Source organism: Gopherus flavomarginatus, chromosome 21, assembly GCF_025201925.1.
Source record: "Gopherus flavomarginatus isolate rGopFla2 chromosome 21, rGopFla2.mat.asm, whole genome shotgun sequence".
In the NCBI taxonomy this organism is placed as follows: Eukaryota; Metazoa; Chordata; order Testudines; family Testudinidae; genus Gopherus; species Gopherus flavomarginatus.
This window is the reverse complement of record NC_066637.1, coordinates 2,927,098-2,999,186: the sequence shown is the minus strand read 5'-3', so window position 1 is coordinate 2,999,186 and position 72,089 is coordinate 2,927,098.

The window sequence follows — 72,089 nt, the reverse complement described above, 5'->3', positions numbered from 1 at the left end:
ATGAAATTTTGTGTCTATATGAGCTTTAGGTTTGTTCATATGTATGAATTTAGCGCTAGTGAAAGGTGCCAGATTGAAAGCCCTGGAGAAAGAAGCCCTCTATTTATCTGCACAACATGAAGAATATGGGGAGTGGCAGTGTGAACACGTGGCTTTGTGTTTGTGCAATGTACTCTGATATTGCCTGAGGGTTCAGAAGTTGGGGGAGACATTGAAGCAAACAGAGCACCCCAAAAGGAGGATGCTGTAGTCAGGTTTGAAGTATTAGGGGAAAGCTGCAAATTTAAAGAGAACTGCTTTTAAAGGGGTCCCTCCACTCCTCTGTAACCTTTTCGTATGCCTGATTACTACCAAAAAGAAAAACAAATGAACTGCTAGCAATAGATTTGTCAACTTGGTTTGTTGTTGTATAACTTTCTCAGTTAGGTAAACATAAGAATCCTGAAACCTTAGCTCAAAACTCTAAGAGAAGCTAGCTCAACATTTGGACAAAATTTAGATAATTTTGTTTCCCTTCTATTATTTAACTGCCTCTGGCTATTTCTGGTTCAGCCTCCATCCAGAGGAGGATGGCTGAAACGATGTAAGAGTGGACACTTCTGTGGTATTTCCAGTTCAGCTGTAAATCATAAAGTACCGCAAATCTTGCAAGAAAACTTCTTGTAGTGAGATATCCAGCCCAAATCTTCAGCCTCAGAAGGTTCAGATCATCCAAACACACGGCTGCATATCAGAAATGAGTCTCAGAAGCATTGAAAGTTCATCTGTCCCCATTCAAAACAGCTCTTTGGAGCTAAAATTTTGATTAATCATCCTGGCTTTGGAGGTTGTTTTTGTAGCCCCCCCACAATGCACCTGGCCAGAGCTCTGGCACTCAGGTCTTGCCTGAAATAGGGCAAGAGGAATTGGAGAAATATTTCCCCTTTTTTGTTCACTGAAATTTCAAAATTCAAAACATTTCAAGCAGGCCTGTGAACAAGCCAGAGAAGGGACTGGCTGCAAGCTTTGCAACTGGACCACACCGGTCAATGCATACAATTAGTTCTGCCAAGACTGACAGTTATTCTTATGCCCATTTTATGGATGGCGAACCTGAGGTGGCCAAGTTCACTGCAGCATGTCAGTAGAACAGCCGGGCAGAGCACCTGGAAATCTTGGCTCCATGTCCCCCGCTCTAGCCATTGCACCATACTTCTCACTTCCTACATGCTAATTAAACTCAGCAAGTCTTCTCCCTCCTCTAATAAAATTAGCACTACACAGAACCAATCCTTCCCAGTAGATGTACCAGTGAACCCAGAGGTGAGCAAAGGCCTTCCCAATGGAGTCCAGAGGAAAATGTCACTTCCTTTCATCTAACATTTCCTAGGCAGAACAGAAGTCGAGTCTTTCACTGGTGCTTGGCCCAAAAATAAACACCCATAAAACACACCAGAAGAGCAAGGCAAAGCCTGGACTATGCCTTCCAGATCCATTCACTAACTACAAAATGCTTTTATTTTAGCACCCTGCTATGCCATAATTGATATTGGATACCTCTCAGAATGAGCCTGATTTAAATGTACAAATGTTTCTCCTTCTCTTGAAACCCTGCTGGCTGTGAGACACCTAATTAATGGCAGAGATTTCAATGTCTCCCTAACAAATGCATCCCTGTGTTTCTTAGCACAAGGACTCTCATTAGTGAAGCTGTGCTTTGTGATTATTTATACCCCTCCTATAATTAAAAATTCTGAAAGCTAATTACAATTATCCATCAGTTTTTCAACATGCCAGGACTGGAGATCTTACCCTTTTTTAGTGCCATTGTTCACCCCCCTCCCCGTCTTCCCTCCCACTCCCAATTCCAATCTCTTTTTTGCCTGCATTTCTCCTTTCCATTCTCAACAAGGTGGCACTTCAGGACTTTGTGTTTATTAGCTTTTTGTATATTTCCTCTGGTTCTGTGTTGCCAGCAGTGATGTTTGTTTTCATAGCTGAAACTAACAGAAACCAGAGTGATTATTTCTAATGCCTTAGAAAGTTGAATAAATATCCAAGGCATACATGCGGGTATCAAAAAACCTGTGTTAACACAACATTCAGGTGAGGAATTGAAGAATCAGGTGATGCAAAAATTAAAGTTCTCATGGTAACATCAACTCACCCCCCTTGCATATACTCTTTAGCTTTGGGACTATTATTTATGTTACTATGACAACCTAAATGTTGTATGCAATGTTGTAGCTGTGTGAGTCCCAAGATATTGGAGAGACAAGGTGGATGAGGTAATATCTTTTATTGAACCAACTTCTGTTGGTGAGAGAGACATGGAGTTCTGTAAGCTTGAAAGCTTGTCTCGCTCACCGACAGAAGTTGGTCCAATGAAAACACCTTTCCTGACTTTTGTGCATTTATGTTCATTACTGCGGCTTTGCATTAATGGAGAATTCTGAAATTTCCTTTTTTTCCTCTTCTTTTTAATTTTCATTTGTTTTAAAGCAGGATAAAATTAGAGGGGGGAAAAGAATTAGTTAAGGTCTAGCTGTAAGAGAGAGAGCAGAAATACTTGTATGAGCCTCTTTTACAAATGAGAAGAAGTGCAGGTGGACAAAACAATAATTCAAGTGACAGTGGATGTATAGCTAGATAGATCCACCAGCCATTTCCCCTGTGGAGGAGGAAGAATGCACAAAAGCTATGGGAAATTAAAAAGCAGGCCTATGTCGGTAGTAGAAGCCATAAAAATTGCTCTTACCACTGCAGAAGCAGGGGAGAGGGTTGCTTGCCTTAGGAGGTTAATCCCTTTGAATCCTATCTTCCTCCTACCCTCTCCTGGCCCCTCTTGAAACTCCTTCCTTCCTACTAAATCCCCTGCCCCTTTGCCCCTAGATCTCAGCATAGTTCTTCTCCCCAGAATAGCTGCCATGTGATTTGTTTATAAATCCAAACTGGGCAAAGGTGCTGCTCAGGCTTGGATTATTCCTGTGTAGGGAAGGTGATCACAGTATATGATGGTTACCCTGGGGTAGAGGGAAGGAGGGAGTGGGGAGCAGGGGGATGAGAGAAAGAAGGGAAGGGACATGCCAAAAGGTATTTTAACTTGTTCTAAACTTTGCTTTCAATGGGCAGGGTAGACTGAATAGTCTCTTTTTGCTGTGATCACTGCTTTAGTATCCATCCATGGATTCTGTTCATCCCTGGCAAATGAAGCTGGAGGTTTGTGAGCTTTTGTTTGAGACAAGGATGAGGAAAAGTTGGGAGACTCTTGAAAAGAGGGCAAGAAGAAATCTGTATGCCTGGAAAGCTTCGTTTCTCCAGTTAAACAACCCATAGAAATATTTTTACCGTTCACAGACATATAGTACAGCTGAAGTTGTTCTGTCTCATTGTTTCCTATAGTACACTTCAGAGTCACAGAATTTCTCCTGTTGTGTGACTAACTAGGGACCATGAAAAATTATTTTAGAACAGAACAAGATCCCATATACTGGATAAATCTGAAAAATCAGAATCTTAATATGAACATCTTTAAATATCCTTACTAATGGGCTCATCCTTTAATTTCCTGAAGCAATGACAGTTTCACCAGATTGTATATAAAAGCTAAGATGGGATCTGTCACTAGATGGCTGAATTATATTTCATTCTTTATTTTTATCAGTTCCATTGACTTATTTATTACATTTAAAGTCTCTGCTGTCTCCTGTCCTGTCTGTACTTTGGCTTTTCTCAGAGGAAAAATGTGATAGTTTATAAACCCATGTTCACAGTGTCCCCATAATTTTAGCCAATGTCTGAAGTTTAATTTTGAACAAAACTTTACAGATAAAGCATTATTAAAGCCATGGTCAGTGAAGTCCTTGGCATTCCCTGGCAAACAATTTCTGTTTATAAAGGACTTTTCCTCAGATTCATTTTTGAAGAACAAAGTACAATTTTCACATCTAAATGTCAGTCGTAACCCATGTTAATGGCCCAGTCACGGTGTTATCTCACTGCATTTTTTAATAAAAAGTGAGATCACAATCTGCATGTGGGCTGAAAATTAGTGCTGGGTGGGAATCATTCTTAGCATGATGTAATCTGACACTAAGTATCAGTTGTATCAGGCCACTATGCGCTTTCAAGATTGGTGATAGACATCATACTAGCCTTGTGCTTAGATACGTTGCTCTTCCTGTGTATGTTGTTTCAATCTGCTTAGAACTCAGCCAGAAGGGAGCACATCTCCTTCACAATGCTCGCCTCTGGCTGTAACGCCCAGAGCCAGAGCCACACACAGGCAGAAGTAGGGCGACCAGACAGCAAGTGAGAAAAATTGGGATGGGGTGGGGGTAGTAGGACCCTATATGAAAAAGACCCCAAAATCAGGACTGTCCCTATAAAATCGGGACATCTGGTCACCCTAGGCAGCAGAGGGAGGTTACTAAAACTACATCCCCTTGCCCCTCCCCTGCCCATGTTCTCAGGGGCAGCTCCTCTGGTGGAACTTCTGTTGGGGAAGGGATTTATTTTATAGCCAGGGCTCCTTAGGAGCTCACCTTGCGGATGATTATGGTGAGCAAAGATCTCATTTTTAAAGGGACACGCCCACATTTAAGCCCTCCTGCAAGTGTCCTGACTTTTTCTTAAAAATAGCCAAATTGTCCCATATTTTCTCTCTCTCCCCCCACCAATCAGTACTGGCAGTTCCCGCTGCTGGCTAGATCCCTGCTTGCCAGACGCCCGCCCACCAGTGGTGAGTGAGGGGAGGGGTCCAGTCATCAACAATGAGGGAGAGGGTTGCAAGGCTGATGGTGGTGAAAAGATAGAATCATAGACTGTAAGGTCAGAAGGGACCATTATGACCATTTAGTCTGACCTCCTGCACAATGCAGACCACAGAATCTCACCCACCCACTCCTGTAACAACCCCCTAACCTATGTCTGAGTTACTGAAGTCCTCAAATCATGGTTTAAAGACCTCAAGGTGCAGAGAATCCTCCAGCAAGTGACCTGTGCCCACGCTGCAGAGGAAGGAGAAAAACCTCCAGAGCCTCTGCTAATCTGCCCTGGAGGAAAATTCCTTCCTGATGCCAAATATGGTGATCAGCTAAACCCTGAGCATGTGGGCAAGACTCACCAGCCAGCACCCAGGAAAGAATTCTCTGTAGTAACTCAGATCCCATCCCATCTAACATCCCATCACAGGCCACTCGGCTTATTTACTGCTAATAATCAAAGATCAATTAATTGCCAAAATTAGGCTATCCCATCATACCATCCCCTCCATAAACTTATCAAGCTTAGTCTTGAAGTCAGACATGTCTTTTGCCCCCACTGCTTCCCTTGGAAGGCTGTTCCAGAACTTCACTCCTCTGATGGTTAGAAAACTTCATCTAATTTCAAGTCTAAACTTCCTAGTGTCCAGTTTATATCCATTTGTTCTTGTGTCCACATTGGTACTGAGCTTAAATAATTCTTCTCCCTCCTTGATATTTATCCCTCTGATATATTTATGAAGAGCAATCATATCTCCCCTCAGCCTTCTTTTGGTTAGGCTAAACAAGCCAAGATCTTTGAGTCTCCTTTTGTAAGACAGGTTTCAATTCCTCGGATCATCCTAGTAGCCCTTCTCTGAACCTGTTCCAGTTTGAATTCATCCTTCTTAAACATGGGAGACCAGAACTGCACACAGTAGTCCAGATGCAGCGTGTGGGGCCGGCCACTCCCCCTGCTGGTCCTTCAGGGCAGCCCCTGCTCATTGTTGGCTCTTGGCCAACAGGGCCCCACTCCCCTGTCCCGTTTCCGGCTGGCACTGCCTGCGCACTGCGGTGGGTGGTGAATGTGGGCAGGTGCCAGGTGATGGCAGTTATGTGTCACCTTGGCTGCCCACCCATCAGCCCTTTACATGCTCCCCATCTCTGTCCTCTCACTGCTTTGCCCCTTCGCCCCCTCAGTCCCACTGCCCCTCCATATCCCCCCCCCGAAAGGCACATCCTGCTTCCAGTGCCATGCAGAGAACCAGCCCCTAGCCAGAGTGCTCAGCTCGCCAGCAGCCAGGCCATCAGGCGCCTTCCTTGGCACGCTGCCTCTGGCTGGGCCAGTGCCCTGGGAAAGCCCAAGACCCTCTGGCCCAGGGTGCTGGCTAGGAGGAGCTGAGCCCAGCATGTGCCAAAGCCCCGCACAGCGCTGGCATGGGGCAACCTCTCCACCGCTCATCTATGCTCTGAAGTGTGTGTGGGGGGGGAGTGACTTCCAGCCTGTTCACGCCCTGAACTTGCAGATTGTATAGTAACCCCCGGGGCAGGGGCTTAACACCCTCTTCACCCACCCTCAACCGCACTGGGTCCTGCCCCCAGGGAGGGTGGGGCTGCTCTGTCCCCTAGGCACCCTCCCCTGCTGAGCCACCTCTTTGGCTGGTTCCCTGAAGCCCCTGCAGTCAGGTTCCCTGGGCCCTGGTGCACAATGCAGCCTGAGGGCTTAACCTCTTCCTGCCTGCACCCTAGCCAGAGGACAGGAGGTGGCTGGGTTATGTCGGTGGCCAGCAGCAGCCTGGAGGTGTTAGCTGCCTTTCGACACTGTGCAGGTAGGAAGGGACAAGCTGCTTCCAGCCACGGGTAAACTCTGCAAAGTTGCAGGCCAGGCCAGGTCATCCCTCCCTCCTCCCACCCCCTTTCCCTGCTACTGGAAGCAGCTCCCATCCCTCCTGCACAGTGCTGAATGGCTGCTGCTGGCCATTCTCATGTGAACCCTGACAGAAATCTTGGGGCGGGGGGGGGGGGCATGTAACCCTGCAGGCCCCCCCCCCACGTATTGTCTCAGGAAGGCACAGTGCCAGGTACCAAGAGTGGCAGTTTCGTCTCGGGGGCCCAGCCAGGCATGGAGAGCAGAGACTACCAGGCAGTGAGGGTCAGGTCAGTCGATCACACCCACGCCCCCAGTTAAGAGACATGTACAGGACTGTGTGTGTCTCACTTCTCCCTGTGTGAACCCTAAAGCCTTAAAGATAAGAAGGTAAATAAAAAGAATCCAACTATGCAGTATTTCTCTTTAACAGGGGCTCAGTCAACTTGATGTTCATTTGAACGTTTGTATTTCGTGGTTCTGACTGCCAGTGAACTCACTTGAAGATAAGTAATTTTACCTGGTGTTCCGTATTCAGCCCAGGGAAATATGTTCACTCTACAAACGATGCTCACTGAATTGGGTAGCGATTGCACCACAAATTGGAGCAACTCCTGGATACCTCTTGAGCAGGCCAGCTACTTTGTCAGATGCCTGGCTGGCTCTGGGCCCCTGGATGTGTGGGGGGATGAGTGGCATGCATTGCTGTGCCCTACTGTAGCCAGATATCCTGTCATCCAGGGCCTGCAGACTTGTGGGGTGGAATGCCAGGGTGAATCTGGCCGATGCTGTTTAGGATGTAAACCTCTTGTGGTTATTAATTAACCCACAGTGCTTTCAGCAAGAGTTGGCATGTTATTGCCAGTGGGCTGGCCAGTTTCCCACTTGGGTAATTACATTCTGTGGAGCTAATTTCTTCCTCCACTCTCCGTTGACTATATCATTCTCCCTCGCTTTCTGAATCAAACTTCTATGCGGCTGTTATAAATCACCCCAGAGGAGACTGCCAGTCAGTGGTGGGTGAAATAATTGCTAGTGAGCTGGTAGAAGCCCTCTCGATTTCGCTGCCAAGGGAGAGCAGTACAGGAATAATATTTCTAGTTGCCCAAACTCTGAGCATCTTATTCACCCCCTTTCTTGGGCACAATTGCCATGGGCTGGAATTTAGAGAGACAAGGTGGGTGAGGCAATATCTTTTATAGGACCAACTTCTGTTGGAATAGGCTGGAATTGTCATGAGAACTTCAGTGACGTAGGAGGAGTCTCAGCAGAACTTGTGCTCCTAAGTTCTACCACATCGGCTTCAGCCTGAATAGAAACTGAATCAAGACTTCAGGATCTGGACCATTATACAGGTGAGACGTTAGTAAACCATAGTGTTTGGCCATATTAACATTTTCTGTTGAGCTGGGTAAGTTCCCTCTCTTACCCCCTTTCCTCTCACCTACTAGATTCCAGGGTTGCATCTTCCCACAGGCCGCCCTGTTTCCATCCCGTACATTTGTAAATATCTCATACGATCTGCAGTGGGGTCTCAGCTGGTCTGATGCTGTCAAATAGGCTGGCTGCCATCTGCAACCCACACATGCTTCTCCAGGTTACAATGGATTTCAGGGCATTGCACAGTTGGGCATGAATATGAATTGCCTGAAAATATTGGTGCCCTCCACCCCACCTCAGTTTGGGGGACAGGGAATATTCTAAGCGGAGTGAAATAGCAAAGCATAGCCACTGCTCCAGGAAAGGAGCTGCAAGGATGGAATATGTTCCCATGTGCAGCATTGCAAGTATCTCCGGAGACACAGCCAGTGCCAAACTTAATATATTTAATGTATTTTGCACAGACTATGCCAGTCATTAGAAATGTGCCTGTTCTGTCATTGCTCTGAGGCAATCATGGTGAAGTATGTGTCCTCAGAGTAGATAGGAAAAAATTAGAGTGCTCCAAGCTAACTTGGTCAGCCAAAAATAATGTACTACTTTATCCTTGGAAGGAAATTAGCCATTTATTGGAGGACAGAAGTTCAGTGTAATAGTTAAAGCAATGTGACATTTCCATACATTAAAGAAGTGTGTGTGGAAGGCATAATTCAGTGTATAAATCATTGATGTCTCCTATCGGAATCCTGCATGTATGACTCCAGCCTACAGTCAAATGAGAAATAGTCTTCCCAAATGCCATGTCTCGGAGTCCCTGCAAGAAGGTTGTCTCAGAGCAAAACAAACCTCTGGACTCCCATAGACCTGTCCAGAGTCAGGAATGAAGGCCTAAGGGGAGCTCAGCTTCTGAACCACTGCTAGCTGCTTGGGGAGATTGTTCTGCAGGCTGAGAACAACATTCTGGATATATGCAAAAAGAACAGGAGTACTTGTGGCAACTTAGAGACGAAAGCATTTATTTGGGCACAAGCTTTCATGGGCTAAAACCCACTTCATCGGATGCGTGCAGTGGAAAATACAGTAGGAAGATATGTATACACCCAGAGAACATGAAAAAATGGGGGTTGCCAGACCAACTGTAACGAGACTAATCAATTAAGGTGGGCTATTATCAGCAGGAGAAAAAAACCTTTTGTAGTGATAATCAGGATGGCCCAGTTGACAAGAAGGTGTGAGCAACAGTAGGGGGGAAATTAGCATGGGGAAATAGTTTTACTTTGTGTAATGACTCAGCCACTCCCATTCTTTATTCAAGCCTAATTTAATGGTGTCCAGTTTGCAAATTAATTCCAATTCTGCAGTTTCTCATTGGAGTCTGGTTTTGAAGTTTTTTTTGTTAGAGTATTGTGAGTTTGAGGTCTGTAATCAAGTGACCAGGGAGGTTGAAGTGTTCTCCGACTGGTTGTTATAATTCTTGATGTCTGATTTGTGTCCATTTATTCTTTTGCGTAGAGACTGTCTAGTCTGGCCAATGTACATGGCAGAGGGGCATTGCTGGCACATGATGGCATATATCACGTTGGTAGATGTGCAAGTGAACAAGACTCTGACGATGTGGCTGATGTGATTAGGTCCTATGATGGTGTCCCTTGAATGGCTATGTGGACAGAGTTGGCAACAGGCTTTGTATAGACCCTACACTGGGCAACACAGGGTTAAGAAGCTAATGTGGGCTCAGGGGGCATGCACCTGTGAGCGATATCAGAACTGGAGGGAGGTTTCAGAGGGAAAAGCCCATATCAGCAGGTGGGAAAGCAGCTCAGGAGGAGAGCAGATCTCCAGCCAGGAGATCCTGGAGCAAGGGTTGGCTAGAGGCAAAAACTTCTCAGCCAAACACTGCCTGGCGACTCTTGCTGGAGGGAAGGGAGGACCTGTTGCAGATTCTCTTGTCATAGGACTGTACCCTTTACCCTCGCCAGTGGGCCTAGCTGGGCCCACAGCTTTACAGAAGCTGTCTGAGGGAAGAGAACTTTACCATGTCTCCAGGAAGATTTGTTCGTGCTTATGTTTGTGTCTGCCAAAGTGCAGACTGTCGGGGGATTGGCCTGCTTAAACACTCAGACACTGCAGAGCAGAGGTCTGGGTGAGTGCTGGGCCCAGCATAGGCTCCCCACTCAGTAAGCTTCGAAAGGCACAAAGGACACAATGAAAGGCGCAAAGTCTCCTTTCCCTGATGCGGTGGGAGATACAGCTTGCACACTGCCCAGCCCTCCATGGCCGCTGCTGAAGAGTATGTGCTAACAATCACACTTAGTGTTTCTATAATTTACACATTCAAAGTTGCTTACAGACGCTAAACAGCTGATCCTCACAACCCCCCATGAGGGAAAGAGAGAGACAGCAACAAGCAGCAGAACAGGGTGTTGGTCCTGGACATCCCTAATCCCCATAGCAGCCAGGAGGAGGCACTCTAGCACCCTATCAGTAAGTGCACCCCACAACAGCAGCATTCAATGTAGACAAGTATATCGTAGCTCCTACTGCTATTGACACAGATAGGGGGAAGTGCTGTCTTGTTTCAATAAGCAGAGACATAACAACAAGTTTACATAACAAGGGTCCCCATTTGCTTTTCTTCATGGATGCTTTCCAATACACTCAGGAGAAAGGTGCTAGATGGACTTGGCTAATGCATCACTCTAACCATTAGGCCATGGGATGACATATACAACAGCTTCTCTTGGACTATTCAGGCTCTAGACTTTTAGCCAAACTTATCATGCTGTCACTAATGGGTCAAGATCACCATCTTCACTCATCTAGCCTAGAGAGAGATGGATGTTTTGTTACAGGATGCAGGAGACATGACCCTTTGTACTCAGGGGGTAACAGGCCAATAACAGAATTTAGACTATAGATCTATCAAGAGAATTTGCCCTGTGTCTCTTTGTGGACACGCAGAGTTCATAAGTGTTTTCATTCCACACTTGGCACGCTATAGAAATGAACGATTTTATTGCGCTGCTGCCTGCTAGGAACTCAGAACTTCACAGTCAGCTGGGCTGCAGCTGTGTTTATCTCACTATATAAACTTAAATTCCCTCCAGGCTCCCTAGGGATATGTTCTCATCATGTCACCATGGTGCAAGAAGAACTAATGTGCATCAAGGTGGGAACATATACAATCCCTCCTTTGTTTTCTCTTCCCTGTAGCTGAAATGATAGCATACTCACATAGTAATGAACGGCTTGGGAAAACGGTTGAAGTGTAAATTCTCATAAGGGCTATATATTCATTAAATTATACAGTCCACTGGCTCCAGCCAGGGAGTGCATGATGAAGCTCAAGATGGATGCACTCTCTCCCTCCTTTGTGCCACTGCAATTTTGGGGAAACTCTGTGCTGAGCTGGCTTCCAATTCCAACTTATGTTGGCTGCCAAAGGCCGTTACTGCAGCTGTGGTGTAGGGATGTTAGGGTATAGGGATGCCCCAACCAGCACCCGTGTTCTGACAGCCTGGAAGCAGGTGCAACAGAGAAGTCATTATGGTGGCACTGCATACTCATGGATCCCTCTACTCCAGGTGCTCATCCCATGTTAATACTGGCTATGCATCCCTGATACAGGAGTCAGCTGGTCCCTCTGTCATCATCATTCCCCATCTGAGGCTGCTCCAGCCATAGGAATTTCTCTCAATTCCTATGAATAGTTAAACTAGCTTGCAGGGTCTCAAAGACTCACTTTTCATGCCCCACGCGCCAGGGATGGTAATGATCTCTGAATATGAAGTTAGGAATGATTATCGCACGTTCATCCCAGTTAGTAACAAGTCATAAATAATTCTAGTGCATGTCAGGGAGAAGATCTCTGTAGTATTGTCTTTTGCTTATTTGATGTAAAGCAACATCTCTTCCAGTTGAGTCTGGGGTTTTTTTGCCCTCCCCTTTCTCTCTCCAAACTATTTCTCAGTTTGTCTGTATCAGCTTTCAGGGCATATGCTGACACCACTTATTGGAGAGGGACTTCAAGAGCTAGAGTGCTATGTGGGGCACGTATGCTGATACTCCATGGAGGGAGATGCAGGTGAAACAAATATTCACAAAAGAAAGAGGCTGTGGTTGGGAAAGACTATCACCGTGCCCTCTGGAAAATATAGACATCCGAAATGTTGGAGAAAAAACTCCCCCAGCAAACAAGACCAACCTGGAGGTTCTGTTGAAGTCTGTTCTGTTGACAGATCAAGGAGCAATGGGGGAGGTTTAAGTTGGATATTAGGAAAAACGTTTTCACTAGGAGGGTGGTGAAGCACTGGAATGGGTTACCTAGGGAGGTGGCGGAATCTCCTTCCTTAGAGGTTTTGAAGGTCAGGCTTGAAAAAGCCCTTGCTGAGAAAATTTAGTTGGGGATTGGTCCTGCTTTGAGCAGGGGGTTGGACTAGATACCTCCTGAGGTTCCTTCCAACCCTGATATTCTATGATTCTAAGTGTGGGATGCTGCTTTGCTTTTTAGTGTTAGGACTGGATTTAAGCCATCTTTCTTTGGCTAAGATGATCATCATTATTAATTAACAAACGTGTACTGCAATAGCATCTCAAGGCCCCCTTGTGCTAGACACTGTATTAATATATTATAAATGACATTCCCTGCCCCAAAGAGATTACAGTCTTGTAAGGATGTAGGACTCACCCCTGCAGCGCCTCCTGCTGGTCTCTCAGGGAATTAGCTCTTTTCCCAGCACTCCGGAGCGCCTTCTGCAGGCCAGTGTCCCGCTTGTAGCTGGCCCCATGTCCCTTCTGGACCCTGATGCCCTTTTATCTGGGGTGATGCCCTCTGGCAATACCCCCACATTCTGCCTCTGGGTCTCCCCTCTCTGGGGAACCCCCAACCCTCTAATCCCCACCTTGCCTCAGTCTGGGCTACTGCCAGTCAACACTAAGCCCCATCACTAGGGCAGACTGCAGTGTTATCCACTCATCACAGGCAAGGGGGTTCAGACCTGCTGCCTTCCTCTGCCTCCCAGTACCTCTGTGGACCTTGGACCAGGCCCTGGAGCCTGAGGAGTTGCCAGCCTGGAGCTCCCCTGCTCCTCTGGCTTCACTCCCAGTACCCTTTTTCCAGGCCCTGCTCTCACCCAGCCTGGAGAGAGACTTCTTGGGCCTCTGGCTCAAAGCTTTTTTATGCAGGCCAGCTGAGATCTGATTGGAGTGTCCCCAGCCCCAGCCCTTTCTAGGGCTGCTTTTAACCCCTTCTATTTTAGGAGCAGGGTAGCCACCCAGCTACAAGTCTAAAAGGTAAGACGTACCAAAGGGGCTGAAACAACCAAGTTGGGGGATGCAACACTCTGTGCTAAGGTACGCTATCTGTGTGCATGGTTCATAGCCAGTCGGAGGTGGGGATCATAATTTGCCACCAGCCTAGCTGTTATTTAGCTAAAATGTCACCTTTTGCCTCCATGCCCACAATGGGTTTGGGGTGTTTTGAGTGGAGAGGGGATTTTTAAACTGACACAACTTCTCAGCAAGGGGATATGAGTGTAACTAGTCATGGATATGGGCCACGATGCCTTGTGATGAGCTGGACATGTGACCAATAACAGTCACGCCTCTCTGTCGCAGCCTGGGTCACCAACAGCCTGGGCATACTCACCAATAGGTCCTTTCCAGGGAGCCAAAGAGACGCCACTGGCATCAGCTCTATTGCTGCTTCCATGTCTTCTGTGATGCCAGGATAAGGAGGGCAACTGACTGCATGGAATCTCTACTCACGAGGGAGACTATGCGTCTTCCCAGTCCCATCCATGCTGGGCATAAGGACTGGGATGTGCATGTACCCCAAGGGGGGGCAATGCTGCATGCAGAAATAAAAAGCACCCATTGTACATGAACTCAATGGAGGTGTGTGTGAGTGAGAGAGACACACACACACACCTGAGGCTGCACCTTATGGTGGTTGTGGCTAGATTTTGCAGACCCTACCCAGACTCACCTGTACTAGCAGCCTGCTGTGCACATCATGCATCTTCACATGGGGATATTTACACTGGTGACTTATTTTGCCTCTTCTTCCCTAAGGAGATGGAAATTAGCATCTGAAAACCTGGCTCCCAACCCCTGTCATTAACCCTGACAGCAGGACATAATACTGACACGATAATGCTCTCACATGCACTAGAATGGCTGTCGCATCTTTCCAAGTGTTAGGTTCAGGTGTCTCCATCATTCTGATGGCACATCACCATATGCACCTGATCAGGTGAGTAGGCTATTCCTGCTAGGCTGGATGCTTTGCAGCCTCTCCATGGTGGGTTGGGGCAGGCAAGACTCCCAGAGAGCATGCTCCCTGCTCTGAAATGATGCCAGCGCAGGGTGGTTCCTGAGTATTTGGATTGAAAATGGGTAATTTGGGTGATAAAGTGCACTGCCATAGCCCCTTCCTTGGCTCCTGCAGCTGGTCAGAGCAGGCACGGCAGGAGTGATGTGACGGGCTGGGGTGTCTGATGTCCTGTTTTTCTTGGGGGTGGTGTGGGTTCTTCTTGATGTCCAGTGGCCATGGCACAATCTCTGCCTGGCTTCCTGCTTTGGGCATAGAACAGGGGAAGGACACTTGTCTTCAGGCAGGCCGAGCCTGGGTGCCATCACCAGCTGGGACAGCCTTTGAAAATCACAGCTCACGAGCACCCCTTATCTGCAGAACATGGGCACATATGAACTACAGAGCATCGGAAGAAAGTATGTTCCCCTCCCCTGCTGTGTCCCCAATCCCCCTGCCTGCCTGCCGGCTTAGAGTGTAAAAATTCTCTAATTAGAGCAATGCACTAGGAGTTCAGAGCAGCCTAATTCATTATCCCTGGTCTTAAACAAAGTGGTAATCAAGATATGCAGATGCTGAGATAAATAAATAAGTGAGATAATAACTTGCCAGTCTGTTAATCAGCTATGGCAGTGTGGTCTCTTTATAAACTGGTCACCCAAGGCCTCTGCTTTGGCTTCTGTTTCAGTTCCACCTGCCGCGAGGGCTGATAGCTGGGGGATCTCAGGGTACTGGTTACTAGCCTACGTTAATTGGCTGTGACCTTCTGGCCTGTTCATACCACAGCCCCAGAAGATTCCTTTGCTTTGATTCCCAGCCCCTGCTGAAGGCTAGTGCACCTTGTTTGTTTAGGGGAGCCAACTCTCATGGGTAAATCAGAAGGAAGCCAGCCAGACTTTCAAATGCCCATAGTGGGCTGATCAGGTTCTCTGAGGATACAAACAGCACGTTGATTCTGCAAATGAATTGCTGAGGTGCTGTGCAGAGCATTTCCAGTTCATTTCCCTGCATTATCCTTGGTCTGTGGATAAACAGAAAGCAACAAGAGCTCTCTTGGTTTTGTTTTAATTGAGTTTTGCTGTGTTGTTAATTAGTAAAAGGGGGATCAGACTCAGGCTCTCCTGCAATGAGAGCCATCTCTGCAATTTGTTTACTTTGGATTGAACGCGTGTCAGTTTGTGTCACATTTCAGTTCCCCTTCAAATAATTCACTCTATTTTTTTAATGTTGATGGTGTGTTTTAATTTTAACAACTTTGTTTTTCAAAGGCTGCTAATAGAATAAATGTTAGCAAGACTCTTAGAACCTCTGAACTAAATAAGTGATGTTTATTCTACCTTCTTCATTTGATTTCACTGTTCTCATGGATTTTTCTAACGATGCCAGGAATAACCTTATACTTATCCCTGAAACAAATTGTGGAACCTGAATATTATGACAGTGCTGACAAGGTGGCAATGTTCAGTGGTTAGAGCAGAGACATGGGATTCTATTCTAGCCAGTGTGTGGTGTAGGACAAGTCACAACATCTCCCTGTGTATCAGTCTACCCATCTCTCAGATGGAAATATTATATTTTCCACATGGCAGGGACTCTATTAGGTTAATTAACTGATGGATGTTTGAGAGCATCTGATATAAGGTGACTTAGAAGTGTCAAGTATTTTCCCTATATAATATATTAATTAAGTTGAGGAACTCCAAGCCATGTCCTAGAAGGAAAGGTTAAGTGTACTGTTCCCACAGCTAATACCTAAAAGAAATAAGAGAAAGATGGAGACTCTGGTAACTACCAAACATTTCAGAAAACTTCAAACCATAGAAGTGTCTTAAGACACTGTTTTCTGTCCTCTGACTAACAAAATATTAGATTTTTCTCCTAAAGATCTGTCATTTGACTTGGAGTGTCTTGTTCTATTGACACAGGGAACCTCAATTTCAAAGCTATTAAAACCTCATTTTTTACACCATGCCCATGAGAAATGCTCTAACTTCCAAAGAATAACTGATTTGTCTTCCCCATCCTCCCCAAAATTAAATCTTCCAAATGAGGAGACGCACATGACAGAGTGGCAGTGCCAAGGAAGTAGCTGCTTATATGTTTCTTTCTGCAGTGTCCTTCCAGGAGAGGAACATAAATGTTCCTTAGATAAGCTGTAATTTAGTAGCCATGGAGCATAAGCTGTATTTAAACAAAACAGCTGCCATTTACTGATAAAATATAAAGTATCTGCTATTGTCGTGCTCCACATTCTGTGCAAGCAGAGCTGAAGGGTCAAGGTTATTTGTTTCAAACTTTCAACTAGAGAACAGGGTTGAGATGTCTGCAGCATGCTGGACTGAGCAGGGCACTGGGTCCCCTGGACACTCCCACAGAATGGGGCTTTGGTATTGGGAATCTGAGCTGGAATTGCTAGGTTTGGATTCAGGCTTGTCCTGTTAGCATTCAGCACTATGGCAAGATCAGGATGGTGGACAAGATCTCCCACAGAGAAGCAGATGAGAAAAAAAATGAGAAAGTGAGATGAATTTTTTCCCAGTCTTTTTCTCCCTCTGTTTCTCCTTCCCTCCCTCCTTTATGTGTCTTGTAGCATACATACAAGCCCTGATCACACTCCCATTGAAGACTCAAGTACAAAACCAAATTTAACAAACAACTACAGGTTCTCTAGCTTGTTACCAGCTATGGTCCTGATCAGGGGCAGCTCCAGGCCCCAGCACACCAAGTATGTGCTTGGTGCGGCAAGCCGCTGGGGGCGCCCTGCCAGTCACTGCGAGGGCGGCAGGCAGGCTGCCTTCGGCAGCTTGCCTGCGGAGAGTCTGCTGGTCCCACGTCTTCGGAGGACCTTCTGCAGGCAAGCCTGTGGGAGGTCCGCCGAAGCCACAGGACCAGCTAACCATCCCTCCACAGGCAAGCCGCCGAATGCAGCCTGCCTGCAGTGCTTGGGGCGGCAAAATTCCTAGAGCTGCCCCTGTTCCTGATGCAACTTTCTTCTAAGTCTTTGAGGGACCTCTCATTGACTTCAATGGGAGCTGGATTAGTTCCTTCTGCACTGTGTTTGAGATTCATCTGGGATCAGAAAACCAAAGCGTTTCTTATTTTTTCTACCCCAATGGTCTGGCAAGTGGGAAGCTGATTTTGCTTTTTGATAACCCAGTAGCGTTCTCATTAGACAAAAGAGGCTTCTCCATACTTATTTCATTGGAATAAGAAGAGGAGGTTGAAGTGAGAGCAATCAAACAGATTTGACTTAAGTGCCTTTGAAAGGCCTGTGTTGTGGGTAGCAGCTGCAGAGGAGGATGTGCTCTGGATCTGGTTTCATTCTGCACCATCTGTTTTCCCTTGGAGATTTTACATACATACCATGTATTATCTATCTAATCTATCTGCCTATCTTCATACAGTATAAAGATAAATCTATAGCCTCAGAGCAGATAAGCAATCTTTATTTCAGGTGAGGAATGTAGAAGTTTATTTTTCGTAACCTCAAATGCCTGGCACATGGTTATAACTAGACCTCAGATCAAGCAAAAATGCTCCCCAACTAGTTTATTATTCTTTCCAAAATATCTATCTTTTCCTTATGGAAGGTCAAATATTCTGGGTTATCAGGATTTGGCCTGTTCATAGCCACTGAGTGAGCCAACCTCTGTGCGCTGTCATTCTCTGCTCCAGAATCTAACCTGAGAGGAAAAGAAAAATTAAGTCTCTAGGCCCCATAGTTTCAAAGGTAACTTTCAAATGTGAACAAAATGTAAATCAGTGCAACGATGCCTGAGAGAGCAAAACAATAGCTCTGAGAGATGGGGGAGCTCTTACTGTACGTCTCAATGGAGGGTCTAGTTTGAAGGTGAATAAGAATTTAAATGCCAATACTGCTAACTAATTTCATTACTGGTCAAAGCATGTGAAACGGAAGAGGAAAGTCCCACCGAATGAATATCTGCACAGTTTGCTGTGACTGGCATCTCATTTCCATTCATAAGTGGGTGGAGCTTGGGAGAATGCTATAAATTTCTTTTTCCAGCATCACCCTTGAGGAAGAAAACTTAAAATAACTTTTGGACACCCCGTGTGCAAGCATTTGAGAGTTATAAAGAGAAAAGTGGGAGAAGAGCTGTTCAGAAGGATCCTTGGACAAATAACTGATTTCTGGTCATTAAACAGCACTAAGGGGCATTGAGTTTAGTTGCTAGAAAAGGACTGTTAAAAAGTGAGTTCTAGACATGGAGAGGTTGGAGCAGTGCATCCTGACACATTTAAAAGTAGCCTGGGTCCATGCACTCCAAAATGGACTACAGGTAACAATCTTGTGTCAGTAGTGGATGATAGATTAGGTTTTTCTCCCCAATCTCTAAATGTCTGTGGATTTATTAAGCCTGGCATTCAGTTGTGTTTCACTCTCCTGTCCACTGACTGATTTATGCCATTTGCTAGAAAGAAAGAAAGAAAGAAAGAAAGAAAGAGCTAGTAAGCAATGCTTAGTGAGGTACTGAGAGAGCTGGAGGTGGGGGACAGATCCATCTGAACAAAGACAAAGAAGTAACAAATGGCATTATGCTCCAGCATTACATCTTGGCATCAATATTATGCTACTTATGGGACAAACAAAGCCACTTCCTGTTAGCCAGACATATTTATTCAATTACCTCCTGTGCACCTTCAGCATCTGTCCATTATGTGGCAGTGCACAAGTAAAAACATTACTGCAAGCGTTACAGTTTCTGAAAAATAATCTGTCTCTTCCATTTCCCTGCATGTACTAGATTGAGAGCTCTCTCCTTGCATTAGAAGTGGGGATTTGTATTTCAGCCAAATCATATGGCTGGTATGATTGAATGGAACTATAGTTTAATATTTTTAGTCATGATAACACTCTGTAGGACAAGTGCTTTCTAAACCCCACAGACAGAGTGTCTGGAGTGACATTTTAAAAGGGAAAATTTAGACAAGATTCATTACAGACACCAGTAAATGTCAAACATTTTATCAACTGTGTAAAGTGGCATGTTAGATGTCTCTTTTTTTCCCCTAAAGCTTGATTAAAACTCTAAGTGCCTTTTTAATATTAGTATCTTCTATTTTCTGCTTGTTTGGTTATTTAGAATAGCAAGAAACAGAGGCATCCCATTGTTGATAGCTGAGTGCAGGACCGGCGCTAGGGTTTCTCGCGCCCTAGGCGCACGGCAATTTCGCCGCCCCGCGCACTGGTCCCGCGGCTCCGGTGGAGCTGCCACAGTGGTGTCTGCGGAGGGTCCGGTGCTCCGCGGCTCTGGTGGAGCTGCCGCAGTCATGCCTGCGGGAGGTCCACCGGAGCCGCACGAGGAGCCGACCGTCCGCAGGCACAACTGCGGCAGCTCCACCGGAGCCACGGACCAGCAGACCCTCCGCTGGCACCGCTGCGGCAGCTCCGCCAGAGCTGCCTGCCACCCCCTCCAGCAAAATGCCGCCCACCAATTATTCTGGCACCCTAGGCTGCCTAAATGGTAGCGCCGGCCCTGGCTGAGTGGAGTAGCTTTGCTCAGGAAGCAGAAGGCACACACTACCCTGCAGGACATGCAGAAGGACAACCTTCATATGTATGAACATAATTAATATTGTTAACAGTTGAAGTGTAAGATGGCTGCTCTCATTACAATCTATGGTTGTGCACTGAAGACAAACTGACTTTCACACCATCTCTAAAGGCCAAATTTTGCAACCCTCGCTCACAATGAGTAGTACTTACTTACATGGGTAGACCCATCAGACTTGTCCACCATGAGAATTGTCCCAACATTGATCTACAACAAGTTCAGCTCCACCAGTGACAATAACACTGGCTGCTGTAAACAATGCATGTGTGGATGCTACCATTTTAACCACAGTGTCTTCTGACCCTGCTCTGAGCACGTCTAGAGGATAAGGTGATAAAAATGTTGGCATCTCTTCTACATTAGCTGCCTTTGCGACCACTGATGGATTACCCCCAATGAGCTAACAATGATGGAAGAATCTCTTGCAATTTTCAACGCAGACGCATGCCCTGCATTCATTAGGAATACTGATGTAAATAAACACATCTCATGCAGATGGGTTGTAGAATCAGGCTCAGTAGCACTCAGGGATATTTGAAATTACTAACTTTCAGGTTTGGGAGGGGAGGGTGAGGTTGGCAGTCCTGTGCATAATGGCCAGGGAGAAGAGCATTCTGGGTAATGGTATACAAAGCAACCTCTTTGCCAGTTTGCAGAGTGCATCCCTAACAGTGCCAGCTGGTGCATTCATGTCCTGCTCTCCCAAGCACGTCGCACTTCCTGACCTATCAGAGCCCTAATCTGTATCAGGTTGCATGACTGGGTCTCTCCACAGGCTACAATGGGCTTGCTGATTGGATGGAGCCACATCCTTTATCCCAGCTTTTAGGCTACTTGTGGTGAAGGTGGGAGGACAATTTTTTGCCTCCATAATAGCAGAACATAACATACTGGATATGTTTGTTTGTCTCACTAGTGTTACGTTGGTGCAGTGAGAAAAGATGCCAGGCATTCTCGGCATAACTGATTGCATGGCTGTTCTTTGACACAGCAAAGCTTGATGCTAAGATTTTCAGAAGTGACTAAGGGCTTGGCTACACTGGCACTTTACAGCTCTGCAACTTTCACGCTCAGGAGTATGAAAAAACACCCCCCGAGCGCTGCAAGATACAGCGCTGTAAAGCCTCAGTGTAATCAGTGCCGCAGCGCTGGGAGCGCGGCTCCCAGCGCTGCAAGCTACACCCGTAAGGGATGTGGTTTACGTGCAGTGCTGGGAGAGCTCTCTCCCAGCGCTGGCACTCCGACCACACTCACACTTCAAAGCGCTGCCACAGCAGCTCTTTGAAATTCAAGAGTAGCCATACCCTAAGTGCCCAATTTGAGATCCTGTCACAGGGCTTGGTGTTCACACTGGGTGCTGAGCGCTTTCTGAAAATTAAGACCCTCTAATTTGGGCACCCAGAGTTTCTCATATTGGTAAATCTCAGCTTTTGGAGGCAGTGGGATCACCTATTTGCTGACACCCTTGCAGAGTTGCTGTCTTGCAAACCTCTGATGTGCCAAAGCCAAGGCTGTTCCTCTTAAGCCACATGTAAACTCAATGTTTTAATAACCATAAAGGATGTTCTGTTTGCAGTGGTTTTCTGCTAATGATTTCAGGCACTGACTGTTTAAGCATCCATTCTAATTCCACTCCTCCTTAATGTGTAAACAAGTCCTTAACTTTCAGAAAGCTCCTCTTTATTCAAAGACTGAAGTGAACATCAGCCATTTCCAATCGGTTTTCTCTATCACTGTATCACTAGGCCAGGAAAGAACATAAGAATAGACAGTCTGTTTTCTTTATCCTGTTTAAATTAAAACATTCCCTGAGAGACTACACTGTTAGGGAGACCCAGGCTTCCATCCTCGTCTTACATTTTTGGTCTCCTATCCTAGCCTGGCTCCTTCAATCTCATTGTTCTGTTGATCAGTGACTCTACTCTGGTAAACCAGAATTACGGTGAGGTGAGCCATGGTAATAAGGCTATAAATGCACCACCTATGTACAAATACATATGTAGAAAAAGTAGCAGACAGTAAAATATGTTCTTCTCAAGGAGAAAGACACGGATATTTCATCACAACTCAACAATTTTAAATCTGACCCAACATTAAAATATTCTCACTAGTAAACTGAATAGCCAGGATGCTCAGTTCTGTTTGACCTGTGTTCAGATGTGGAGAATGGCAATTGCATGCAGCTCCCTCATCCTTGACTGCCCAGACTCAGCAGCAGATAGATTATTCCCCCTGCTGTTCTAATTTCCCGCAGTGGAGGATCTGCCATAGTAGAGTCCTGCTCCACTAATCAGGCACACATCAGGGTCACCGGGCAGCTGGCACAGAATGCCGCCGAGCATCTTCATCAGCTTTCCACTGGTGAAGGGTATTTGTATACGAGAGGCCCCATGCGCAGACTTATGAGTGCTGCTTTGTACAGTACCAGATTGGAGAATTGATCCAACATACAAACACAACACGCAATGCTTCTGAAAATAAAACAGAGATACATAGGTGCAGGTTAATGGCATACTGAATAGCATCGAATGAAAGTTCAGAGACACAATCTTATCATAGATCAATGTTATACGCCTGCATTATTGAACTACAGATACAAGGTTATTCTTAAAGACCAGCATTTGACCAAATATTCTGCTGTTAGCTGATATTAATTGATATTTCCTGGCTATGATTTTATGTAGTTGCCTATCACTGTCATATGTCTGCAATTTAGAAGAGTCCCTTAAAAGAGAACTTTAATATAACAAAATTGAGATAAAGTTAATACATAAAAAAATCCCAAAATGTCGTGGGACAAGATTAAGATTGTTCTGTTGTGACGAAATATGCAATTTATTATACCTGATCAGAGTAATCTGTGTGTGAATTAAGAGGTCTTTCAGTCTTCATATCTTTGCTTTCAAGTGTTTGAGTTTTGTAACGTATGTAACAGACAACTGCTTTGGGATTAACTGCTTTGGGATTTTGCACATGCTCTCATTCTATCCCACATGGTTGGAATCATCTGAGGGATATAACATTGCATTATCTCATCTTGTGAAATGCAGCATCATGTGGCTTAGAATGTATCCTATCACTTTGTACTGTGTTGATTATCGGCCCCAAACATATGCAACAATTAGATCATTTTCTGATGCCTAAATACCCTGTTGTCTTTAGTAATTAAAGTAGTTCCTCACCTCTGCAAAGACATTTTTAAACATCTCCACCACCGAGCCTGAAATAGGCAGATCTGGGAGCTGACAGAGGTTTTACATGGAGATGGCCAGCTTAATTTACAGCTTCTAAATCTGTAGAAAAGCAGTGTGCTATCATTAAAGATCCATTTAGACTTATCTTAATAGGAAACAGTGTAATTCAGCCTTGCACCTAAATGACAAATTACAGGTGCCCGACAGTGACATCTTAAAGGGAAAGACACTAAGTGTAGAGAACTTCTCAGGGCTCTAATTTCACCTACTTTGGAGTTTTGAGCATAAGAACAGCCATCATGGGTCAGAGCAATTGGCCAGCTAGCCTAGTATCCTGTCTCTGTCAGTGGCCAGTGCCAGATGCTTCAGAGGGAATGAACAGAATAGGGCAATTTTGAATGCTTCATCCCCTGTTGTCCAGTCCCAACTTCTGGCTGTTGGAGGCTTAGGGACAGGGACACCAAGAGCATGGGATTGCATTCCTGATCATGTTGGCTAATAGGTAAATTCATGGAGGATAGATTCATCAGTGGCTAATTCTTTTTTGAATCCAGTTCTACTTTTGTCCTTCACAACATCTCCTGGTAACGAGTTCCACGGGTTGTGTGAAGTACTTCCTCTTGTTTGTTTCAAACCTGCTGCCTGTTCATTTCCCTGAGTGACCCTGGTTCTTGTGTTATGTGAAGGGATAAATAACACTGCCCTATTCACTTTCTCCACACTAGCCAGAATTTTATAGCCCTCTATCATATCCCCATCTCAGCCATCTCTTACCAAGCTGAACAGTCCCAGCCTTCCAATCTTTCCTCCCATGGAAGCTGTTTCATACCTCTAATCATGTTTGTTGCCTCTCTCTGCACCTTTTCCAATTCTATTATATCTTTTTTGAGGGGAGGGGAGGATGACCAGAACTACACACAGTATTAAAGCTGTGGGCATACCATGGACTTGTCAAATAGCATTATATTTACTGTTTTATTATTTATCCCTTACCTAATGGTTCCTAATATTGTTAGCTTGTATGTCTGATACACACTGAACAGATGTTTGCAGAGAACTATCCACAATGATGCCAAGATCTCTTTATTGAGTGAGAACATCTCACTGGTGCCAATCCTTATATTAAGTGGAAATGTTCAAAGGATGTTGTATATCTCCCATACTGACAATATAATTCAAATGGTTTAGAGCCATATATTTAATTACCATAGCAAGGTTTTCTTTTCCCTTTTTAAAGTAAGGGCTGGAGGCTGGAGGTTCCCATGAGGACAGAGGTAATTGATGGTTGGCATCTTTCATTTTATGTGCAGCCATTCCAGTCATGCATGATGCACATTTAAACAAAGCTTCTTGTATGGCAAACAATCTTGTTAATAAAAGCACGAGTATAAGGCCCAAGGTAATCCAGCAAGTGTGACTAACTAGAGATATACTTCTAAATGCATGAAACAAAAGCAGGAAGATGCCTTAGATTTTATGGAATCAAATTCTCACCTGGATACTGGGTAGTATTTGTTTCCTTTCCCAAGACAGCAAGGAGGCCAGTGAAAGGGTCATAAGTTAAAGGGAACTTTTAATTTTTCCCCAGGATCATAACATAAAAAAAATCAGCAAACTGGATATTATCCCTTTTCCAGATTCCTTTGCCTTTATATTGAATAAAAAGGGCCCAGCCCACTGCTCTTGTAAATACCCTCTCCTCCAGGACACAAACAGCAAAGCTAGAACCTCCTAGAAACCAGGGTGCTTGAGTACAGCAACTATTCTGTGCCAGCCTGTATCCCACATGCTCTGTAATGATACTGAAAAAAGAAAAACCACACCAGCTCCATGTTCTAAACTGTACAGTTCATACCCGCATAGTCATTAACAACTAGGGGTCTCTTCAGTGATTGGTAAGACCTCTGATTGCATCACTGTACAGTAGCTCTTATCTTCTCTTTTTTTCCTTCATAAATAGCATGTCAGAACTATTTAGAGAGACTACGGAAGGGGTTGTCACAGAAGAGCCATGATTCTGATCTCACGCTGGTTTTCCACCAGTGTAAAATCACATGACTGGCTCCAGCGACCAATTTTCACCCATCTTAGTGAAAGCAGAATCTGACCCAGTCTCCTCCTTCACTGATGATGCTTCTCTGTAATTCAGAGGGGAAAGCTATCTTTCTCATATATAAAGACATTATTCTTGGATTCTTACAGCCTCTCTGAGTGCTTTCACAAAGACAAATGTCTTGGCATGGCCCATACCATTTTATATCTTCCCTATAAGCAAAGAGGTTTCCTGGCTTTCCATCGTCAGTTTGGGGGTATGATGCAATTATTGCAATAACTTTTGCTCACACTATTTGTAATGCCTGAAAGGAAAATGGTGAGTTGGATGGATTTCATGCACTATCCAGAGAAAAATTCTTTTTAAGAAAGATACTTTTTGAGGACCCTGCGTGTTTGTAGAATATAACAGTAATGGCATTTGCACATGGTCTTTGGACATTATGGGTTAGTATCAGTGTTTGCCTCTCTGTTTACTTACAGTAAATTCTGATAGTACACGCATCAGCATGGTATCAGTTTGTCCTCTTTCAGAGGGAGAATAAATATCCTCAATTTTGTTCCAAAACTAGAAGCGAAAATCCAGCCAGTCCTCCCTCTGGCTGGGTTGGGGTATCCAGTGAACAGATTGTCTCGTGGTGTTTCATTGCTTTCACTTATGCCTGGAAGCAGGAAACAGGAGTGAGAGAAATGTCAACAACTACATAAATAATTCAGCAAGTTGCATTTTTTGGGCACAGTTTGAGTTGGTTCTTATCAGATCCAAAAATTAGTCTCGGCTCCCAACAGATCCCTAGCTGAGCTAACAAAATCCTCTATAATAAATTAGTTTATGGTAGAGTTGGGAATGAGGTGTGAATTTCAGATCTGGTTTAGGATTCCAAACCCCCGACCTCAGACTATGAACCCAGGGTTTTGGTCTGGTCCATTAGCGAGAGTGGCCAACAGATGTGTTTAGAGGCACTAGTCTTGCAGGAACCAGATCCAAAGAATTCCCTAATGCCTGTGCTTTTCTTCTCAACCCTGCAAGGGCATTCAGCTGCAGCTGGGCAGCATGCACTCTGCCAGAACAGAGGTATGGGATGATAATCATTTGCACTTAGAGTTAGCACTTTTTGTACAGGCACTCAAAGTTCTTTGCAAATATTAATTACTGAGAGGTGGGTTAAGTTCAATATAGTTGATGGATGGCTAGTTGAAGTAGGTCACTTCACCGCTTTGTCTCTGTGGTCACACACTGAGTTGGGCTAGAGCAGGAATCAGAACACAAGGTTCCCGAGTTCCAGCATCCTGCTCCAGACTTGCCCCTTTCATGCAGCTTCATTAACCAATAAGAATTTCAAACTAATTTAAAAACAAAACTTTTTTGTGCTATAATTTTCCCATTGGAAGTGTGGTGCACCAAGGTGCTGAAGAGAGGGACAAGAGCCTTGCTTTTAGGGGCCATCAACTTGAGTCAGCTTTGCACATCTGCCAGGTCGTGCATCCCACCGGGTGTATGTTCCTTCTGCTTTCCATTTGTTTTTGAGTGATAAAGTTTAAGGCAAGCTGACATTTTAGCTTGTGTAGAACATAAATACCTTGCCAAACAGGCATGCCTAAGAGACATGGGAATTTAACTAATACCTTGAATCTACACACACTCTGAAATGCAGCAGTGCCTTGGCTGGAAGACAGCAAGAAGTCTGCACTAGCAGTTGCACAGAATGGGATGACAGGCAACAGGAAATGAGGCCCATGTAGCTAGCTCAGAATACAGGGTGCGGATTTTATGCAAGCCCTATGTAATCACTCAAACTGGACTATAACTTAGACACTGTAACTCCCCAAACCACCACTTTGTTGGGTGAACTGCTATGCAATGTAAGGATGTGGGTGTGGCTATGAAAACCAGGAATGCCAGCTCTCACAATTTTATCACAAGTCTCTCAGTGCTTGGGGTCTGAGCATATATAGATTATTGTATTTCACAAAATATGTACAGTGAATAGATGAATAAAACTGGAAATGGGGAAAAATCTATCATTCGTGTGTGTGTTTTGTTCTTTCTGGTTCACACATTTGTTATATTTCCTTCCAATTTTCTTTTCGTGACTCTCAGAGCATTTTGACTTGGGGTCAAAGTTGAGTTCATAGATGTTTAAAGCAAGGAAGGACCATTATGCTCATTTATGTCTGACCTCCTGCATGACCTAGGCCACAGAATTTCACCCAGTGATTCCTGGATGAAGCTCAGAACTTCTGTTGGTGCTAGAGCACACCTTTTAGCCTGCAAGTGATGGACAGTCTCTCACCTCCCTATGTAAGTTGTTCCAATGGTTAATTACTCTCACTGTTAAATTGTGCCCTATTCTAGTCTAAATTTGTCTAGCTTCAGCTTCTAACTTTGTCTGCTAGATTCAAGAGCCATCTATTATCAGACATCTTCTCCCTGTTTAGGTACTTAGCCCTAGTTCGGTGTTGGCTTACACCCCACTCACAACTGAATCTGATGGGGTTGCCAAGGGTATATCTTAGTGTAGTATTTGACTTTTCAGACCTGATTCCTCTCTCAGTCACATGGCCATAATGCCCTTTGGCAGAACTTGCGGTCCTTAGTAGAAAACCACTGACAAACACAAAACCCTTTGGAGTCAGAATAGCCAGTAAAATTGAGTCTTTAGCTCTCCCTGCAATGGGAATGACGTGCATGGTACTAAAAGCTGCGCTGGGCCTTACATTTTAAATTCTTTGAAGGAGCAACTATATCTTGAATCTGCTTCATTCCTGCTCTAATAATTCACAGTAATGGCACCTGGATGAGGAACATTGTGGACACCTATATTTCGTGTTTATAATTGTATAAAACAGAGGCATGGGAACCTATGACCACTGCTAAGGATTAGAAATGTATCTCAAGAAGGCTTAACATCGCTGAGTTGAGGCACTGTAGGCCATACTTATGCAGCATTCCCATGGAAATCAATGTGGGTTTCACCTAAGGATTTGGCCTGAGTTGTCTGGGGCAGGCCATGGCATGTGGGACACTTATCTACACTGAGGCTGTGTCTAAGGAAGGAAGAAAAGAGGACAGGAGTTGAGTACAGTGCATGTATTTTTAGCTTCAGGGTACTGGAGATAAGGCCATGAGTTATGGTCATCATCTCCTTTAAAATACCCATATACCTGTTCGAATAGGGCAGCTCCTAGTCACAGGAAACAGAAGAGGGAAGGACAAGGTCTTTCCCTTCTATAGCTGCTGCAGCTCCATCTCTGCTGTAGCCCATGTGTTTCGTTTCACTGAGGTAGTGAGTGATTGGTACTTGGACACCCCACTGGAGCAAGGTCTTTGTGCCCTAGCTCCATTGACTAACATCCCCAGTGGCTACAGCAGCCACACCCCCCTCCTCTTCTTCCTCCCCAGTCTAGACTTTGTGAGTAGAGTAGGGGTCCTGTGTTCTGCTCCCAGAGCAGCTGTGTATGGTCTGGAGCAGGTTGGTAACCCAGCTATAAAGTGGTTATAATAAATATTTGTCTGCCTTAGGGGATAGTAGTGAGGCTTGATTCATGCTCGATTGTAACCATGGTTTGAGAACTATACAGGCAAATTATCATTAGCTTTTCCCCAAACCTCTGCAACTCATCATGATTACAACCTGCTGTAGTACTTATTTAGGGACCGCAACTTTTGTGTGAAAGCCAAGCCTGTGATCTCTCAAATAGTACAGCATATGCCCGTTTAATTCTGCTGTGTGCCTTACATCAACTTACCTTGAGTTTTATTGGCAAAGACTTCAAACATCTGGCTCACCAGTTCTGAACAATAAGGAAATCATTCAGAGACATTTTATGGAGCTTACAGTAAATACTTTGGTGCCATTAGTATTCAATGTAGCCTCTTCACTCTCCACCACACAACATTGCACAACTGTAAAGACCCTTTAAAGTATCACCCATCTCCTCCTGAAACAGACAGAACTGAGAGCAGACACATGTTTCAGATGGACATGGCCAGCTTAATTTGCCATTTCTAAATCTGTAGAGAAGCAGCGTGCTGTCATTAAAGACTCATTTAGACTTGTCTTAATAGGAAACGTATTACAGTCCTGCACCTAAATGACAAATTATGCTTCCCACTCCAGCCATGAGGATTTTAAAGTAACAGACACAAATTTTCTCTGTTTGACCTTTAGATTATCTGTACAGAGTGCGATACTTGTTTGGAGTGTGCTGCACCTCAGTGAAACCGAGATTAAGTGGAAACAAATTATACACCTGTCAGACCTTCAGCATCACGGAAATCTAATAAAGTCATATAACTGAGACTGTTTTAATTATATATTTTGAGAACTAAGGGTGCAGAGCTGGAGTTTACAAAAAGGAACCTGTTAATTGGCTTTTTTTTTTTTTATCATCCAGGACCAGATCTTTACTTGTCCACAGGGGATTTCAATGTCACCGTAATGGCACTTACTCTAAACACACTTGTTAGCAATATTGTCCATATGCATAATGAGCAGTGGGAGAAGGGACCTTCAGAAGTTCAGTGTCAGGACAATATCTAGCAATGTGGATACGTTTTCCAAATAAGCTGTTATGGGGCACATGGTGGCCGGAGTCAAACTGAGAGAGAGTGGAAGTGGTGCTGCAAATTACACATCAGTGGCTGGATGTGAGCCTAAGTTGGGAGTAGACAGACAGGATCATGGGTTGGGGGGAAGTAACCAGCAAATAGTTGTGAAACAGGTCTCCCCCCTCACACCTCACACACAAACATTTTGGGATAGATCCTCAGGTGGTGTAAATTAGCATAGCTTGACTGAAGTCAATGGAGCTGAGGATTTGCCCTGTCTCTTTCATTTCCCTCCTATTGGTTGTCTGTCCAGCTGCAGCTCGTGTTGTCTACACTCCTGGGATATAAGTGGCTTCAGCAGACACATGCACAGTGATATGTAACACACACTGCTGTTTAGGTCACCTCTGAATCTGCCCTTTCATCTGCAAATTATTTAAAAGTAAGGGGAGGGGGAAGGGTCTGGGGTTAGTCATTACAGTCCCTCCTGGTTTCCTCAAGGGAAGGGTTTCCATTGCAATCCCCTGGCGAGAGGAGGCTGACTGCACAGCAGGTGAGCTCTGGGGTGGAGCTCCTCTGGAGCTTTCCACACACTGCACACAAATGGATGGATTCCAGCACCTTCCCTACTCAGACCTAGTGCTGGACAATATGTGTAGTCCTATTGAGATGGCTTCCAGCAGCGTATGGTCTTACCCAGCATAAGTAAGGATGGCAGAATCTGGCCCATACTGACTATAGAGGCTTGGGGCCAGTAGACATCACAGCACAGAGTGGGTGCAGTCTGTCTCTCTCTGAGCTGGGGGCTCGGAGGCTTGTGGTCATCCCTGGAGTATTTCAGTGTAGTAAATGGTGACCCTGGTGCAATGTCCCAGATGGGATTTTACAGGGACACAGACTCATCAGGGCTCACATCTGCCACAACAGTTTTCCCTCTCTTCTTCTGCCTACCCATGCTTGCCCCTGTCCATCCCAGAATGCCCCCTGCAACCAGGGCTGCTGTGAGGATGGCACATAGCTGATGACAGAGGTATTCCCTGGGGATCCCTTATGCTTGCATATGGTGTGTTTATGTCAGCATAGCTGGTCTGGTGGGGCTGAGAGGCGACAATGAATCAGGCCCAAATCAAGAACTCCTCTGGACACTTCATCTGGACGATCTCTGATCGCTGGTAGGCAGACAAGGACCTGATCACAGACAGTCCCTGTGGGCATCAGCTGGAATTGTGGATACTCAACATTTTTGAAAAGCCAAGAACGTAAGAATGACCATACTGGGTCAGACCAATGGTCTATCTAGCTCAGTGTCCTGTCTTCCAACAGTGACCAATGCCAGGTGCTTCAAATGGAATGAGCAGAACAGGGCAATTATTGAGTGATCCGTCCACTGTCCGCCAGTCCCAGCATCTGGCAGACAGAGGCTAGGGATTCGCAGAGCATGGGGTTGCATCCAGACCATCTTGGCTAGTAGCTATTGATGGACCTGTCCTCCATAAACTTATCTGACAAGCTTCTGTCATTTTCCCTGGCCAAATCACTGTCAATAGAAGTGTTGTAAGCTGAAGGACCATACGTCATTTCCCCCTGCAGTCTTTTTTAGAATGCAGAGAAAAGATAACTGCACTACGAGACACAGCTGTGATCTTTATTCAAGCGTATGCTTTGCATGCATATATTTACAATGTTATAATGTGGGGAACATGTAGTGTGATCTGTTGCTGGACTATTCTGTAGACCTTTAAAAGTATAAGTGATAGCTTCTTTGCAAGGGCCAATAGTAGGCTAACTTGCTAGGATGTGTTCATATCTCATGCCTCATGCATAGGGATGAAGCTGTGATATACATACAGCAAGATTTAATCAAGCTGTACTTTGTTAATTCCTGCAGTCTATAAAATGCACAAAAGATTTGGCAAGCAAAGATCTAATAGCTAAGTGTGGTAGAGAGCTCTTGGACTAATAAGGCTTCATAATTTTTACAAACAATATTATTAATATATCAGAAAGTATTGTAAATCGTTAAGAGCAAACTACAGTCACCAAAGCAAATGAACAAAGTGCTTTTCATGATACATTTTTATAGTGTTCATTCACTTACTTGCTGATCTACAAAATTCAGTTGCTTGCAATGTTTCCCATTCATTCATAGTAAAGGTTCCACTATAGTTCTATAGATTTGCAAGTCTGCTTGTTCTTTCTTTACTTTATTATTCTTTGAACTCTGTGTAATGTTTCTGAGTTGCCTTCCCAAAGGATTCTAGACTCAGAGCATATCCCTGGATGGTGTCCATCCATATCAATAAAATTATAAAGTAAAGCACTTCCTAGAACTTCTCCCATTCTAACAAGTATTTAATTAAAACCCAGTTTTATGGGGCATGCACTAATTATTACTTTTTAGCCTGAAGGCTCAGAATGAACTTGTTGCTTCTAATTCTATAATTCAAATCCACTGCAGTTAGCTTGAATGCTCAGATGTTTTCAAAAAAAAAATACAGTTATATAGGAGTACTCAGTGATTTAAAAAAGAATTGGAAACCATTGTGCATCCATGTGTGATGCAGAGAAGTCATATGGGGAGAATTTGCTTACAAAAAATTAGAGGTTTTTAGTTTTGAAAAATGATTCCTAATAATAACGGTTAATATTTTGTAATGCAGACCTGCCTGGATGTCCCAGCTGAGACTGAGGCCCCACTGTGCTAGGTTCCTTATGAACACACAAAAAGAGACACCTTCTGCTCTAAACAACTCACAGTCTAAACAGAGAAGCCAGGCAAAGGTCAAGTTGTCATCCCCATTTTGGAGATCTAAGGCACAGCAATATTAAGTCCCTAGCAGAGTAAAGAATAGAATCTGCTCCTCCTCTTCTGAATCCTAGGCCAGTGCTTTAACCACAAAACCATCCTTCCTTCCAGCAAACAGTCTTCATTCTGCATTAATAATAGTGAATTACAATTACATTGATTGATTAGTTTCAACTTCTACAACCAGAAGGCACCTGGCCAAAACTCCAGCCATCACCTAAAATCCCGCCCCCACCATGACAGAACAAAATACAGAAGCCGAGCCAGTTGCGCCCCTTGGCAAAGTCCAGTATAATCACATAAAAATACAGAAATTGGTATCCCATTCTGCCACAGGAACCTGGCCCGCTCTGCTGATGAGCGTGCAACCCCAGCTCTAAGGCATAGCCTTCAGGAGTTTGAGTTGCTCTACTCCCGCTCTGAAGGGGAAGCAGAGCAGCAGCTGATGGGCAGTGGAGGGGGCAGATGAATGGCTCAGGGATGCTCTAACTTATGCTGCTGGTTAGCAGCTCTCACGGAGGCTCTCTCCTGCCCTGGAAATGTCAGTTCCCCATCCCCAACAAAACATCGTCTTCCCAGAGTCCTCAGCGATGCCTTAATGCAGCACTAACTCCTCTTTGAGCCACTTCAGTGCAGAACAGGGACTTGCAAAAGGCTGAGGATCTAGTCAATATGCTCATGTGTATAAAATGGTGATGTCTGCTCTTGCCCAGTATGCACGAATTCCCTTTAATGATGCATGAAGCATCATCTAAATTCAAATAGATATGGTTTCAAAAGCAATAGCCTGAAGGAAAAGTACAAAATCAGGCAGCACCAAACTTATTACTTGACTTCTTTATCTGGTCTCCAGAAGTGAACAGTCACCATTGCTGGATTGGGAGTTACCATCCCGGAAAGAACTGTGAGCTAAGCAGGCCCTTGAGACTGATAGCAATTGGTATATTTGTGTCAGATTTTGAATGGCTCAGATTCCCAGCCCTCAGAGATCAGTGCTGCCGTGAAAACGCTAGCATTTTCCTTACATTACAGCACTGCAAACAATGTGCCATGATTCACTTGGTTTTCTTGAAAGAGAGGGGCTATTGGAAATGCTTTGTTTGTTCTGCTTACTTGGCTTTGGGACTGACTCTGTCCTTGGCTACGCAGGAATGCTCCAAGACAGAGATTTTGTACAGAGTGAGAGCAGAACATGCTTCCACAGATGGCATGTGCATCTGCCTGTATGTATAATCCATGCAAATCATTTCAAACTTCTAATTGTGAAATTCAGCCTTTTTTCTGTGATCTTTTATAAACACAAGGTACACAGAACACACACTTCTCTCTCCCTGCTAGCAACCCAGTTAATGCTGCTGCCCTGATCCTGAACTGTTACGATATCTTTTAACACCATCTTCTGCCTAATATCCTGAAGCCAAGTCTATTCCAATCCAATAGCTATCTTCCAAATTTATAGCCCTCATAGATCAATCTTTCACTTTTATAGATTGATCTCCTCGAGAGTGGTCAAGGGTACAATATTTTCAGGGGAAAGAATCCCTCTCCTCTTCAGTATCACTCTGCAGAAAGAGCTGGAAAAGAGAAAAGATATTAGTCACTTGCTAATCATCTGAAGGTAATATCACTCATAGGCAGCTGCTAAAATCCACAGCAGTAATAAAGATGGTTTGAGTTTTTGGCTGTAGTGCTTGTTAAATAACATGTATAGTACACTAAGGCTTTAAGAGTTGGTTAGCAAAATTGAGAACCATTAGTGAATTACTAGAGCTGGAGACTCAATTTCCAGACAATGGGATGAGAGCGAAACTCTCTTCCAATTGCTTGTAGAATAATGGAAACCAAATTAATTGGTCTCTACACTCAGTAGCTAATCCTATTAAATCCCTGGCTGCTGCCAAATGCTCCAGGTACATCCAGGGAGGATGCATCTATTGTTCAGGTGGATGAACCAGTGAATCCAGGTAGAAACATGCTAATACAAGTTACAGTTGTAACTTTAAAGTTTCATTGTTTCTAATGGAACACTAGTGGGTGTCAGTAACAGACCCGGAGCAGTGCCAGTCCAGACCAAATTGTGAATCACTCACAAAGATAGCTAATGTACAAATCATCCTTCTGACTGCTGCAGGCTTCATCTGCTGCCTTGTGAGTGAAATTGCCTCCACATGATTAAAAAAGGAAGACAGGACTTGCCAGATTTGATCAGATCAGGGTTCATATAGCCCAGCTGACCGTGGTCAGTATCAGATGCTTTAAAGAAAGGTAAAAAAAAAACCAACAACAATCAGTTGTCCCCAGCTCTCATCAATTAGAGACTGGCTCATACACTGAAGCAGGAGAGTTTTTATCCCTTCTAAATCTCTTCTTGTTATAACCTTTATCATTTTAACCCTGGATATGCTCCTTATTGATACAATTGTCCAGTTCTTGCTTGAATCCTGCTAATCTCATTTGCTCCATAACTTCCCATGTTTTCCCTAAAGAAACAGTAAGACCAAGGATAAAATAAAAATCCTCCCCAGATATGTTATTCCCTTTTTGTTTGCATAACAAAAACTGAGTAACAGAAATACAAAACAATGTATTTAAAAGAAATAAATATATTTTAGTAACTCGGGGTAACCAAGCCACTCATCCTAAAGTGCTACAAGATCACAGCACCCTGTAATGTGAAAAGTGCTAAGCTGCATTTCACCAGTTGGGGAGAATTCCCTGAAAGATGTTGGCCCAGATTCTCCACTCCAGCACACTGGTTTTATGCTAATATACCCACATTGGTTTTATCAACTGCACTGGCATTAACTTCCAAGGTAAAGCTGCTGTAATGGAGAGGAGACCCGGTACTGTTGTGTTTGAGGATATGGTCTCAAAATAAGTTTACCATGATCAAAAAATCTTCTGTAACTTACTTGTAAATTGGGTGCGTGCCACATTCCCTTCTATGACTAGTTCGCACAGAGAATCACAGCTTATTACTGCTACAGTATTCTGGAGTTGTCCCTTTAGCTCAGCAGGTTAAGGTCACTGCTTTAGTGCTTCTGGGGTTCTAACCCTGCAGGTGACTCAGGAAAGAGGCTGTTATGTTACCATCCATTACTTTACTTTAAAGATAAGGGTTTGGTTTTCACCTTGTTATTTCTGGACATCATTACCCTCTTGGGTTTAAGCAAGCTGTTAGCTATATTTTTATCTGAATCACTCATAGCTCTGCTCAGATCTATCCTGGTTGCTTCCTTAGAGCAGTCTGGTATCACTGATTGCATGGTCCTAGTTGTTCTCCATTGTTTGTTTGACATCAGTTTCGAAGCCAGTGAATCAGAAGGGTTGTTGCTATTCCTAATTATGATTTTTGTGTGTGCATGGTCCCCCTCTGTAGGTGGATCAAATCTATTTTCATGCAAAGACTTTTGTTTAAGCTTTTAGTCCCTTTGCCACAAGATGATAATGATTCAAAATGACATCTACATCCCTTTTGGCATATACAATACAGATCATGGTAATTGTCTTTCCTTCTGTTCCTACTGTAGTCAGTTAGATTCCCAGTTCTTCCAGCATGGGAGTTCCAGAAATGTGTGCAGAGTAAAGATGTGTCTGAATAAGTCACCAGAACAATTCCACAGTGCTAATAGCAACCATTTCTACTTCTGGGAACACACAGAGACTGATCCAAGGCTCGCTGAAATGGACATTGGATTGGGTCCATAAATCTCAACTTTTTTTCTCCTCAGGTGGTTGTTTTGCTGATGTTAAAATAATTTGTTACTTGAGCAGCACTGAACTCATCCCTATTGAGGAAGAAAAAATGAGAGCTGGGAAGAGTTACTTTGTAGGTTTGAGACTGTACTGACCATGTAATCAGGTAGTCACAAATTTCAGACATTTCAGCTCCTCTGCTGTCTTACCATCACCAGCTGGACTCTAAGAGCCACATCCTTAGCTGCTGTCGAAGGGTCTAACATGTCTGCTTTCTGAAATTACTGCTTAAATCAGTTATGGTAAAAGAAATCAGGCAAACCCCAAGGCAGTTTCATCAAGGTAAAGAGCAAAGACCCAAGTTCTTGTGCAAACCCCACCCCCCACCTCCTGTTTCAGTAACGGAGTCAGCAGTGTGCTCTGGTGGAAAAAACAGACAGCAACATGTTAATTAGCCAGCAGAAAGGCAGTGATATCAGATGGCTTAGCACAGGTTTGAGAGATAGAAGACCTGAGTTTTATTCCTGACTCTTCCTCTGAGTTGCTGTGTGACCTTGGGCTACTCCCTTGACCTCTTTTCCCCTTCCTACCTTTTGTGTGTGCAGTGTACGTAGAACGTAAATTCTTCAGGTACCAACAGTCTCTTTCTGGGTGTCAATTCAGTGTCCAAAACAGCAGGGCCTGGATCTCAGTTAATGCTACTTGGTGCTACTGTAATAGATACAATAATAATTAATAAACCCTCCCAGCAAGTAAAAGCAACTGTAACAGGCAAAGGTTGAAAATAAGTGGCCCCTGTGGATGATTTTTGCCTAAAGAACTCAGGGATGGACATAGCAAAAAGAGAGAGAGAGAGAGAAATAATGTTTTGGGTTTGTTTAGTTTAGTTTAGTTTCCCCATCAAAATAAGTATTTCAGACATTGGTGTGAAATCTCAGTGACATGCAAGGAACAATAACTAGCATGTATCTAAGTGTATTAGCAGATGCTGAGCTGGGCTTCTTCCCCAGAGGTCTAGTGTTAATTCTTTAATTTCCTACAATCAGTCTCCCCTGCCCTCAGCCCTGTTTTCCAGTCACTAGCATTACAGCATATTCCTACTTCAATACAACCAAGGCTTTTCTTGTTGCCCCCTCCCCGCTTGTGTACATACTTAACTCCAAGGACATGAGCAGCCCTGTTGCACCTGGGAATGATCACTCTGCTTGAATGATTAAACTCTAGGTCAATTTATCCAGGATCCATCTAGGTCATTAGTAATTATCCAACAGCCCAAAGCCCTCCCATGTACTTCAGTAAGAGTTTTGCTGTTAACATCATTCACAACAATCTCGGGAGCTCAACCCTGAGAACCCCGCTAGGGACTGCAATGACAATCAGCCTGTGGTAGCCATGAAGGGATGTACATATCCTGCACCCTGCAAACAGAGAAAAGGATTAATGGGCTTCCATGGAGGAAAGGCATATTGGCTGACTGGCCTACAGGGATGGCCAGCTGGGGCTCATTAGGGAAAGAAGCCTTTAAGAGAAGGAGAGAGGGGTGGGTGTTGGCATTAGGAAGAACGAGCTCTGGTCAGGCTCAGGAACTGCTGCTCATACAGGGACTAGGGTTAGACAGTCTATATTTCTCCACTTAAGACTTCTGAGGCTGCTGATGAAGGGTCCCTTGGGGCAATTTTGTGAGGTGGCCCCTTTGGTGGGGTCTGCTTCCCGCTAACAGCTGTGTCATGCCAAGCTGGCTGGGTGCCCTAGGAGCGGGGCTGATAGACTCTTTACTTTTAACCCTGCTTGGGTCCCACTCCTGAGTCATTTCAGCCCAAAGCAAAACCACAGTTCAACTCTTACTCCACTCAAGGGGGTCCAGAGATGGCCAGTTTCTGCCTCAAAGCCTCCTCTGTGTGGGTTTCTTAGCCAGCATCCAAGCAGAATACCTTTAACAGGAAGATAAAGGTACAAAAGAAAGGCCACCCTGAAAGACTACACCTAGGCTGCCCATCAGAGCTCTAGTATAGCACACACTAAACCAACCTACTGCCCTGCTCTATGGTAAATGCATAGCTGTGCCCTGGTCAGAGCAGTTAGTATCTGTCTGGGCTCTGCCCTGCTCTGAGTTTGACATACAGGCTGGGCAGATGACTTACCCTCCTCATGCCTTTAGCTGACCAGGAGACCAGAGTTGCCTAGTTCAGGTGTGGTGCATGGCTCCATTGCTGCCAAGTGCTCTTAGAAACTCCGTGGGGAGGAAGCTGCTGTAGAGGCGCAGAGGGTGACTGTTGATATGAGGAAGGTGTATGAATGATGCGTGTGGGTGAGGGCGGGAGACCATGCTGACTCTGGGAGTGATGCACCGTCTCTTCCAAATAGAAAGAAAGACTGGAATTGAATGTTATGTAAGAAGGCCATTGACCAGGTTCCACTCTGTCACTCCAGCTGCATGGATGTACAAGAAATGGTGAGAGCACAATCAGGCTCTGTTTCTTCCATGTTTGTCTGTATTCAACGTTCTCAGGGATGGGTTACTTCATAAAACAAACTGTGGTGCCTTCTTGAAGCCATTTCCTCTCCCTAGAGGCCCTGACTTCTCCCCAGTTCCATGGGTCCCTGCTTTGATCTGCCAGTGCAGTCCAGGATTCCCTACATCAATCAGGCCAGAGTCTTGTGGTTTGACTGGGGGCATTTTCCAACATGCACTTGTTGTAGAAGGAAGAAAAAAGAAAAGAACAAGGAGCTGAGCCAGAGCTCCAAGCACAGTGGGAGAAAACAAGCAAGAGGGAACAGAATGAGGCAACAATACATCTCATGCCCTAGGACTGAAGATGAGACGATCTGTACTGTAGGCAGGAAAGCTGCAGATGCCAGGATGTAAATATTGGCCTGAGCTGTATGGATGTGAAAGAAGCAGTCGTGGCCAATATATTACAGAGTTTAACTCAAGACAGACCAATAAAGTGAAGGAAAAGAGACATGTCTACAGATGGTAATGGAAATAGGGTGATGCTGAATTTATTCTAGAGAATAGATTGGGGTCTCCTGGGTATAGGCACCAGCTGTTTTTCCTGAACACACAGTAGAAGATTGGGGCAAATTCTCTCAGGCGTTCTTAATTTTCTATCCACTTATTTCATAGTTATTTCCCTCTAAAATTGCAAGTCATGGTTATTGGAGGTTGCTAGGATGCTAATAAGTCTGTGCAAAGGGGTAGGTACAGAGCACTCCTGCCTTCGACAGAGTCTGAGCAGAATCTTTAGTTTAAAATTGTGCTAGTCCATTTTAAAAAATTCTATCTACTTAACCCCTACCACAACTCGCATTTCTCAACTCGGTTCCAAGAAAATTCTAACTGGCCACATGAAAGTCCTTGCCAAATAAAGCACAATGAAGGAAAATAACAACTATGGATTGCATTTTTGCTATGGTTTCAGTAAAATCTCTGGCACAGACATTGCTGCAGTCTGAGAGAACCAGGCCTTTGTCTGCTTAGGTGTCTGTTCTTTTGCCCCCAAGATTAACTCTGCGTCCTGGGAAGGAGAAGTTAGTGAATAGTTTAGTGTCTACAACTGGTTGGAAATTGCCAACTGTTTTTTTTTTCCTGACAGTTCCCCCTTCCCCAAAATGGATTTTTGTGTGGAAGAAAGTATGTTTTTTTTTTCAACGTTTTTGAGGTTTTCACTGAAAAACCAAAGCACTTTTAAATTTTAAGTCTTAAAATATTTGGTTTTCAAGTTTTTGTTTTTGAAATTTTTTTTTGACAAAAATTAAAACATTTTTTTTTCATTGAAATTTTTCATGGGGGAAAAAAGAATTCCCTGGTTAGTGCTAATAGCATCTAATGAGGGCAGCAGGAGACTCAGTGGCCATGGGTTCTGTTCTGCCTTTGCCTTCCACTATGACCTTGAGTAGGTGCTGGGTTAGCCTGTAACATGGGGAGATAAGAGTAATCATAAGTAAATTACCCTACAGGGATGGAGTGAAACTTAGTTATTGTTTGTTTGCAAGGCACACAGAGATCCTTGGATGGAAGAGAAGTACAAAGTACTGTAATCAGTCATCCTCATCCTTAGAGAGATAGAGCTGAAAGCAAGTGACTGGGTCCAAAACTCTTCCTCCTGTTGAGTGTGAGATTTGTGGGCTCTGTGAGCGTGCACAGGCATGGTGTGGTGCAACCCAAGCGGAGCCTAAAGTGCGGCATCGAAGAGAACCACTCAGCCGGTTTTGGGTTTGGTTTTGGGAGCAGTTTCTGAATGGTACCAATCAGTGGAGTTGTAATGACTGTAACTGTGGGCGGAATTTGTTGGTGTTTATACTTATCCCAAGGATATAAAGGAATGAATCTGCTGTCATACCATTGTATATAACTACGTCCTAATCAATGCTCCAAAACTCTGCCTGAAAGACTGTGTTTTCAGTGCATCACTGGCTTCTGCTACTCTATTCCATAAGCATTGGGTAGATGTTCAATAACACAACACTAAACTACATGGGATGGGACTGTAATATAAGATCATATCTATAAAGGCAGATAAGTTTCTAGAGTGAAACGTAGAGAGGACTCAGAGCATTCTAGTAGTGTGAGTGCAGGGCTTGGTGATAGGAAGTTCTACTTTCTCATCTCAGCTCTGCTACCAATTGTCTCTCTCTGGCCTTGGGCAAGACATTTAACGTCTCTCTGTCTCAGTTTCCTCATCTGTGAAATGGAGATAAGAGTGCTTGACTCACAGGGCTACTGAGAAAATTAATTAGCTGAAGCTTGTAGTGTGCAGAAGATGAACAGTGCTATAGATGTGCTCATTATTTATTATTATTGAAAGAGAGAGTTAAATTCTCCAAGTGCTAAAGACAGAGAGATTATTCCCTCCCACACCATAACTCCCAGCACCTGGAAAAAATAGCATGAAAGAGACAGCAAACCACAACTCTGAATTAAAATGTAAAAAACATCTTTGTGTTTTTCAGTTTAACAAGTTAGATAAGGAGGTTGGTAATTCATTCTAGATCTATGAATAAACACTCTCCTGTTCAATCTATTCCTATCTATTAATCCAGCCAGAAGTCAGATGTGAAGACCACATAACTGTGAGAATGTGCCACCATCTCAGATATAAGAAAGGGGCAAAATTAACAGGAGTTAAGAGTACTTAACAGCTGGACAACAGGGAGACACAAAGAAAGAAAGAAGATAGATAGATGTTTTAAGACCATATCTTTGGGCTTTTCCAGATGTAATGGGCCAGCGCAAAAAAGGCCTGCTGGGGCGGAAAGGTTCTTACAGGAGGGCCCCCCTGCATTGCAGATACTTAGTGGCAAGCAGGCTGGCAGACAAGAAGATTCCTTTGGTGAAAGAGCTGCTTCTCTGCATTGCATACAGGCATTAGCGGTTCCTAGCACTGCCGCAGAGCTACAGTCCAGCCACTGGACAAGGGCATGACTGGGAGAAGACAGTTGTTATGTTTATGGTAAATATCATACACATTCTCAACTTTAAAGTGCACCCAGAAGCAATTGTCATTTGCCACATCAATCAGAATTTTGTCTCTTTTTCTTCTAAAGAGGTGTGTATATGTACACAGAATAGGGCTCTAAACATAGGAATATATGTGTATGTATCTGTTCTAAAGAAATGTAAATACACTGGTGTCTATCAGTGCCGTTCCTTTTATGAGATCAGGACCTGTCATGTCTCCAAACAGTTCTAAACACAAGGAACCAACTTATTCAGCGGGAGAAAATATTTATTTATTTATTTTATTCCTTTAAAAAGCTAAAATTCACCAGTTCCATAGTTATGTGGAAAATTTTCTCTGAGGTCTGCTGGAAACAAATTTCTTATTGATCCATGAAAGACCTCTCATCATCAGGTTCTGGTTTTGCTGATTGCTCTTGCTCTTTACTAAGATTTCCTGCTACCAAGAAACCCATTTTGCAAAGCAATTTTGAGCTACATCCAAACAGGTCCCAATGTACAAGATTAAGGTATCACCATCATCCACATGCAGCTTTTCCTCTCCCAACCAACTGCCAATGTTATTAGTATGCTGAGTAAACAGCCAAGTGCCTAATGCTCTGAAACGTGCCCAGAAACAAGAGTTTTGGAGTTCACACTCTGAAAGAAAGCAGAGTCAGTTACACATTTTAGAATCTGATGACCAAGACCGCATTGCAGTAACAATAAAGATATGTGAGCCAAAAGACAGAATTCCTGCTCCTGTCCACACTGCAACATGTGTGCAATTTTACCCCATGATTAGTCCCATTTCAAGTCACTGGAACTGCTTTCAGCTCTAATTCAGCAAGGCGTTTATTTTAAGGAAGTGAGTAGTTCCATTCAGTTCACTGGGACTACTTACTGGAGTAAAGTTATGCACGTGGGTGTTTACCATAAGACATATTTTACAATGTACCCCACGCCATTCTTGAAAACACGTTGTAGTGCAACATTCAAATACCTTTTCTGTACAGTTCCATCACCTGAAAGTAGGGGAGCCAGATCCATGGAAGACTTCACCCAAAACTTAAAATCAGCCTTGAACTCATTTAGAGGTTCAAAAATGTCTGAGCGTCCTTTATTTGTGCTTCAGATGGTACATGGGTGAATTTACTTTTTATCGTTTTATACGTCTGATTAATGGGCTATCTCTTCTGAAGCCAGAAGAGTATAAAAAGAGCTGGAAAAGAAAGAGTTCTTGGTAGCCACATCTTTTCCTGTTTTATGTTAATCTGACTCTGATAAATTCTTGTATAAAAAGAGTTCTTGGTAGCCACATCTTTTCCTGTTTTATGTTAATCTGACTCTGATAAATTTCAGTCTATGAACACCACAATTACTAATAGAACAGAAGGCCTAGTAAATATTTTTGACACTTGGTTTATAAAGTGATATTTTGCTGGTGCTGCAAAAGGCAGCTGGGTCCCTGAAAAACCTGTGGGGAAGGTCAGTGTTTGTTCTGGACTCATGGCGAGTGTTTGTTTCAGACCAAGACCTGGGATGATGAGCTTAATAATACAATGCTCAGAGGTTAGGAGCTAGTTGTTGTTTGTGTAATATTAACCCTCTAGAGGCTGCATCCAAGATCACATCTCCCTGGTATTAGACACTGTCCCTGACCCAAGATGTTTCCACATGGACAAAGAGTAGGATGTGAAACAGAGACTTGGAGACCTCTGAGGTCACACAGAAGTTCAGTGGCAAAGCTGGGAATAAAATCCAGGTCTCCTGGCTCCTCTTTCAATGCCTTACCTACTAGATAATAATGCCTCTATGATCCTGGAAAACCATACAGAGCTATGGTTACTATTTAAGAGTTCAAAGCAATGTGTGCCAAAAGCAAGAGGCTTTAAGATAAACCTGTGCTTCCCCATCAGTGCTTTCGATTGCAACTGCAATTAGCTGCTTTTTCTACTTCCATGAGGGAGGGTGATATTTTTACTTTGGTTCATTATAAATAAGCATCTGGGGAAATATTAAGTCAGGAACTAAATGCCAGCTACCAGGGGCAGCTCCAGACCCCAGCACGCCAAGCGCGTGCTTGGGGCGGCATGCCGTGGGGAGCACTCTGCTGGTCGCTGGGAGGGCGGTAGGTGGCTCCAGTGGACCTCCCGCAGGCGTTACTGCAGAGGGTCCACTGGTCCTGCGGCTCCGGTGTACCTGCGGGAGGTCCACTGGAGTTGCGGGACTAGCGACCGGCAGAGCGCCTGCTGCGGCACGCTGCCCTGCTTGGGGCGGCGAAATGTCTAGAGCCGCCCCTGCCAGCTACTTCCAGGATTGACACAAGAGTTCATCTTCTGAGTATCTTATAGTCTGACAAAAAAGATGACAAAAGCTTATGTAAATAGAACAACTTTCACTTGGCTCTATTTCCTTATTCTGCCTTAAGCATTTCCTCAACCACTAGAACCTGCTGATTTGCATCAAAATAATGTAAACCAACGTATACAGTAGACAAAGCCAAGCCAGTTATCTCTTTGTGCGGAGCTGACTCACTAGTTTGGGTGCCAGAAATAAGTCTTTACTTTGCAGAGTATTATCAGGAATGAGGATATGAAAGATTAGCATGGGAATCTAATGGGGCTGGCTGGAAAAGTTGGGTTGGATTTTCTTTTAAAAACATCAGCAGCTTTGGGCATGTCTTGGTTGAATTGATACATTAACAAATTTATTCAGCTTGCAGAGCAGGTGTGGAAGGACTGTGTGCACAATGATGTTGTTTAACCAGTAGATGGCATTGTTTGTTTCAATGTTATCTGTAGCCACCTCCGGCGAGCTTTTAGTTTTCAAGGAAGTGGGTCAGTAAGCCGGAAGTGTTGCTCCAGTAGCCTTTAACCATTGCTGTCTGCTTTGTATTCCAAACAAACCAACCAACAAATAAAACACTACAAGTAAAGCAAAGGTCTTTTGATTTGTGGCCCCTTGTCTTAATTTTCCATCAGCGAAGGATCCGCAAGCTATAAAAAAGGGCCTCCCTAAACCAACTCCCTAGATCCAAACACTACCTGAACTTGGGAAGTAAGAAGAGTCAAAGCAGGATTGAGAGTACCTTTTCTCTGGTTAAACCGCAGAGTCTTTGACCAAATCTGCAATTTCTACTGAACATTCCAGATCTTTTATGTTTGTGAAAATTGCTGGTTTTGCAAAGTTCTGATCCCAAACCCAATTGCATTTATTCTCCATACAAACAGCCCTCCCCCCTTAATGATAAAACAAATCAGAATAGTCATATTTGATAACATGCTATCTAAAATTTATAAATCTCTGAAAATCTCTTCTCAACCAACCTCCATCTCAAAAAACGAAACAAAAATTAACATGCTAATTGTTGTCTTTTTATGTCTGTTTGTCCATTTTGTCTATTGAGATTGCCCTGAAAAGTTTGCAGAAACTGCTTCTGGTCTCTATTTGTACAGGGCATAGCACATGGGACCCTGTTCCTAATCAGAACTTTTAGGTATCACAATCATCTATGTGAAAATGTAACTTGGCAACTTCTTTGGGTGATTTCCCATTGTACTTAAAAAAAAAAAATCTAACCTCATTTGAACGAGACTGTATTTTTGTGTCTGGAACAGGATATTTGGCTGCCCAAAAGCAATCCAGTCCTATGTGATGAGCAGAGAGTCAACAAATTCAGTTTATGCTCTTCAATTCAAATTTGCAACTCATCTTTCCTCAGTGCTCACGCATACAATCCAATCTCACAACTGGTTACAAGGAGTTTAAATTCAAAGAGAAACCCCACAATAAATCATCACAAATTTTACTGAAAAGATTGTGATCTGTTAATAAGTAAATTGCACATTTAATTATTCTAATTATGGTTTCACTGAACTAATGTCATTGTCAATACAAAAAAAGAAATCTCCTGGATTGACAAAACCTTGATTACAACCGTGAGTAACACGTCTTTTTTTAAAGCTTCCATTATTTCCTGTATATTTTGATTGGCATATACTGAAAGTATGGATAAGAGGAAAGTTGGGCTATATTTACTATGGTGTTATTAGTGCTGTAAAACTGCTTTGTGTCCAATAAGGGCTAATAATGACTGCCTGCTGATGCTTCATTTGGCTTTTCACCTACATGAAATTTCTTGGGTTTAAGGAATTGAGCCAAATGCAATAAAGATGCCTGGCACATCTCAGAATGATGGATTGCTGTGTCTCTTTACTATTTTGTTAATGTAGTAACATTTACTGCCTAATTACTCCCTTCCATTCTTCTGCAATATGTAGAAGTAATCCTGTTTTGCTATAAAAAACAATATATAGCTCCTAGCATGCTGTGCTATTGTTTTGCAGTATTCATTACAGAGTGTTTTTAGACAGAGTTTTCACTAGTTAACAGTTGGTATTTTTCCGGCAGGGATCAGATTTGATTTTTATTTTATTTTTTATCATTAGTAAAAGACAGAGGAGTTAGCTGAGTTTTATTTCAAGATACTATCTTGGCATACAAACTGCACAGCACCCTCCTCAATCTGGATGAACTTCCAAAGCTCCTTTCCACATCCTTCCTGTGTTTGAATTCCTGGATGTAATAATCTCTTTATGACAGACGCCACATGAAGATATAATGCTCCTGAAGGCTTAAACCTGTTATGATCATCCACTGTTTGGTCATGTCAGTGGATAAATTAACTTACCTTTTACATTTCCAAGATACACAAATGTCAGCTTCTATTACAAAGAAGTAAACTCTGAACTTTATGGGCCCAATTCAACAGGTCCTTATTCTACAAACACTTAAGCACATATGAAGATATGTGCTTAAGTGCTTTGCTGAACAGGGATGGAGAGAAGCATATGGTTAAATGCTGTGTTGAATTAGGGCCTACACGAACAGGTGTGGTGATCACATTGTTTTCAGTGAAACCTGCAGCTATTAGTGCAGTTGGGAGAAGAAACAAAGATGTTGCTTTCCACGTCGAATAGTGTATTAGAGAAAGCAACACCATCTGCCTTAAAAACGTATTTATTATTCATTTAGAACATATTTTTTGAGGAAAATCTCAATGAAATACAAATATTTGGTTTCCACAGGCACGCTGGGAATTCTGTGAAAGCATTTTAAGGTGTTGGGAGCTAGTAAAACTGAAAATTACTGTGTCTCCTGCAGAAGTGCTGTGTAAAACGAAGGGAAGTGGCACAAATATTATGAAATCAAAAGATTTCTCCACAGTGCAGATTTCTATGGCGCTAAACTGCTGCAGTGTTGACTTATGTCATTCTGGGACACTAATCTGCAACCAGCGATAGAAAGGATCTCTTTTGCAAATATTCCCTAAATGGCAGCTATTGTGTGTGTGTGTATGTGAGGGAAACACTCCTCAAATTCTAATGCTGCAGCCATAAAAATATCAAACAACTTCAACAGTAACTTATCGAATGAGAATTTAGAATAATAAAAGAATAGAAAAACATTTGTCTGATTAGAGGGGAGAATGGAGAAATCAATGTTAACACCACAGGGCCCAATGTACTGCTGTATTACTGCCAGCTTGTACTGGGTTCCAGGGAGTTATGCCTGTTTAAAGCTGGAGCAATGAGTCAGGTCCAAAGTCTAATTCTGGCCTACGGGCATGGGATTGGTAAGCAACATGCATACAGTGACAATGAGAGACAGCTGCTTGAATAACACAATCAGAGCAATGAAGAAAGACACTTGTAATACATGCTGAGTGAAGAGTTCCCTTCCTCCTGCCCACCCCTCTCCTCTTTTACATGCAGCAACTGAAAACTTTAGGGGTAAATTTTACCATTAGTTTCCATACCAGTTTCCTGTTGACTCTGTGGATAAATAAAAAGGAGTGCATAGCCTCTGAAGTGGTGCTGAGAAAGAGGAGGTGTGCTGTGGCTATGTGAGACCTGGGATGGCTGCCACATCCAGCTGCGTGTGATGATTATCTGAGTGCAATGCAGAAAGCAATGCAGAAAATGATTAGAAATGAGGGTGGGAGAAGGGGCTGGGTAGGGGTAACACACCTTCCAGTAGAGCTAGGCTGGTAATGTTCTGTTTTCTTGGCTGATCTGGCAAGGGGGAAGGGCACAGAGCAGCTGCAGGACGCAGAAGTTATCAGGCAGTAGATGTGTCTTGAGCTGGGCTCCTTAACATGTAAGCAGAAATTAAGGAAGCAAAGCACTGCTGTTTAGCTAATGAAAGCTGTGACAAGACCAAGAAACTAAAAGAGAGCCTGAGGGGAAGGTGAGAGTAACTGAGATCTAAGATGTGACGTGACGGGGGGAAGGTTTGGGGAACAGAAAGCAGCTGGAAACTGAAGGGGCAGAGACATAAGCTGACAGCACAGCATGTTTCTGGGAGAGTAAATGAGATTAGAAAAAAGAGAGAGACAAGCGGAAAGAGCACTGAATTGGAATCAGGGCCGACGGGGATGGAGGATAAGAGTGTGAGGAAGGAAGAGTCTGGGATTGGTAGCCGTGCTGCCAGGGGGATTCAGCCTAGAGCAGCTCAGATGATGAGATTCAGCAGAATAAGAGGAGGAGTAGGGAGATGAGTTGAAAGCTGAGGCCATGATTAAACAAAATACTTAAGCATGTGAGTAGTGCCGCCGACTGAACGGGCATGTGCTTGTGTACCCTATTGAACTGAGAGAGGCACAGAGTGTCCCTAGACTAGGCCAGTTTTCCTCAGCCTGCCCCACAGTGTCTAACACCAGTGCTGCCTCCGGTATCAGCAACGGAAGCCCTGCCACAGACCGGCTATTGGCAGTAGAACCATGGTGACCTTTAACCTTGCCCTGCATGAGAGAGTGGGTTAGACACTGGTGCCTTGCGCACACCGGGGCTCCCACCATTAGGGCCCAGTGGTAGCTATGGGGTGAGAGATGGACAGAAAGAATTTGGGGAGGAGGATTCGGGTGGTTTTGTAGGAGGCTGTGCAGGCTGGCAAGCAGAACAACTGGAGTCACTTGAGCTGAATTGTGTCCTCCCCTTATTGCCTTATCATCATCATCATCATCATCATCATCATCATCATCAATAATGACTGTTCTGCACCACTAGCAACATTAGCTTTCAAATAATCATTTTACCTGATTGTGATTCGTATAAAGTGACAAAAGTGGTATCTTCCCCCTGTCCTCTCATCAGGGTGAAATGCTGGTTCTCTCCTGCCAGCTTCTGCCAGCACAGGAGCTAGGAAAGGCCTGATGCTGTACATCCTAGTGGCACCTGTCTAAAAGGAATCCTCCTCTGCAGTGACTCGTCCTTTCTTCCCCAGTGCACTACCTTGTCCCTTTGTTCACATCTTACTCCCTGTTTTGCTAGCCCAGGAGATCAGTGCACTGCAGTCCCAGTAGCAGCTGGCTGAACCTGCTGGCTTTACAGCAAAGTGAATTCAGTGCTCATGAAAGGGTCAGCACTGAGAGCCTGTAGAATGATTTCCCTCCTGCCTCTCCCGAGCAGGAGCTGGGCATCTTTTATCCATAGTTAGACATCTAAGTAAGTGACTTGGTTTCCAGAGGTGCTGAGCACATGCAGCTCCCAGGGACTTCCATGCTCAGCACCTCTGGAAACACGCCCATGGCAAACTGCAGAGACGTATGTTGATGTGTCTCCACCCTGACTTAGCAAGACTTCTCTGAGATGTTAGAGGAATTCAGTCTCCACCAGCTTCTAGCCTTGTCCTCTACTGAGAATGCCAGTAAGGACCAGGCACAAAATATTCTCTCTCAATCTTCTGCTAGGAGAACAGTGAAGAAAACAAATGCCCTGAAATCTACCATCAGAATAGTCCTAGAATACTTACCCAGTGGTGGGTATAACTTCCGCAGGCCATGAAATGCTGTCAGCCAGGGTGCAGGAGCAGGGAAGAAGTGACCAGAGAAGGAGAGCAGCAATGCACTGTACTTTGTTAGTGTGGAAAAGTGATGCCATGTGATGTTTGTACTAAAATATAATCAGTTTGTACCTTCCATGCATAGCAATTACAAACCACTGATGGAAATCCTATTATACTTGTAATCAATGGAGTGTTTCCTTTCCTTAAAGTCTGTGTTCCATGAATCCTACCATATGAGGAAGCAGAGTAATAAATATTACTTACAAGCTAATAGACATAGGAGCCTAAATAAATCATGCTTCCCTATTGAAAGTGGGGCATGTCCTTGGGGCTGGGAGGAGGAAAGGACAGCTGGGTGATGGGTAATGAGAAGTCACCTGGTCAGACTATGACTTTGTGATCCTCAGGATGAAGGTGCAATGGAAGACGAGTTCTCCACATCAGAGCTGAGGCACACGGATGGGAGAGTTAGGCATAAGGGATTCAGGCAACCTGGGGTGAATTTGTGACTCTGCCATGTGACCTTAGAAAGTCACTTAACCTCTCAGTGGCTCAAAGCCCTATCTGTAAAATGGTAATAATAGCACTGGCCTACCTCTCAGAGGAGGATAAATTCCTTAAAGCTTGTGAGACTCATATTGTGCCTGAGTGAGGGGGTCCATGTAGCTACATGGATGGATAGCCACAGTACCTTTTCTGTTGTCAATCAGGTCTTACTGCACTGTTAGAAGCTACTCGGATGATGAGGGTGGAATGATAATTTATACTGAATAGAAAAGAATCAACTTTTCTATGGATAAATGACTTGGCCCTGTGCAATTCTGAATACACTTTCCATGAAAAGAAATAAAAAGCAGATGGAAGGAGGGAGAGTGGTTGGAAGAGCTCTCTTGATACCATAACAAGCCTCTGATAATGTATTTAATTACACCAAAGTCACCAATGTATTCAAATAGACGTCTTTGCTAGGAAAAAATATATAGGCATTTCATCCCATTAGTTTGTGGTCATTTTCAGTTAAAATTATGATAATGGCTCTCAGGGAAAGATGCTAGTTATGGATGAAACAGGAAGGACAAAACTGTGTAAAACTATCACAAACAAAACCTTTAGCCTCAAATAAGCACTTAGACAAAATGGAAGTGATGATTCCCACTGCCCGATGTCCCTGCTTTCTGTGAACTAGGGACAGCTGTTTAAGATTAATTCTTCAGCATGGGTTGTTTTTTTCCCCTCCTCTAAAAAAAAAGGCTAGAAGCATACAAGAAATTGGAAGGCACCAAGGGAAAAGAAATAGGAGGGCTGAGATCTTTCCCTCTTCACCTCACTGCCACCCTCCCTTCATTCGGACCTCACCTCAGGACATCTTTCTACCCTGAGGTCCACGATGAGTGAGCCAACCAAAACTTTCTTCTTTGATGACTTTTTCATTTTATTTTTATATTTATTGAAGCTTTTACAAAATCATGAAGACCTTTTTCAGGCATGCTATGGAAAAAAGGACCATGGAATTGCCAGCACACAGCAGACCTGTGGTCCATCTAACCCAGTGTCCTCTCTCTGATAATCACCAGCATCAGATGCCTCAGAAGAAAGTGCCAGAAACCCTGCCATGGACACTTGTAGGATAATTCATCCACAAGGAAAATCTCTTTCTGGTCCCCAGTGTTTAGAAGATGAAGATGGAGAGGTTGAAGTCCTTTCAAAACTCTTATTTTAATGTTTGTTTGTTAGTTAAATCATCCTAGCTATGGATGTTGTCATTATCTGTGGGACTGTCCACTTAGCTTTGAGGGGTAACTTTCATCTTAACTCTGAGATTCCTCTTTTCTCCCCATCCAACTGCTTTACTGCTCTTTCATTGTGTCAGGCTATGAAATTAGACACTTAGTGCTTATGGGCAAGGCCATCATGCAGTTTAAGAAGCACAAGCACTTGATCATCCTTTAAACCCCTCCAGAAAACCTTCCTCAGCTACGAGGCCTAGGAATCCCTACTGTCTGCCATGGTTAGACAACTGTGAACAGAGACCTCCATTGCTCTGCTACTCTCTCTCTCTTCATTGTGTTACCTTGGCCACCTTCTCTCCTCCACCCTGTTTGTCTGTCTGACCCCTTGACTGTAAGATCTCTGGCACAGAGGCTTTCTTCAGCACACAATGGTCTGAGGTTCTAGGCGGTACTAATTTAATAACGGATATATTTGGTGAGGACCCTAGTATGCTGTCTACTGCTGTACAAATAAATTCTACAACTATGAATAACAACAGGAAAACAATCCACTGGCATTTTCAGGAGAACAGTTTATCCACTCATCTTCCATGATCTGCCTGTAACCCCAGACATGTGGCATCATAGCAAGAGCTCAGTGGCCAAAATGGAAGAGCCGTGAGCATCTAACTTCCACATGCAAAACAGGAAAGGCTGGGATTCCCCTGCATACTGCTAGCAGTTTTTCAGAGGAGAGCCATGCTGTAAGTTTAAACCAACTTGCAATATATTTACTAACTATCTGGAAGTTTAAGTAGTGTGCCAATAGTTCTCCTCTCTTTAGACTTACAAGGCTGAAATATTATTTATTCCACACTCTCCTCTAGGACAACTAGAATAACCAAGGACAGAATTTTGAGTTTAACTAAGTTTTAAAGAGCTCCTGAGATGAATTAACTGAGGTCAGAGATCTAAAGCTGCCAAATAAACATATTGTCAGAGACAAAAATAATGTGCATTCCTCTCCCCCCTTTAAAACATTAAGAAGCTGAATAATCCATTTCTTCCTAGCCTCAGACGGAGCAAGCAGTTGATAAATATTCATCTATTCAACTGGAAGCATTAGCCCTTGTTACTTCAAGTGGAACTAACTGAAAATTAATGATGGTATTCAGAAAATGCAAGATTATATACACAGAAGCAATTAAATACAAACCTATTAATTATTTAACAACTTCTTAATGAGTAAAATTTTAGTATTATAATTTAAGCTAGTTCCATGCATTCACTGCTGAGTTACTTCTGAGCATACATCTTCTGAGCTGACTTTGGAATTCAGGTCACCGGGAGTTAATAATGACAGCAAAGAGCTTATACTGGGAGGGAAAAGCAAAGAATGGTTTTAACTTTATGTCCAAGATGCAGAGCTGCAGCCAAGTTCTTCATTTCATTCTCAAAATGTCTCCTGGCAGCCTTGAAGCGTGCCTTTGAAATCCTCATTAAACATGTATCAATGGATAGAATTTGATTTTCGAATGTGAAGGAACAATTTACATTTATACAAAATGCACATTCTTTGTACAGCTTTCCTCTGCTAGTTACCATTTGCTATGGATGACCCAAAAGAGGTCTCTTCCAGCCCAGCTAGCAGTGTGATAATTACCCTGGCCTTTGAATCTGGGGCTGGAATTCCCATGGGATAAGAAGTGAACATTTGGTTTGGAGGTATTATAAATCAGGTTCTGACCTCTTGTAGTTATTGAAGATTCTATGGCACTATTATTTAATATTTTTATTTCACCAGCTTCTAGTGCCCTCACCCAGATCAGGCCATATTGTGTTGGTACCTGCACACATAGTAAGACTCAGGAATAATACAATTGCATTGAAAAATATGTGTTTTATTTCCACCTTCAGAAATCTTTTTAAATGATTGACATATGTAGGTTAGTTGTGTTTGCCTATCTAATCATGATAAAACATTGCACTGTACTTCTTAATCAGGAGGGGACGGGGAATTCCAGGAAGTGACTTGACTTATAACTCATGAAACTAATACACCTTTTCAACTCTCAAAAAAGGTAAAGCAGATTCCCCAGGATGTGTTTTGGACTCTGGACTTGTTCAACATCATGTTAAACTTAGCTATATATTGTAAATTCCTTTACTGTATTAGAAGCAAAAATCTCCAGTATGACGACACCCAATCTATGCAGGCCAGATCTTCAGCTGGCATAAATTAGTGTAGCTATGCCAATTTACATCAGCTAAGGATCTGCCCCCTGGTATTTCAAGGATCTCAGATAGGAGTAATTATTTGTTCTAGGGGCAGTGGAATGAACAGATGCGAGGTCTGCTTGTTAAATTAAATTTAACTGAAAAAAGTTCCTTTTTGTCGATACTAATGATGATCCTGCCAAGTGCTCCCATAAGAGCAAACTGGGTCTTACCACTTTCACAGTCACTTTTTCTTTTGTTCAGTGTCAAAACAGTTATTCTTTGCAAAGCAAAGCAAAGTGCTGAAAAAGCAGAGAATGGAGCCTTTTGCTCTTGTCCCTTGTAGAACTGGCAGAGAGCTTGTAAGCAAGGGATACCCTGCACAATGAAAAGCAGCAGAGAACGAATAAGAAAATAGTGATAGTAAACCAGAAATGGAACGAGGAGGAAAAGAAAGTTGCAAAAGCCCAAAGGCTTGTTGGCAATACAACAGCCAAGACCCAGTTCACCACCAGGGAAGCCCTGTTGGAGGTGACAGTGATTGGAGCTGTGGTGTATGCAGGGTTTATGTAGCTTTGCCACCCTGTCCTCTAACCCTGGGATTGTTTGCAGTTTCCATCCATTAAGGAGGGAGGATGGTTCAGTAGAGTAATCAATAGGCAGACCCTGGGCCAAATCCAGACCACCAGCAGCTTTTGAATGGACACTGAAATGGTTTTATTTACTTATTTAGTATCATTATTGTTGTTTAATTATTATTTTCTCTAAAGTATGGCCCTTGACTAAACCTTGACCAAGAAATCTGAACCTTGACAAAAAATAATTGACTCCCTCCTGGTTCAATGATGAGGGTGCTAGCCAGAGACCTGGGTTCGGTCCTTGCTGTGCTACAGACTACCTGTGTCACCTTGAGCAAGTCATTCATCTCTCTGCCCCTCAGTTTCACAGATGGGGATAAAACCTGGGCATTGTGAGGATAAATACATGAAAGACTGTGAAGTACATCTATGCTGTGGTCATGCAGGGGTGGATATAAGTGTCTCAGATAAGAGATCCGGGTTCAATTTCTGGCTCTGCTACAGATTTAATGTGGACAGGAAACTAATTCTTTCTTTTCCTCAGTTCCCCATCTGTAAAATGGGGGTGATAATTCAGTTCTCCCACCCTTTGTCAGACTTGTCTCCTTAGACTGTCAGCTCTCCAAGGCAGGGCTCGGCCCTTACTCTGTTCATACAGCTTTGCTCAATGGAGGCCTGATCTCAGTTGGAGCTTCTAGGTGTTACCAAAGAAACAGTGATGAGGATTCACCCATGGTAAATTGAGTCCTCACTTTCCTAGGATAGCCACACGGGAAGAGAGGAAGAGACCAGTGCACAGTAAGCATTTGGCCAATACTTTGTCCCATCATTCCCCTACTTTGGACCCTGTTTGGCTTTTGTTCTCATCCTCCTCCTCACCTCTGCACCAGAAATTGTGTCCACTGCTGCTCAGTCAAGACAAGCATTTCCAGCTCGCGCTAGAGTTGGGTTTTCCTTCTGCTACTCTTCAGTGTTTCTTTCTTACCTATTAGCCATACTTGTCTAGAATGCCTGGTTGTGATGCCAGCTGCTCTTCTCCTCTCCTGGGGCTTCCGAATGAATACACCCCTCATGCTGATACAGTGTTTCTCACTTCCAAGTGGACTGTTCCCTCTTTAGTCAGAGGCATTAATTCCCTACGTCATGTTGCTGTAGCTTTCTGTGGATTAGTGCAGATCACCGCCTGTAGGAGCAAGTTTAGCCTCTTCTAATTAGTGACTTGTGTCAATAGAGCAAGGCAGAGAGTTCGTTCCCGGAGCTTTCCTCTAACTAGCCCAGCTTCTCTTTTCTGAAAGGTTTCCTGCATTTTGTGTGTGTTCTATTCCTGGCACCTGCCTTTCATTAGGGCTTTTAGGAGGGGTTGGGGGCAGCATTCATCTAGCCCTGGGCACATTACAAAATTCCAGCCTTTGTTTCTAATGAGCTCTTTAGTCCTGTGGTTTTCAAACTGCGAGTTGTGACCCAAAACTGGGTTGTGGAATGTAAGGCACTGGGTCAGCACTGCCAACCAGGCCATTAAAAGTCCAGTCAGTGGTGCTGCCCAGCTAAGGCAAGCTAGTGCCTACCTGTTCTGACACCATGCTATGCCCCGGAAGAGGCCAGCGGCAGGTCCGGCTCCCAGGCAAGGGGGCCATGGGGCTTTGTGTGCTGCCCCCACCCTGAGCACCGGCTCCACGTTACCGGCCAAAGGGAGCTGGAGGGCAGCGGTGCCTGTGAATGAGAGCTACGTGGAGCTACTTGTGTGCCTCCATCTAGCAGCCAGACCTGGTGCTGGCCATTTCCAGGGCGCAGCACGGTCCACAGTGCCAGGACAGGAAGGAAGCCTGCCTTAGCACCCCCACTGCACCACTGACTGGATGCTGCCCAAGGTAACCCCACACCCCAACCTCATGCTCCAATCCCCTGCCCCAGCTTTGAGCTGCCCCCCAAACCCCTCATCCCTGGCCCCACTCCAAAACCTGCACTCCCAGCCCAGAGCCCTGAGCCCTTCTTGCACCCCTTTCCCAGCCCAGAGCCCCCTCACACACCCTGAACCCCTCATTCCTGGCCCCATCCCACAGCCCTCACCCCTGCACCCTAACCCTTTGCCCCGGCCCTGAGCCCCTCCCAGACCCCAAACCCCTCATCTCCAGCTCCATTGGGTCACAGGCATCAACAATTTTCTTCAACTGCTTTGCCAGAAATAAAGTTTTAGTCCCTCTTTCTATGCAATTCATGACAACTGCAGAAGGTAATTTTTCGTATGATCCTTCACCTTGCTAGGCATTCTAAGCTCAGGGTCTGATGGCTGGTTTTGTCTGGAGATTGGTGGAAGACTCTCTTATTGGAAAGGGGAAGGTGCAGCTGTTATGCTGCTGCTGACTTCTACACAGGGGCAGCTCCAGGCACCAGCATGCCAAGCACGTGCCAGGGGCGGCAAGCCACGAGGGGTGCTCTGCCGGTCGCCACGAGAGCGGCAGGCAGGTTGCCTTCGGCGGCATGTCTGCAGAGGGTCCGCTGGTCCCGCGGCTTCGGCAGACCTCCCGCCAGCGTGCTGCTGAATCTGTGGGACCGGGGACCTCCTGCAGGCAAGCCGCCAAAGACAGCCTGCTTGCCGTGCTTGGGGCGGCAAAATACCTAGAACCGCCCCTGCTTCTACAGATGGGTACGCAGCTTACAGAGGTGGGTAAAGTCTGTATTGTCTCTGACTCAGGTCAGAATACGCAAAGCCTACCTGGAGGAGGCTCTTCAACATCTATAAATAACTCCAGCCATAGTCCGTCACATCCACAAATGTATTCAAACATGTTTCAATTAGGAGTGTGCCTCTTAGCGCCCCCATACTAGCATTTAGGTACCCCTCTTGCATTTACTGTCCTTTGGGGCTCACAGAGATAAGCATGTTTTAGAAAACCCCAAACATATCATCTAATTATTCCCTCTCTCCAGTTCTCACATACGTTCTTCCTGGAGTCAATGAACGGAGGCTGATATCTGCATTCATTCTCAAGCATTTTTAAATATGTAATGTGTTATATAAAAAGGCTTGGCAGAATTTGATGTTTAGTTTTTTATAATTTTGTTGGCTAATGTCAATGTTTAAGCATATTTTTCAATTTTTATCATTTTAAATGTTAAGTTGTACAAAATTATGGGGCTTAAGCAAATATTTAATTTGTATTGATTTATATGTTCACAGTTGTGGGGAATTATGGGGCATCAGACAATAATAATTTAATGACAGTAGATGCTGAAATTCAAAAAGTTAAAGCTTTATAACCCTGAAAACACAAATTGTCATCTCATCAAAATATACAAACTTCCTTAAATTAATCTCTATGTTCTCAAGCAGCATCTTTTACTTTGCCTATCTGTAAACTTTACTACCTTTAAAATATATTTCATCAGTTTGGATGTATATGGTAAAATCAGAATTAACTGATGAAAAACCTGAGCCTTCCAAGCCTATATATAATTAATAATGGACCTGATCTAAAGCCTAATGAAATCAGTGGAAAGGTTTTGTTGACACCAGTGAATTTTAGATTAGGTCCAATAGTTCTTCTATAGCAACTTTCATCCAAGGATCTCAAATCATTAACAAACGAACTAATTATGACTAATAGCATCCCACATGGTAGGTGCAGTAAAAAATATTGCCTCAGCCTTCTCTAATTAGCTTAAACATGTGCAGGGAAGAGACACAGACTTTTGCAAGGGACTTAACTGAGTTCCAGAAATTTAACTTTCCCCCCACCAAAACAATTAGGAGTTCGGTGGCACCTTCAAGACTAACAGATTTATTTGGGCATAAGCTTTCTTGGGTAAAAAACCCACTTCTTCAGATGCAACTCCCACTCTCTAGTTTCCCCCACCAGTCCCTTTTTTCAGAATTCAGATATACTGTAAGTGACATTAGAGCGTATTAAGGATCAGTCCAACATTCATTACTCATCAGGAGCTGGCAAGGTGCCACATGGCTTTTTGAAGCTTTGGCTGGGGTATTATTATGCGATTAAATACGCTAATTCATAGAAACCAACTGCCTAAGTTGGTTCATTCCCTCCCTTCACCCCCATAATTAACTGTAGATCCTGCATTTGAATATTGTGCTTACAAAATACCTCGGTCCTCCCCCTGCGGTCATGGCTTAAGAGTTACAGGACAGAGCCAAGCACTTAGTGGCTAAAATAAGGAACCATTTTTGCCATTGCACATGTGCTTGCTTTACATCTCCTGGCAGAGGTGTGTTACTAACTGTGCCAGCCGCATGTAGGAGAATGAAACATACTCCATGCAGAGTCAATATCAGTAGTCAGATTCCAGAAGGACTCCAGCACAAGGTGGGAGGACTGGGAAGGGGGCAGCTGGCGAAATGTGCTCTCTCATTGTGTAGGATGCATGAAGGGAGTTGAAATGCATTCACCTTTGTGACCAGTGTCAATACAGGGTTGCAGGGAATTGGTGGGGATTTCCCTGACTCTGAGAGCAGCCATTTGCAGGGCTCAGGAGACGGAGAGGTTTGATTTTTTCCAAATCTAGTTGTAAAAATCATGTGATATTACACTCTCCACCCAAACCTCTCCCATATACATTTATCACACCATCACTGACCCAATCCAGCTTCCATTTAAGTTAATGGGGGTAGCGGGAACTCTACAGCCAGTGGGAACCTCTTGGGTCCAGGGAATCCCCACCTCACAGGATGCAGCCAGTCTCAGCAGCTCAAAGAGAGCTGAGCGGGGCTGAAAATCTACTCCATTAACTCTAGAAAGAAGGAAGTACAACTCCCAAAAGCTCAGGTTCTCCCAGTAGCCTGAGTTGGATGTGTTGGGGCTGATAATTCTCTCACACAGCACAATCTCTGTGTGCACTGTAGCTTGAGTCCAGCACTCAGTCCTCCATGATTCCAGGGTACTGGACTTGGGAAGCTACTTTGTGCTTCTCTTGCATTGGGCGTGTTCATCTCTCCTCTCCCCATCCCCTCATGCACTTGGTTCATTGTTTTCCGGTGAATGATTTCTCTCTCCACTGAGTTGTATGAGTTAACTGTTTACATTCTCCACTGCTCCATTTACAGGTGTTTGCCTAGTGGATCCAGTGTGTGCTGATCTTGCTTTGTCAAAGATTTCTGCTCATCCTGTTGTGCTTTATTTCCTGAAACTCCTGGATTCTATTCTAAATCAGCTGGCGTGATGCCAGGACTTCCTTCCGACGACGTGGCATCGAGGCAGGATTTTAAGAATGGTGTGCTTTAAAAAAAAACACATCTGAAGTTGAGCAGAGGAGAGGAAATGGAGATAGCAGAACAGATGAATTGCTGGAGACAGTGTGGTTAGTTCTGAGTGCCTTGATTCATGGAAGAGTTTGTGTGGAGGGAAACATCAGGGATTGCTTGGTAAATAGTGAAAAGGCCATTTGAGAAGGGGGAGTGCAGGTGGTAAGCTCCTAGGAGGGGTGAACAACCTACACAACAGATCACGTCAAGCGCTGAAGGCAAGCAAGAAAGGGCTGATGTTATCCACAAGGCTGCAGGGATTGCGACGGCTGTGCCGTACTTTGCAGAAGATCCAAATAGCTACAGCAAAGGGAGGCAATGAGCATCAAAGAGAAGCAGGATGCACAAGGGCGGAGTTGTGTACGTTGGGTGAGGGGGTGGACATAAGTGGCGGCTGTGCTTATTGCTGCTGGATGTGGGATACAGGAATTGTGAAGCACAGCTGAGTCCTGGGTGTGATTCCTACTCTGAATGCTCTTCTAGGGCAGTTGTTTCATAGCAATAGGAAAGGAGAATGAAGTAAGCTGCTGTCACAGCAGTGACACAGCATGTTATAGAGTAATTCACCATTGTCTCTCTGGAGATAGCAATGGATGGACCAAGAAATCTAAGTCTCAATGATAAAGGTTTAATAACCTGCCAGTAACTGAAAGGCTATTTATTTAATCTTGCTATACAGAAGAGCAGGGCCCCTGAGTCTTGGAGCAGTAAATACCCTATATAGTAAGAACTGGTCTTTGAGGAAGAAAGGAGTTAGGATTCTGTAACACACTTCTAAAGTTTGTACCATGTCCCCTCTAACAGCTGCTCTACACAGAGAATAGCCTACCACAGCTGTCAGCGAATGGTACTATTGCTTTCGTTTGAGTGCTAGGCTGTCTATGCTTTGATGTTGAAGGTCTCAGCTGCTGATAACCGCTGGAGAAATTTGTTGCTCCTCACTCTGAATTTCAGGCTCTGACCTTTTAACATATTGCTGCACTAAACTCCAGTACCACCCCATCCTGAGAACTCACCAGTTTGCAAAATGAATTCAAACCTTCTCGCACAAGTACATGTAAGGCCATTTAAAAAAAAATAAAAAACTCTAAAATTTCCAACTGCTTCAAAGTTTAAGAACCAATTTAAATAAATTATGTTTTGCCCAATGGACTGATTGCCACACCTAGAGGAATAAACATAGGATCTTGTTAATGGAAGTCTATACAGATCATGTTATAATTTCAGCAAACAGGAAAAGTGTCAGACTGTAATGTGAGCAATACCAAAATTATGAGGGCTATTATGTTGTTAGAGACACATAAATCCCCTTAGCATCAATGGGAGCAGACATGCAGATTTTTCAATGTCTCAATGGACTGCTTCATAGTGAAACAATACAATGTATTTTTATTATTATTTGATCAATTATTATTAACTTAAGTCTGCTTAGCAGAGTGAACCATATATATATTTAACTTTTAATTTTAATCTTTAAATTATTGAAAGAGTGATCCAGATACATAAGGACAGTGACCATGTTCTGCTGGACAGGTAGTCACTCAGATTGCCAAGGTTTCATTGTCCTGCCTCATAGCTACTTCATACTTTGCCCATGAGCAGGGCCGCCCGGAGGATTCAGGGGGCCTGGAGCAAAGCGCGGGGGAGCTGTGGCACATGTACTCACCCAGCGGCAGTCCGGGTCTTCGGCAGCATTTTGGCAGCAGGAGGCCCCTCAGTCACTCCAAGTCTTCGGCAGCACTGAAGGGCCCCATGCCAACAAAATGCCTCTGAAGACCCAGAACATCGCCGGGCCAGGGCTCACAGAGCCCCTGCGGGGCTCAGGGCAAATTGTCCCTCTTGCCCACCCCCTCTGGGCTGCCCTACCCATGAGGTCCTGAAGAAGCTCTGTTTTTCACAGCTATCCCCTTACATTTGCATGACTGTGGGGTGTGGAATGTTGCTCCAGTCACAGCCATTACTGAAGTATCGGTGCCTTTGGTCAACCCCAGTGAAGACTTTAAGCAGCAAAAATTATTTAAATCTGAAACCATGTTAAGAAGTTCACAAAGAAAGGCAGTCACAGACCGAGGAGTGTTATTTGTCCAGCAAACCCCAGGAACTGCTACATACTCATGCATGCTGCCCCCGGGACTTTATTGATTAACTATTTGCATATATAGAAACATCTCTTTCAACAATTCCCAGATATACAGGAGTAATGACATTGTTCCGGTTAGGTACTGAAAACATAGAATGCAATGAGGGCATGGTCAGGAAAGAGCCAGAGGAACAAATTCACCATCAGCACAGCTTCCTTGAATCAGTTGAGTGGTGACCCAATAGTTAACTCGTATCATAACTGCAATGCTTAATCCAGCCTGAATGTCTTATGTTGCAGTAAAGTTCTATTAGGGGAAACGTTTTCAAGCATACAAATACCTCTGGGAATGGAACACACTGCCCAGGGAGTGTGTGGAATCCCCATTGCTGAGACTAGACAACCCTCTCTCAGGAATGGCTTAGGGACAGTGAATGCAGTTAATACCATGCAGCTAGAGGAAGGACAGCCTGGCTGCCCCAGCTGAGATTGCTTCTGCTTCACCCTCAATGATTTTAGGGGACAGACATCCACTGATTTGGCAATGACAGTGAGTGTCACTCAGCTCAGTGAATTGGTTTTGTGAAGCATTCAGTCAATTCCCAACTCCCCAGAATTTTCTCCTTTAAAATATATGGTGTATGTGTATATCAGTGGATGTATAAATCCTGTCCTGATGTTGCAATGGCAATTTAATCCCCACCAGCAGTGTTTGCCATAAATCTTGGCCTGGGATCAGATCTCTCTTGTGAAGTCATTCCTACCACCATTTCAGTTCCTTGCTATTCTTTAAAATATCCTTATTGTATTATCTTAGTACCTAGGAGCCCCAGTCATAGGCCATGACCACACTGTGCTAGGAGCTGTACAAACACAGAACAAAATGTCCAGTTATTATAGTAACGCTGGGTTTGAATGCAGTTTGCTTCACTTCTTTAGGCCCTGCATTGACTATCAATGGGTGCATAATCAAATCTGAAGTACCGTGTAGCCTATCAGGGAACGCTGGAAGCCACATAGGTTGCAACATTGAAGACTATCCTGGAGACAACACTCAGAAAACATACTATAGGAGACAATCGCACACAAAGCTGGTGGATATGAATTGGGTGTGGCCTTTCAGGGTCTCCCCCATCACTAATCTTTCTGATTTGACTCTATTCTAGCTTTAGCAGCTCTTAGCTTGGTGCAATGTTAAAAACCTGTTCTCACGGTTGATTGATAGACTAAGTGATGTCAGTGATATTATATTGATTGACACCAGCTAAGAATCTATAAAAAGGCTGGTCACAAATGTATTTGTTTGTTATTTTCTTTTAAAAGTCAGGTGTGATGCAAAATGTAAACAAAAAGGACAGGAGGTTCACTCAGATTGCACCAAGCCAAGATTATTTCAGAAAGTAGCTGGAATAATGTCAGTTTACTCCCGCTGAGGTGCTGGCCCATACAATTTTGATTCTTAATATGCACTTTTAAAAATTTCCTCTAAACTGAAAGTAATTAGTGAAACCTGTTGGCAGCAGGTGTTTCAGATCTCTTAATGGAGTTCCTGAAGAACTCATGCAGAATTTAGTGCTCTGGCAGACGCAGCTCTTCTTTGCACACAACAGCAAAAACTGGTGCCCTCTTGAATTTACAGTGGCCTGTAGTTTTAATCATTTTTATCATCTGCTCCGATTATATATCATTCATAATGACAAAATTTAAAAAAGATGTCATCTTGCTGATGTATTTCTGACCTATTTACTATCACACATCAGGAGTTTTATTTTATTATCCATTCTGAGAATTGTATAAACCAAGAAACTTAAAGGGACAAAAACAGTCATCGTAAACTTATGAATTGTAGCATGAAAACAATGTTCTACATCCTCAGTGACAATAATGGCACAGGTTTTACTTTAAATACTGTATGTTTTGATTCAGTATCTGTGTAGTTACTGCTGAGTTCCTGCCATAGCTAGACTCTAAGCATAGTTTTATGAGGAAAACCTTCATTTTTAAGAGCTTTCAAATCACAGAGATAATTTAACTGAACTAAACCCTTCTGGCCCCTCTACTGCATCAGCGTGTGGCATAGAAAGAGGATTGTCTCCATGCACCTAATTGCTGTCTCTGAGCACTTGCTCCTGCCTAGTTTTTGAAAATGATTACTGGTACTTATTTTTGCAGAGCTGCACTGACTGTTTTTGAGTAACTCAAAAGGAGATTTGGGAGTGTGTGTGGGGAGAAAGAGACATTTCAGTGGAAAACCAACCCACCTCCAACAATTTCTTTAGGAAACAATCCCCTATTTGGACCCTGTTGTGTCTAAAGGGAACAGACACCCACCATGTCCAGGAGTAGGTAACAACAGGACCAAATTTGACACTCACTGAAGAGGAAAGAAAGAGCCAGATTCCTCCTTGCCATGGAGCTCCACAGGTCCTGGCTGCCCTGAAGGTCCTCCTGTAATCTCACTGAACTTTCTCAGGTTCTTACATGACAGACCCCAAACAATAGACACACCACTCCACTGCCAACCTCTCCCCAGCCCCATACTTTGCCATCTATCCATCCCTCCCTATGATGAATCCTTTGACCTGCAACCAGTATGCTGTGAAGACTCCCAAACCCTTCCACAGAGGACATATCTCCCAATGACAGCACCCTCGCCAAATCTTCTCTGCTTCCATTAATGGGCCCTGAGCCTGTGACCATCTCTCCTTGGGGGAGGACATAATAATCAACCACTTACACCACCTCCCAGGATGGTTTCTGTTTCCCAAGAGACACCATGGACCTTGTTTGAAATGTATAAAAAGAAAGAGACATTGGGAAATACTCCCTGATAGGACTAATGTGACAAACACGCTTTCACGTCTTGTTTGGACAGTGAGCATCATGGCCAAAAAATGGGATACAGCATAGGAAGGGAAGGCCCAGGGAAATAAAATATAATGCTTTGTACCTGGATGGCTCTTCATCTGCAAAGAGCTTTATAAAAATAACTATTTCATTCCCATAACTAGGCAGGCAAATATTACCCCTGCCCCCAGCCTCTTTTATTGTTCTTATTTGTTTTTTTCTAAAATCTGTCTCATTTACGGCCATTGGTTACCTGGGACTCTGAACGCTTCTGCGAAGATTAAACTCCATAAGACAACTAAATGTACCCAGAGACTGTGTACACAGCTTGAATTATCACTCATCAGTGATTAATAATCATTAATAACCAAAGATCTGTTTTCTATATATAAGAAAACTGAGATTCAGAGTGATTAAGGCCAAACTTTCATTTCACTGGAGGCAACGAGTGCTCAGCACTCAGGAAAGGTGGGCATCTGAAAATGGGCACTAGAAATGAGTGGGTAGCTTTGAAAATGTTGCCTTGAGTGACTTGTTCAAGGCCATATGAAGAATCCAGGTCCATGCTGGAATTAGTGCTCTCAGTGCTGCACCAGGCCTCTACGTCTGTGAAACGGACAGACTTCCGAGCAGTTGAAATGCAGCAGAGTTCAACAGACAGGCCCATTTTTGTTTTGCTAAACACTAGAACTTTTTGCAATATTCCAGAGTATTTCAGAGCTGGGAGGTGTGCAAGCTATAGCCCTTTCCCTGAAAGTCTCACCTGCATCTCCAGAAATTCCAAGCATTATCCCAGCCAGGCAGGAATACCCTCTCCTAAGGAATAAGTTGCTTTGTGCCAGGGTAGTGTACTGTCCTTCAAATGTAAGGGGAGGGTCTGTTTGTCTAATGACTTTTTTAGTAGGAGTTAAGTTCTTAATGCCTTGTAGAGAATGCAGGTGAAACACACTCCTCTTGCCAAAATTCCCCCTCATGATTCCTGCCACATGTCAATTGGTGCTAAGGTTCATGGCTATATCCTTCTGGATACACACCCAGAGCAGAGGTTGATTCATAGCTTCACGATGTTTAATTCCATCAGAGCTGTTATAAAAGTCCAAACTCTTGAGGCTGCTAATGTTCAGGCCATTTTAAGTCAAATTGAAGAGTGGTAAATGGCAGCCAGGCAGATACCCGGGCTTCCTCTGCCAGCCTTTAGGGAGAGACCAAATAGATCAAAGAGGACATCTGAATGAGATTAGATTACAATAGACCAAACAGATTGGAGTTGATGCTTATTAATTATTTATTTAAAAAACACTTTTGCGGGAAGTTAACCATGAAGATGCACCCGTTATTTAATGAAGCGCGTGGGGCGGGGGCTTTCCATGGAACAGAAACTCTAAAGGAATTGCATTTTCTAGGTTTGTAGGGTTTTTTTGGGAGGGGGTAGGGCAAGGGGTTAGCAGGACCTCTGGGTCATTTGAGTTTCATTAAGGCTTTGCTAGCTGCCATGCTTTTGGGGAGGTGAAGATCCTCCCCCTTTAAAAACAGCATACTGAGCCTTGTGCTGAAGTCCACGGGGTAGATTTTACATCTTTTCTGTTGTTCCTTGATGAGTCACCCTACATGATTTATCACCACCTCTCTGTTTCTGTTGCTCTCAAATGCCCAAAGTATAACAGGTCTGCAGTCCTGTTCAAAAGAAAGAAAAGGGGGTGACTTTTTCCCGGCCAGCCAGTGCAAATCCTTAGTCACTATCTGGAGCTATGTTTTGCTTACTTAGAGTATTGCAATGTGCACCCTCCACAGTGTAGTTTTTCTTCAAGATTTATCTTCCTATGAAGCATCTGGTATTAGAGATATACCAGAGGCGTAGTGCCAGACTAGATGGACCAATAGTCTGATCAGGTCTGTTCCCATGTATAAAGTTGTCTTAATAGGAATAACATTTTTATTAGCCCTCTGTTTTAGGATTCAGCATTTCTGACAAAGCTAAGTTACAATAATAAAAGCAAGATCACACCAGGTCTATGTAGAACACGGGTACATTTGGCTCAGACCTGACAGATATTGCCTGTTAATTCAGGATTTGCAAGTTCTTGTCTATTTCTTATCAGGCATTCCTGTATCTTGACAGATATATTTTTTCCTAATAAGTAAGTTTGTGAGTGCTACCATATAATATTTCTGCATATGTTGCAGATAAGGAAAATATGTTCTCATTTTTAGAAAGTAACACATTATGTGAGCAGGATGATACAAGGGAAACATTGCAAACGTTTTGCCAATATGTTTGTTTATATTTACTCCAGTACTTGCCCAGCTAATGTTAGCCAGCGTGGTTCAGAACTGGACCATATGTGCTCATGAACAGAGAGATGCAACACACCAAGATTGTGGTAACTAGCAAGTCAGTGTCCCTAGCGGGGACAGTCACATTCTCAGTGTGTTGTGTCACTTACTGGCGTCAGGTGAGATGGACAAACCTTGTCACCGCAAGTCACAACAGAAGGTGTTATACTGTACTGGATTGTGACATATTATACAGGGTTCATCTGCCTCCAAAGAGAAGAATGCCTCACACTGCAACTCTAAGGGCTTGGCTACACTTGCAGAAATATAGCACTGGGAGGTAAACCAGCCTTCGGAGACTGCAGCAGGGAAAACACTGCCATGGGTTTACACTGTCAGCTGCAAGTGCCCTGATGTGACCACATTAGCAGCTCTTGCAATGCCACAAAGAGCAGTGAATGTGGTAGCTATCCCAGTGTGCAAGTGGCTGCAACGTGCATTTCAAATGGGGTGAGGGGTGGAGTGTGACAGGGAGTGTGTTGTGTGTATGTGGGGGGAGAGACAGTGTGTTTTGGGGGGCAGAGAGTGTGTCAGCATTCTGTCTTGTAAGTTCAGACAGCAGCAGACGCCCCCCCCCCATCACACATGCTCACAACCGCAGCGTTCCACACTAATGGCTTGCTTTGTCTCAGAGCAGATAAGCATGCCCGCTGTCAGAATGGAGCTTTGAAAGGGGATATTTGACCCAATTTCATAACAATGAAACTTGACTTCAGGGGATTATGGGACATTTCTGGAGGCCGATCACAGCGCAGTAATGCAATGCCTCATCCACGCTGATGCCCAGGCATTTCAGCCAGGGAGCAGCAAGCTTTATGCTTCTCATGGAGGTAGATTACCAGAAGCGCTCCAGCTGCAGAGTCCAGGTGCTCTATGTGCCTTGCCAGTGTGGAGACATCAGGAGTTAGAGCATCCGGGGCTGCTTTAATGCACTCTAACTTGCAAGTGTAGCCAAGCCCTAAGACTAGCCAGACTTCTGCAGTGCGTTTTCAAAGAGATGCCTGGGGAACTTGCCCAGAGGTGCCCACTGATGTCATTAGGCCACCTCCTGAAGTCCTTGCTTAATACTGACTAAGACAAAAAAAAATTGCCTTCAGTATCCACCATGCTCCCGTTTTCTGCTCTTCCCTGCACTCTATGCCCCCTATACGTGTGATTTCTCTTTCACAGCCATAGCATGCTCTATCAATGTAAATTACACGGCTTTACTTACCTCAGCTTGCTGATTATAACTATGTCTAATAGCTCTCAGTCTATACGCATGTAAATGGCATCTGCCAATCTAAAAATAAGAGATGCCAGCAGCTCCCCTGGCTCACCGCAACAGAATCCTCACCAGATTCACCACAGCTTAAAAAAATGGGCCACTTTTTGGACTTCCAGTTTACAAGCAGATGTGCCATAAATCTCATAAGAGAATCTGTCCTCATGAGATTTCCAACTCTGTCGTGCAGGATGTGGAGAAGCATCCAAATTTAACCCCAAACATCTTGAGGTTCCTCTATCACTAGTCTACATCTAGTGGGAAGTCTAAAATCTTGTTAACCAGGCTTCAGAGCTTTATTTGCTGCTATTATTTTGCATTATCTTCAGTTAATTACTTTTACTGGCCTACCAAATACCCTAGTGTTCGCACAAAGCTAAAGAAAGAGAAAAAAAAGCTAATCTTTGACCCTTCCACTTGTCAGCGCAATGTTTCACAACTCTAAAAATAGGGCAGCTTTGACAGAGGAGAGATATTTTTGGAAAAGCTAGTTATTGTAGCCAATCACACATCATTATTAGAGCCCCTGCTCTGAGACTTCTTTTCATTTTCTTTTGCACATAAATTTTATGAAGTGCCAAAAAGACGTGATGAATGACCTTGAGCATAGGCTACACATTAGAAATTCTTTCTTTTGAGATGCCCTTCCTACCTTCCGCATCTCTTCAGTGCATTTAAGTGGGAGGGGGATATAACTGAGAGAGATGCCCTCCCACACACATTCTTTGGAAGACTCTATTTCTGCGCATATAAAACTTAAATTGCATGTCAATATTCAATGTGACGTGAAATATAGACTGCTAGAAATTTTAACCAGAAAGGCATATCATACCGAATCATGAAGTATAATGGAGAATATCAAAGCTGGCAAAATATATATCTGTATCTATATATTTGCAAGAAGATAAAGCCATGCACAGCTTAGAAAGCTTAGTAAATTCATGCAAGGTATCAGAACTGACAGATACAAAACTCCTGTTCATAAATAAATAAAGTCTGTGGAATAGATCATTTTGGAAGGTGACTCTACACTGGTAAGTTATATAAGGATACCAGATAGACCAGCAATTTTGGGTATCTCACTTAAAGTCAAGTAGAACAATTACCATATGGTCATTCTAGTATCTCTTTTATCTCATTAACCACTTCCTCAATGGCTTTCATTACACAGCCAAGAATACATCCTTAGGATTTATCCATGTGACAATATGTTGTGCTCATGGGTTGATCATTGTCTCTTCCATTATAGTTAGACTCCATGAGGCACTGTTGGAGACTTGCTCAGATAGAAGTATGATATGTCATTACAGAGCCAGCTGGAGATATCACAGTCAGCCATAGCAATGGTTTTATTAAATGCAGGTCTTTTTCTCCTACAGTTCTGATATAACTGATAAGCCTCTTTGCCAAGCTCTATTCTGGTCTCTGGAATTTGCAGTGCAGCAGTGCACAAACAGGGCTACACTATCAAATGTGGGCATACCAGAGACAGGTGATCCAGTTGGTCACAATGGATTTAAGGGTATGGGTAATACAACCACTCTACCCAGCCTTGTGAGAAAGAATGCTAATCTTTGCAGTATTGCTATGAGGCAACACGTAGTTTATTATACATTTTAATGGGCAGGAAATACAGAGGTTAAGCAACTTGTCCAAAGCCTGCAGAACCTGGATTAGAGCTCTGGATCCTTTGCTCCTAGTTCAATACTCACTGCACTGCTTTTCCATGCTATAATATTTATTATTCTTAATTGTCTATATTTAAAGGTGAACAGCACACATTTTTAAAGAGGAAAAGCTCATCAACTGTTTGCAGTACCAAATTAGCAAGAGACCATGGGCCAGATCCCCAGCTGCTGTAAATTAGCATAGCTCTACTGAAGTCAGTGATGTTCATCAGTTGAGGATTTGGTCCTACAGGTATAGACTTAAAAAACTGCATGTAAACAGCTTTTAATACACAATAGTGGAAAAATCCTTTCTTGCTGTCTTTACACACATCATTGCTTATAGCATATTGTGAGAGGAAATCTCACTGCAGGACAATATATAGAAATCATTAAATCCAACCAGAAAAATTATCAGCATAAAAGATGTATGAAAACTGAAGAGCAGATTCCTTTTTTTGTAAAGCTGTTAGCTCTGATCTTTCAGCAGACAGTTAATTCAAACTCTGCCACAGCTGTTTAATAAAAATTGAAAATGCCTTGGATGTCTCTTTAGAAGAACTGAAATTACTACCACTTTTCATTAGAAATGGCATATCCAAATAGTTCTCAGATTGTGAATATGAATGCTCCTCAGCAGGGTCAATAGATGGGTGTTTTAGCCTGAATAGTGCCATGATGCAGCAATGACAGAATTTACGTCTGTAGATAGAATCCCTGCATCTGAAAATCTGAGTCTGATCAGCCTTCAGTTCTTCAGAGAATAAAGCATCAAACTGAATCTAAAAACAATCCAGCGTAGTCTGACCAAGATCCGTGGAGGAGCACAAACTGCTTTTAAGGTCAAATCCTGAGGTCCACTTTCAGCGTTTACACAGGTAGATCTCTCAGTGAAATGAACAGGAGCTGTGTTCCAGGCTGAATGTGCTTGGGAAGCATGCCTGGGATAATGGGCTGGAAGAAATGAGTTCAGTTTCAGTTTGCATACTTTGCTGCTGCATGAATGTCACTTTGAGTTTTGGAGTTGAAAAGACTCCACCTCCCCTGCCCAAGCAAACAGAGTTGATGGAGTTCTGAATGAAAGTGAAGAAGAATGTAGGGAACTGGCTGCAGACTCAGAAAGGAGGGTTGATCAGACACCTCAGGAACCCTGCAAGCTTTCAGTACATCTGAGCAGAGCTGCTGGGCAGGAATTCTTTGATAAAATGGGGCGGAGAGTTTCTGAAAATGTAGATTCATCAAAACTGAAACTGTTGGTGAAACGATGTCAGGTTCAGTGATACACCTGACTCTTTTTTTCAGGCGGCAGGGGAGGGAAGGAAGGAGAAACAGTTTTGAGATTGTTGAACCAGAATTTTTTTTTTATTTATTCAAAAAGACTGTTTTGAAATGTTTGTATAATTTACACTTAGAAAAGCAAGGGTTCTTTTTTTAATGCAAGAGAGGTCAGAATAAAAACAAAACGTTTCAATTGACCAAATTGAAATTTATTTATTTACTTATTTATTTATTTTAACTGTTTAGTTTGCAAAAATTGTTGGGATTTTAATGTTTTTTCCCTCCTGATTAGGGACAGGAGTTTTTTTTCAAAATGTCAAAACTTCTCTCAGGATGGGGAAACCATTTATCGTCCAGCCCTATATCTGAGCTGAGGTTCAGCTGTGTAACGAGTTTGGCATAGGTCTAACGGAGGGGCACCTTCTGCCTAACCTCCTTAGGGCAACTAACACAGAGATGTTGCTTTAAAATGGCTTTTCCTCATGCCTAAATTTTCTGCCTCCGTTTTGTGATTCTGAACAGGATTGTGCATCTCATCCTGTGCCCCCAGGGACATGTCACCCCCACTATCTCTCTAGGTAGGGAAATCTGTAGCCAGCTGTGTTAATCAGCTTGAGGGGATCACTCTGGAGTGATGGCCCATACTGCCTCCGGAGTGTGCTTTCTCTGCAGTATGACAGTCCATAGCAACTAAGGGAGCAAAAATCAAATAAAGCAGATCAGGAAAGGCTGCTCCCAGTGACTCACTTGGCCAGTGCTCACAGCCCAAAGGAGTAAGATGCTGGAAATCAAAGCTAGGTCTCCTATTTGCCTATGAAGAACATTTTGGGGGGCCTCCATTTCCCATACTATGGTAACAGAATCCACACTCTGAAATTCCAGCTAAGAAGTGGAGCTGACTGAAAAGCAAGAAACACTTTTCTTGAACTTTGCTAATTAAAAAAGTTTCACGGTATTAATTAAAAACGTTTTGATGAAATTGTTCTGACCAGTTCGACTGCTGCTAATGGGAACAAATACTTTGCACATCCAAGGATCTCAAACAGAGAAACAAATGCAACGGGTAGCAAAATACAGTGTGAAATCTCCTCCACAACCTGCCCTACAAAGAGCTCTGTGAGTGCAGACAAAGTATGTGATAGTGCTCTTGGCTTCCCGGTCGTTGTCTTGGAAGATCATATTTTCACTAAGCTGAAAGCTTAAGTAGGACACACTGCAAATATGGATGCTTAGGATGCAACCTGCCTCACCAATAAATTTCAAGCACACATTTTTCATAACATAAAGGTTGTGTCGTGATAGCTGCTGCATCGCATTGAAGGATTAGAATGTTTGCAGTATAAAGAAAGGAAAGATAAATCTTCAGAGATGCAGCTTCATTATCCAGGTGGCATTTCAGAGTAAATTATGCCCAAT